The sequence below is a fragment of the Eucalyptus grandis genome, chromosome 10 (genome assembly GCF_016545825.1).
Source record: "Eucalyptus grandis isolate ANBG69807.140 chromosome 10, ASM1654582v1, whole genome shotgun sequence".
Classification (NCBI taxonomy): domain Eukaryota; kingdom Viridiplantae; phylum Streptophyta; class Magnoliopsida; order Myrtales; family Myrtaceae; genus Eucalyptus; species Eucalyptus grandis.
Genome location: NC_052621.1, coordinates 36,106,507 through 36,178,595, shown reverse-complemented (window position 1 = coordinate 36,178,595; position 72,089 = coordinate 36,106,507). Strand labels below are relative to the sequence as shown.

At 38.9% G+C, this 72,089-nt stretch overlaps 3 protein-coding genes across 3 annotated transcripts; 1 reads left to right on the top strand and 2 right to left on the bottom strand.

Annotated features, from left to right (window-relative positions):
* Nucleotides 1-16,155: 16,155 nt before the first annotated feature.
* LOC104424155 (senescence-induced receptor-like serine/threonine-protein kinase) lies at nt 16,156-23,862 on the bottom strand. The gene is made up of 14 exons (XM_039303045.1): nt 23,747-23,862; nt 22,231-22,759; nt 21,871-21,883; nt 21,178-21,754; nt 20,307-20,442; nt 19,921-19,992; nt 19,113-19,184; nt 18,957-19,037; nt 18,596-18,747; nt 17,309-17,511; nt 17,067-17,193; nt 16,903-16,995; nt 16,629-16,818; nt 16,156-16,507 (listed from the first exon to the last, which is right to left on the bottom strand). The coding sequence occupies exons 1-14, from the start codon at nt 23,835-23,837 to the stop codon at nt 16,156-16,158; spliced, it is 2,688 nt and encodes an 895-aa protein (XP_039158979.1). The 5' UTR covers nt 23,838-23,862.
* An 18,321-nt stretch (nt 23,863-42,183) lies between these two features.
* LOC120288858 lies at nt 42,184-43,064 on the top strand. Its single transcript, XM_039303044.1, has 2 exons — nt 42,184-42,654; nt 42,798-43,064. Exons 1-2 carry the CDS (start codon nt 42,184-42,186, stop codon nt 43,062-43,064), a joined length of 738 nt encoding a protein of 245 aa, XP_039158978.1.
* Nucleotides 43,065-55,803: 12,739 nt separating this feature from the next.
* LOC104424151 (putative leucine-rich repeat receptor-like serine/threonine-protein kinase At2g19230) lies at nt 55,804-65,091 on the bottom strand. Its single transcript, XM_039303043.1, has 11 exons — nt 64,985-65,091; nt 62,574-63,102; nt 61,090-61,568; nt 60,199-60,334; nt 58,924-58,995; nt 58,441-58,643; nt 57,161-57,363; nt 56,899-57,025; nt 56,734-56,826; nt 56,457-56,646; nt 55,804-56,319 (listed from the first exon to the last, which is right to left on the bottom strand). Exons 1-11 carry the CDS (start codon nt 65,073-65,075, stop codon nt 55,932-55,934), a joined length of 2,511 nt encoding a protein of 836 aa, XP_039158977.1. The 5' UTR covers nt 65,076-65,091; the 3' UTR covers nt 55,804-55,931.
* Nucleotides 65,092-72,089: the final 6,998 nt, after the last annotated feature.

Here is a 72,089-nt window from a genome sequence, read left to right as displayed (position 1 = left end):
GTGAGATAGAAGGTTTCTTAATTAGTCTAATATGGGCTGGTAGTGTGGGCCGAGTTGAGCCTAGGCCCGTAATGAGGAGGACTGGCTGAAACTCTATAAATAGTGCTCAAGTCTCTCCTCTAACCCTAATTCTCACATGTATCATCACCTAAGGGCGTTTACCTAACGCTGCACGTGAGGGGGCCGCCTCATTGAGCCGGTGATACGAAGGGCAATAGAGGAGAAGGACTTGATGCGTGGATCCCCTTGATATATGTGGGTAATCCTTTTATGCTTCCGCTTTATGTTCGATGGATCCCAAAACAGGTGCGTTAATCTTTCTACTCAATTACGTTCTTGTTCTGGTTATGGAGATCTTGGGATTGCGCAATTTGCGTTCAACATGTGGTATTAGAGCCTCCATAACCCTAGAACACGAACCCAATTGATTTTGCCCTAATTTGTACGGATTAGCCCTAATTAGTGCGGATCTTGCCATAATTTGCGATTTTCGAGACTTTTTGTTCAATAAAAATTAAATTAAATTAAATATTCGGACTGGGCTCGACGAGACGAAGAAAACCGTGGGCGGCGCATCGCCGGAGGAGGCTGCACGCGCCACCACGCGCGGACACGCGCCTCCTGCGCGTCGAACACGCGCTGCGCGTGTTCTCCATGCGCCGCGCACTCAGGCGGCGCGTGCGGGCGCGTGGAGGCTTCGTTTGGCGCGTGGCTGGCGGTGTTGGACTCGTACAGTGATTTCCTATGTCGTGGTATATTTATTTTATATGTTTTATGATTTTATGGATGTTAAAATACATACGAAACCCTAAATACGTGTATTTTTGCGTATTTTTCTTATATTTTCTGTGATTTTGGAAATATAAGTGTTGGGTTATAGGTATATTATCACATAATCATTATAAATGTGTGATTCATCAATAAAAATCAAACTTTATTGTGAACTAAAGCTGGCTTAATGAGATTCAATCATTATGAGATAGTAATTGAATATATCTTGAGATAATGAGAAACAGTAAAAGTCATGAAATTTTTATTGCTCATGCATACTCTTTTACACGCTGGTAATCTTTGAAAAATAGACGTCTTAAGAACTCGTGACCAAACTGATTGTACTAATTAACATATCTGCTGTATGTGGGTAATGCATGTCAATTAAATTACTGCATATTGTACATGAACTCATCTGGTCACTTGTTAATATCTATCAAGTTGAATATTTTTTATGGTAAAGGAGTATGGCAATATTTACGCAGAGCAATAGTATCTACTGTTAAATTTTAGATATTTGGTTCTCTGGTTTGACTCAATTAATAGGCCACTGGTTGATTACAATGATAATTTGTTCCTTAAAATTGGCTAATAAATCAGTTGTTGGCCTTGGAGTCATGTTTTGCCGTATGAAACTCATGAGCAATAGTTGATTAGTTATCAAGCTTGTTGATTTGGTGTACCATATATTACTATTGATGTTAATTTGTGAGAGATATTATAGATCAGCATTCTTTTTATGTTATTCTGGTAATATGTAATTGGGGTGCATAAGAGATGTTTTATTCTTTGTTATGAGAAGTTTCTTGTGTTACTGTAATCAATGATCTCATTAGAATCTGTCAAAACAGGTTCGCTATATATATATATATATATATATATATATATATATATATATATATGTATGATTAATTTTTATTAATGAATAAAGCAATGTAATTAGCATGATATGTGATTTTGGTGATATGCTGTCCCTATCACTAAAGTTAAAATCACATGTATATAGTGTATGTGAGGAGTAAAGTTTATATCCCTGGTATGAGAGAATTTCAATGATTCAATTGAGTAGTGACCGCCAAAGTGGCACGCTTGATTGGGTTTGAGAAATTTCGGTCTCGTATGATGATTGGGATGTCTCCTGATCTAATGCGTGGTCATACTCCCAAAGGAGGTGATTATGTATTAGTTCATGGAGGGATACATGATAGTGTGGTGGAGGAGTGACCGATCCTAATGGTTCATATGCCCAAAGGTGATAAATTCACGAAGATTGGAATATATTCTCATAACCCTTATCATGTGGGGAGTATACAACTGGATGTCATGTGTTCTGCCCAAAGGTGATTATATGATTATGTATGTAACTCTCTAGATGTGTACTTGTACGTCAAGTTACATAGTACTCACATGATGCTAATTATATATATTGCTTGGTTTTCAGTCACATTTTTTGTGATTAATAACTCCACTATTATTGAGGTTTTTACTGCTTCAGATTTTAAGTTATGGACATATGATTTGTTGCTTGAGAAATAAGCAATTGAATTTGCTTACTGTCCATGAAGCGTTCCATTCTAGAACACTTGAAAAGAGGTTTGCCTGCGGACTGCACTGCTATAAGATGATGGAAGCCTTAATTGCTTGAAATTATGTCTTGTATGATATTGAAATTATGACACATATGCAAAGATTGTGTTTAAATCATAATGACATATACATCTCGTATATGGTTAAAAGGTTGTTTCCGAAAGTTTTCTATTTAAAGAAATTGATTGAGATAAAGAATAAACTGGTTCAAATTAGTCTTGAAGGTTGTCAGGCCTAATAGTAGCGGTAAGTATTTTGGCAAATATGACAATACTAAATTGCTTAAAGGGTCATTTGTCAAATACTTGGTAAATTCTGGGGTGGTAATTTAATTACTATACCTGAAAATCCTGACAAAAAGATTTGGCCGAAAGGCATAAATGCACCATGTTCAACATGGTGATGAGTATGATTAGTAAGACTAATTTATCTGATTTTTTGTGGGCTGATATTATGAAAGCAATTTTTTTTCACATACAAAAGGTGTCTCTTATCAAAGTTGTTTCATAAACTTCTTTTGAGTTATACACTGGACATAAATTATTTGAATCATATTAAATTTAGAGGTGTTATGCAGAAGTGAGATTATCTAATCCAATATTAGATGCGTTGGAATTTAGATTCACTCGGAATTATTTTGTATCTTACCTATATTGTTTAAAAGGGTATTGATTTTAAGACCCTAAAGAAGATACAAGAATTATGGTATCATATACTGTAAAGTTTCTACAGTTTGACGAGGATAGCTGCTCTCAGACTATTAAAGATAATAGTATGATGGATGTTATTGTATCTTTGTCTTTGCCTATATAAACAATTGTGGTACAGACAATTGTGGAATCTCCTGTACCATAGACTAAACTTGTTGAGGTTTAAGGTACTATTCTTGATATAGTTTATAATGAAATTTCTTAAACCTCTCAAGTGCAGAATGAAGTGGTTGCAGCTTTATTAAGGAGATTTGTTAAGGAAAGACGATCGGTTATACCATCGAGACTATATAGTCTATTTGTGAGAGCATGATTACAATATCCACTATATGATTGATGTAATGATATATTTATAAATGTCGTTTCTTATTCTCAATCAAGTATGTGATTAGATGCCATAAAAGGCGATATACAATCTATGAAACATCATAGTGTTTGGAAACTAACTTACTTGCCTAAAGATTACAAGTTCATTAGTTGCAAATTGGCGTACAAAATTAAAAGAATTTCAAAGAAAGATTGTGGAATTTAAAGCCAAATTGGTAACTAAAGTTTTCACTCTGAAAGAGGGGTGGATTGTTTATAGTGAAGAAATAAATATTTCTTTCTAGTATTTTTAAATGATTCTTTCAGAGTGAATGTGGCATTAATAATTTATTTTGATATGGAGTTACGCCAAATAGATACAAAATCTATATAGTGCAATTGGATGATTTTGCAGCAGATTTAAGTAAACTTGTATGTAGACTGAAAAGTTCTAATTCATGGTCTTAAGCAAGTTTCCAGACAATATTATTAAAGTTTCATAGCATTATTATTTTGTTCAATTGAGAACAAAGTAATTCAATATACTGCAAGGTTAGTGGGAGGAAATTTATTTTTTCTCATACTTTATGTACATGATGTTTTGCTTACAAGTTGTGACCTTGAGACATCTTATATCCTTTGTACTGAAGTCTGTAAGGATTGTTTTTACCATATTATATTAGATTTTCTCGGAGGACATTTGCTGATTGTATATTGGAAATATTCAATATACATCATTGCAAGCCAAGAATTGCTCCTGTTGTTAAGGGTGATGGACTAAATCTATCACATTGTCCTTATTTAGATATTGAGAAAATCTAATTAAATGGTGTACCTTGTGTCAGTGCACTTAAAAGTATAATGTATGCTCGAATTTGCACTAGACTAAATGTTGTCTTTGTGACGGGACTTCTAGGCAGATATCAATCAAATCCAAGACGCGATCACTTGGTTGCTGCCAAGAAGATTTAAAGGTACTTAAAGAAGACAAGAAATTATATGCTAATTTATAGACATGTTCAATTCTTGCAGTTAGTAGGGTATTTAGATGTAAACTTTGCTGGCTGTTCTGATGACATACAATCAATAACAGAATACATATTTATGTTAGCAGTAAGTGCAGTAAATAAAGTTTTATGTCATCTTCTACTATGTAAGTAGTATTAGTAACATTCTTTTAGGCTGTTACTTAGGCTTTTAGGCTCCAGAACCTCATGAAATGAGTTGATTGTTTTAACTTTATGGATAGACCCATACGGTTGTATTGAGATAACAAATTTGTAGTATTATTTATTTACTATAGAGGTCTCAAGGGGTCTAAATATATGGTGGTCAAATATTTTTTACCATAAAGAAACGGTACAGAAAGGTGACTTATAATATAACATATTTTCACAGATGATATGGTTACAGATCCACTAACTAAAGGCCTACGCCCATGTGTATTTGAGTGACATGTCATTAGCATGAGCCTAGGAGTATCTTCGGATATTGTTGTTTAGTGGGAGCTATTTTGGCTTTACTCTGATAAAGATCTCATTTGTATTCATTACACTTTGTAACGGTTTGATATGTATCAACTTTTGCATTCAATAAAACCTTTTGAATGTATTGTTATTATGTTGAATACATATTGATAAAGTCTCAAGGGATTGTATAAACCTTGAGTGAAGGCTAGGGGCATCCGGGCATCCGGTTATTAGCCTTGTGCATATGTCTTGTGATACGTAAAGAAAGGTTAACCATAAGGACAAGACATATGTGGGTTCATTGGAACCATAAAGCATTCTCTTGTGGCACAAGTTTTTGTGACCCCTAAGGTAAGAGAATGGTGACTGACAAATGGGATCTCTCTATGAGAGACGCTATCCATTTGACACACTACCATATTGAATCCATATCAATAAAGTTGAGAACATTCGTGACCATGGAAGGCTCTGTGTGTATACATGCAGTTACCGCCATGATTCGGTGTTTAAGACTTTATGGGATAGGATTGACTATTAAGAATTATCTCTAGACCAAATGTGCGTACATACGGTACGATTTCAATTAATATAGTCCAAGTGGGAGAATGTAAGATTTTTTCCTAATGTGGACTAAATTAATTGATATTGTAATTTACTGTTTTTACGGTTACCGTAAAACAGGGTTGGTCTAAAGTGAGATAGAAGGTTTCTTAATTAGTCTAATATGGGCTGGCTAGTGTGGGTCGAGTTGAGCTTGGCCCGTAATGAGGGGGACTAGCTGGAAACTCTATAAATAGTGCTCAAGTCTCTCCTCTAACCCTAATTCTCACATGTGTCCTCACTTAAGGGACGTTTACCTAACGCTGCACGTGAGGGGGCCGCCTCATTGAGCCAGTGATACGGAGGGCAATAGAGGAGAAGGACTTGATGCGTGGATCCCCTTGATATATGTGGGTAATCCTTTTATGCTTCCGCTTTATGTTCGATGGATCCCAAAACATGTGCGTTAATCTTTCTACTCAATTACGTTCTTGTTCTGGTTATGGAGATCTTGGGATTGCGCAATTTGCGTCCAACAAAATAAACGTCAGTACACAGCTTTTGACTGATGACATATCAACAACTGATAAATTCGAGACAATAAATTGTGTTTTGCACTAATTAGTTTACATGCATCATTGTTACAATACACGGCGGAATTGACCCTTTTTCCCCCTCTACAAGCATCTGCCATGAAAATCCATATGGTAAATTATGAGAAGGAAGAGTAATTTTTCGGAGGACGATGTTTTCATGGTTAACAAGAACTCACTTCGAACTTTCATTGCTACCTTCATATCATTTGCAGCATCTCTGAATGAACCATCAGTATCAACGAGGCTTACCATGGTTCAAACCGACTACCTTCTTCGACTCCAAATGCTAATTTTGCTATCTGTGCTACTCAATATAATTCTTTGAAAAAAAGGTCCTTTGCATAAGAAAATTTATTTGGTTAAGCATGACTAACCAGGGAATCAGTATGTCAGTATGATGCTTTTAAATGAAAATGATGTTTCCAAAGAAATCTATTAGAAACATTAAAAAGGACATTTTATCATGGACTTGTGGGCAAATTTACCTCCACCATAATAACTTAATGTGAATAAGCCTATCCATTTATATATAGTTGATGTGTTGTGGAAAGGTGATATTAGTCACATCTCTTTCTTGTTATATAATTTGTCTAAATTGCTAAATTTATTTATTCTCGTTACGTGGGTTGTTGCCTTTTAATAATGTTATTTTTTTCAGCTTGTGCAGAGGAAATAACTATGCTTTCGAAGGTCGGTCACCCCATGCTTTATTTAGATAAAAAAAAGGAAAAAAAAATCTAGGCTTATTTGTCCCTCTTAGAATGTTTTAAGTGGACGGAGCCTCCAAAAGAAGTAGTTCAAGTAAACACAAAAGGTGGAGGCCATCTGAGATGAATTTTCGTCGTCAATAACAATACAAGACTAGACCAAATAATAATATGAGATGTGATCTTCACGTATGACCTCCGAGTGAAATTCCTTGTATCCCTGAGATTGGCTACTCCACCTGTCCAAATTCTGAAATAGACATTGTTTTGGTACCGGATGGATGCATAAGACAATGTTCACTAAATTTCATCATAGATCTCGTTCATGACACGTGTGGCATGAGTTTTGACTCTCGAGACATAAAAAGGACAAAAAGGATACATTTCGTCCCGTGATCTAAAGATTGAAATATATTGGTAGAGCGATTACACTGTGTGCAATATGAATTTTTTGGGGATAGGACAGGACACGATTGGATTTGTCTAGCATCATGAAGAGACCAAAATTGCAACTTCACGGGGGCAGTACATTGTGCTACCTACCCCACATTTCTTTTCGAGGAGGAAAATGTGATCCGAAATCAGTCGGGTAGATGGCGTTGTCGAGTGAGATGAAAGGAACTCCAGAACTCACGTTCACGGGACAGACTTGGGCATAGAAATTGACCCCATTGTGCAAGTCGAATATTCAGGCTTGGTTGTGCTATTGTAATTTCCATACAAAAGAAGGCCCTAATCAACTTCTTATTGCCCTTGCCTTGGTGCAGTTCCTCGGTCTGTTCTGGAAACTCCTCAAATTCTTCGACCTCATGTCGTATTCCATGCCAAAGTTCTCACTGGACACTTGCATCTATCTTCCTTCTGAAATTAACGAATTACATCGTTCAAATATGTCTCATTGACTAATTATTTTAAGAATAGAAGCGATGATTTTTAAAAATATATTTCATTTCCACTAAACAAATGCTCCCATACACTGGACACTTGCATCTTCCTTCGACCTCAAGTCGTCTTTCACGTCATGATCAAGATAGATGTTGGTGGCTCCATGATGGGGAAACTATCGCAAAAAGTCATAAACGTATTATATTAGAGTTCTAAACTTTTCAATTGGATTAATTTAGTATAAAACGTTTTGTATTTATGCCAATTGAGTCCATCTAACTAATTTTAGTTGGAAATCGATAACACGAATGCTAAGTGTTTTATGTAGCACAACTAATGTTGACGTGAACAATCTTTTAATGATTTTTCTAATTTATTTTTCATTGTGGTTGATGAGGATTGTAGCCCTCACCCAGGCCATCGCTTGCATGGGCAAGGGATGCCAAGCCCTTACCACGAGGGTTGGGTTGACCTCACAGCTTGGGTGTAGGCCACCCTTGCCTAGGGGAAGGTTACCCGTGCTTGATCTGACAAGGGCTCGACCAAGGGTTGTCCTTGGAGCCTCTATCAAGGGCTTAACCTTTGTGGTTGACTATTGGCTAAGTGACACTATGACTCTTGCTGGCAACTAGAAAGCACTTACAAGTTCAATGGCTAGTTGACCAATGTGCAACCACGGTTATAAAAAAAAAAAATGATAAAAACCTATAAAAATATTAAATTTATAAAATTTGTTTACGTTAATTCCAACGTAGGACAATTGATATTCATGTCAGTGATTTATAACTAATTGGACGAATGGACTCCTTTGGCATAAATACAAAAATATTTAGAATTAAATTAATTTAATTGCAAGGTTTATGACTAAATTGGTATCAATGTAATAGATTTAAGACTTTTTTTTATAACTTTTTTGCCCTCTACAATAAATGCTTATGCAATATGAATTTTATGTTTAAGATACTTACTTTTTAGTAAAACATAGATGAGAAATTAATCTATTTATCTGTACATCAAGTGCACCCTATCTTCCACGGCCAATCTCTAGACAACCCAAAATTGGATAACTTCACTCTAAAGTTCTCGATAGGTATTGTTTACTTTAACCCATCCTATACCAAACCTTTCCCATGAGGTTATCCATCCTGGTAATTTCCTAGCATGAACTAGGGCTTAAATTTAGAATTCCAAAGCAAACCTTTTATCACATCAAAAGGCGCCTCTATGAATTAATTTCATTTTTCACATATATATATTTTAAGCATTTTCTCTCCCTATTCAATATGTAAGTTGGAATCCTACCCCCTTCTCCATCCTTAAAGCCTGCCAGATTTGTATCTTATCTAAGCTTTTTTTTCCCCAGTAACCACTCCTTACTCTTGTCAAACCTAGTCGTTGCAACTAAGATGTTGCTTGTCTTCACATAGCTACAATTCAGACCACCTCATGTATAGTTGCTTGGGGCACATGGATCACCTTGCTGACTTTCTCTACTCAGGCAATATATTGCCTTGGTATCATTGATAGATTTCACTTAATTTATACCACAACAATATCAGTTTTATTTCCAAGAATTGTAATGTTGTGAAAATAGACAAAACAATTTACACGTTCAACTTGGAATGATTTCCAGTAATGAAGTAAGCAATGTGTAGCCTTATACTTTTTGGGGATAAACCAAGTGAAGAGTAGCCTATTAACCAATAAAACTGGATCTTCTAGACCTCATTGGAGAAAACTATTATTATATTTCTCTTAGATTTTTCACAACGAGCTTCTCGAAGCTCAATTTCCACCGTAGGTTTTGGAAGACTTAGCTTATTACCTTTTCGTCGCCATAATCTTTGCCTACCAAATGTCACTTCTCTTCTGACGCGGCCCTTTCTTTCCTTTTTTCTTCCCCCGCGCGGGCCCGGCCCTCTTCTTTCCCTTCTGTTTTTCTTTTCACCGGCCCGGCCCTTTCCTCTTCTTCCCTCTCTTTCCCTCGCGCCCTCTGCAGCACGACGAGGACGCTGGTATGACGGGGAACAGGACAGTCGCAGGGAACGTCGCGCGATGATGTCTGGTCGAGGGCAGGCCGGCAGTGGCAGCTGGCAGCTGGCAAGGCAGGAAGCCATGCGCCCCGGGGAACTTAAAAGGGAGAGAGGGGTGTGAGTCGAGGTGGGGTTCGTTCGGAGATGGAGCGATTCCGAGTAGGGGTGTGCAAAAGGCAAGAGGTAAAGTTGTAAAGTTTAGGTTCTCTCATAGAAACCAAACTAATTAAATTCCACATATTAACGGCGATGTTGTTAAGATTTAGGATGAAGTAACTTTCCCAATTTTCTAGTTGCATCTTAGAGATATTTCACGATAAAAAAAGGCAAGGAAAAAAAAATATGCTCATTCGGCATGAAAACATGAACTCTAGGTTTAAATTTATGAGCGATCAACGTGGAATATTTGTCTGCATATTCAAATTATTGATCAAGCAATGGCCAAGTGACTCTATCATGTCAGTAGAATAACAAGAAGGATACGGCATTTTGATATTAAATTGACATAATCAACGACTTGTTACGTGTACTATATAGCAAATAAGACAAAGTGTTCCTATTCTGTAAAGAAGGCAATTACGTGAGATTAGCTAATTATAAATTTTGGGATTTTCCTCAATTAAATTCCACAAGATGCCTGCCGATCACAGCATCCAAACAAATCGCACCATGTGATCATCATTTATAGTCTATTGCCTGTCGATTAGAAAAACATTTTTTTAACGCCACCCTTTTTGGAACTATAAGTAATTTTACCCATCCAACTAGACTTATCTCCTAATTAAATGCAATTTTCTGGTAAAGATTGTGCACAACGCGCACACAAAGAACGTCGAAACAAGAACGTGCAAAGCTAAGGATAGCAACGAGGATTCATCAAAATTCGTTTGGCAAGCGACAAGCACCCACGACGGATGGAGAACTAAGAATCAAACGCACAAATCTTACTTGGGCATTTCGTCGAGCATGTGGTATACGCAAACCGGGGCTGTGGAATGGGGACGACTGAGCTCGAGTTTTCGCCGGGATTCCGTATAAACGACACATACGACCCCAGAACAGCAGCACACGCGCAAGGAAGGCCGGAAACTCGCGCGAGCCGGGCAACAGCAGCCCGGTCCAGCGAACCCGAAACGGGACACGAGGAGAAGGGAATGGGGGCTGTCGGTGGCTTTCCCTACCCGGCTCCGCGGCGTCGGACGGCGGACGAGCTCGATATATCTGGCTACGTCCGTCCGCCTCGCTCGTCTCTGAGCCGGGGTCCTCGGGAAACCGGCACCCAAAATCGGACAAATCGAAAACCGGCGAAAACTCGAGGCCGGGACCTACCGAGGCTCGGCGCAAGGGAAGACGGGGAAACGTCCGTATGCTATCGACTCCGGCGAAGGCACGGTGGTCACCGGGGGCTCAGTCGCTCTCTGCTTTCTCTCCCTCCCCGGCCTCCTTTCCCTTGGTCATCCCCCTTCCGCTCCACCTCCGAAGCCTCCTCTTTATAGACCCATCACGTCGCAAGTGGGGCGGGCGGGTTTGCCGTTGACCGGGCGTCCGGCTGGCTGCCCGCCATCGCGTCGCCGGTCTCCGCCCGCCCCGCCGGGCCCGCGCTGCAGCTCCCATCTTCTCCGTTCCGTGTCTTAAGTCACGCTCGTCCTTAATGGCGTGAGGGAGAAGAGAAGAGAAAGGGGCCGGGCCAAGGGAAACGGGTTGGGCGAGATGGGCCCTGGGCCCGCGCCTGTTGATACAAATGCCTTAGTGGGTTCACTGCTCATTAAGGATCAACTTGGAGCACATTTCAAAGACTTTTCAGTTTTGTTTTGTAATTGTTTTTGGGGTTAACTTGGAGGAAATGACAATCTAAGCCAGATGCAAAGAGAAGAAATAGAGGTTCAAAACAATAATCGGATGACCAATTGTTTTTCTAACATGCAATACCAATCGACTTGTTGGTAATGTTAAGCATGATAAAGCACATTATATATGTCAGGCCCAAAAGGTTATAGGAGTGAAATATTCCAACCAACTCAATGGTCTCTCACAAGTCCAACCCATGTACGCCCATGGTCTTGCTTGCCTGTTTTGTATTCTTGCTGCCCCATGATATTTCATTTGTATGGACAACCTAAACTCTACTAGCCCAACACATAGCCAAATGTTTCTCACTCTTTTTGTACGGTCACATTATGAAATAAATTTCCAAAATAACCTTTTGACTTTTGCTCATAATGTTGACACTATAGTATTCATACAATCCATTGGTAATGATCCCCTTGATATTATTAGTATAAAAAAAATATGAATTATTCAAGAACTTAACCATGCAATCGAGTTTGTGCCATAATGATGGGCATGACGACAGTGCTTGCTTATGCCATGATATCTACATGAAAAATTGAATACATTCAACAAATTTCTCGTCTTGGCAAGGAAGCGGAAAAATATTAAAACTGCTTTTCTTTCAAATTACTACATCTAACCAAATTGTTGTACGTCAATGTAAGTGTTTCAAGTCAAAAGGCAAGAGGGAAACTTGCAAATTACCATAATTCTCGTTGTGCCGGTTTCTCGAGGATCCCGGCTCGGAGGCGCATGGGGCGACCGGACGTAATGCGATCTATGGAGCTCGCCCTCATTCGCCGCTGCCGACCTGGGTAGGGATCTCCATCGGCCGCCCCTATTCTCCCCATTTTGCGCCCTGCTTTTGTTTTGTTCTCTCATGTTTTTGCACGACCTACTGAGCCGGGGCGTGCGTTTCGGGTTCGCTTATGCCGTCCTTCGTTGATGTTGAGCATTCCCTGCCGATACGTGTTGAGCATTGATCCGGTTTTGAGTCCTGTTTCTTGTCCGTGGCTGCCTTTAATTTGACGCTCCCCAAGTGTTTGATATAATGCCTCAGTTAGTGTTAATCTAAAATGAGACCGAAGCTTCGTCTGTTTCTGTCAAAGCGCGCTTTGGGTTCGTATGAAGTATTTTCGTCGACTAGAGATGTCCTCTGATTGATGTAAGGATGAACTCGACACCACAAACGTCAGTTCCTTGGTGTGCCTCACCGCTTTTAGTCGGACACGCAAAGACTCGCTCGATGAAATGCTTCTGATAAGTGATCGAGAAATATTTGCTATTTCTGTTCGACTCCAGACGTGCCCTTCTGTTCTGTTCTGCATACTAGTGCTCGTCTGGTGAGCTGGTGTGTCGAAGTTTAGTATGATTCGTGCTACCCTGAATTTCTGCCCACATTCTCCTGTTCTTTTTTTGGTGAACCGTATGCACGCTAGAGGTTAAAACGGTGAGGCGTGTCGGTGAAGCAAAGGCCTTGTGACGGTTCATGAATGAGCGCTCATCGGTTTGTGTATTGAGTTCCTAATGCCGTGTTTGCTCCAGCCACGTTGTGACCGTATTTTTGCAACATCTTAAATGGTGGATGAACAACGGTGACGGCTTGGTGACGAGCGAGCGTAGAAGCGGCGCTCGTTCGCCGAAGGTGTAGGATCGCGCATTGAGGTTGGGTTTGATTTAGTTTAATAAAGCTTGGGCTTGGGTTAGCTTAGATAGTTTTGGATTGGGCTATTCTTTAGTGGGTTTGTTTCATTTGAGGAAGGCCTGATGTACTGGCCCAATTTTCGTGTCCTTAGCCCGAGCTGGCGTCAGCCTATACCTGGTGTCCCTATTTTTGGATTAAAATTTTTCTTTTTCAAAAAATTAAACTTAAAAAATATTTTTTAAAAGAATATTCTAAAAATTTTAAAAGAGAAAATTTTAAAAGTCCCGTGAAAAATTTATTTATTTTAATTTTAAAAATTGAAAAAAAAATATGATTTCTTCTAAAAATTAGGAAAAAAGCTTTAAAATTAGTTTTCGAGTAGTGTTCTCTTAAAATGTGTGAAAATCCATGATCAAAGAAAGATGTGCTCAAAATTGAAAAAGCCCTTCAGGCTTTGTAATAGGGTTTGAATATCCTTAAAGATAAAGGCTAAGTAGTTATTTGCGCATTTCTACTTTGTATAATTGGATTGCACACTTTAAATATGTTTATTGTTGTTTACCTTTAGCTTAGTTAAGAATATTTTTATAATTTCTTAATGTTAGATTCTTGCTTCTCCTCGCAATTTATTTAACACTCCATCAGTTAGGTTACGTAGAAAGTAAGGTATACTCTCATACCTCATTTGGTTCCTAACCGATCCCAATTGATTAGTGGCAATTTCCCATTTGAAATTCTCATAGTGTCAATGTTATTTAACGTCGAATATCCTAACGATCGTATGGAGTAAGGGTTTGTGAGAGCCTGCACATAATCAAGTGCCTTAAGCTCATCGTTTGAGCAATACCCCTAAACTTATATCATTCTTTTCCCTTCAAACAGAAATAGTAGGCTGCGACAATAATCTCTTATTGAGCCTTGACCATTAGGTTCAATTAGTTGTGATTAATGTAATTTGAAAAAAAAAAATTAAACCTCTTTCATCAATCTCGACCATGCAAACTCGCTAGAACTGAAGTAGAAGTTTGGTTTCATGTTTATTATAAGTAGCGTTGCTCTGCCGCTTCCAGAAGACAGAGAAAGGTCTCTTGCCAATATACATAATTGAAGATATTACATGCAACCCATATTAAATTAGCATTATGCTAGTGCCCAGAATCTGAGGTGGTAGGAACAGGAGAAGCTCACATTGGATATAATAATTCATTCAATTTGACTATTCAGTTAACTTTGGTCTGGTCATGTATAAATTATAGATTTAGAATGTGGGCTCTCTCTTGTTATTACACTTACTTCGTGCCATTATTTACATTATAACATGGAGGGAGATCACATGAAAATTGCCAAACGGGCCACATATGGGAAACGAATTTTGATAGAAACTGACTTTAATACCGTGTTAGAATGTCCAATTCAAAAATCAAACTTTTAGATAGAGGGGGACCATATGTACATAAAGAGGATATAATTGTCCTATAAACAAGCGATGTGAGATATTTTAACATGACATTTTAATATTGATCAATGTCTTTGTACAACAGTCAATGTTTTTAAAACAACGAGCATTGATTCCAAACTCTCTATTCACAATAGTCCCACATTAATAAAATCAAAATTAAATCATCTGTCAATATATACTCATTTATTCGAGATTTTGTTCACTTAGGTCTTTGAGTGAAATTAAATCTGATTAATTAGGTGAAATTAGTACTCACTTTGAAATTGTGAAATGACATACTTTGGAATGTATGTGAAAGGTTGTACGCTCATGTTATTGTTCTAATTATCAGCATAATGTCAGCTTTGATTTAGGTTCTCTTTATATAGCCGGCGGCAGAAGTCGATAACCTAGCGAACATTCTATTTATGTGAAATAGACGATGCTATATAGGCTCTGATCTCCTTGTCTTCTCTCTTCTTTAACGTCTCGTTTATTCTGTCACAAGTGATGAATCCATAGTCATCAAAAGTGACTTCATTGTCCCCATGTCTTTCAACTAGATCAGGAAAGCTTTGTCAATTCTCATGGCACACCAACAAAGGCACAAGAGAATTGACGATGAGGCACTCGAGTTCAAGACACACATTCTACATCACAAGTGTTTTGACTTCGTGGTTCTGTTGTTGCATCTCGTGCTTGATCAAAGTTCCCCGAACTCGGAAGCGACATCACATGCTTATATCAGCGAAAATCCTGCTGGTCTAAGATCATTAACAGGTTCATTTTTGAGTTTGGTCGCTAAAGATGAGCCCTCGTTTTTCTCGAATCTCGCCATTGATTGCCGCGGACAGTACTATTCTTTGGCACGTTGGTGAATTCTCTTTTGACAAATCAGGCAATGGCAATTTTATACCGGTGGTGCACATCTTCTTTGGCCAAGTAGCTCTTGTCCAGTCAACGGTACTGGTTGTTGCATTGGAACCCCAAGATAGCAGACCTATTCTAAACTATAAGCATTAGATGAGATGGGGATTGCCTTTTATCTGTATATAAACATTATACGAATTTGCATTATCAAAAGATAAGCTTAAGTCTGGTATCCGTAATTTATTAAAATATGCTTATGGGTATATCCCTGCTTTTGAGAAGTACTACATTAGGACCACCAATGCTACATATAATTTGAGCTTATCAGGCACATTAGTCCCTCAATTTAAATTTTCTCAGTCTACCCGCTCAACATTACGTAATTGTTGCTACTTAATCAATGGTGCTGATTCCAACTAAAATGTCAGCTGAATCCCAAGAACATGCTAAGGGGGCCTGCTAACACCAATTGCTCCATCCATGGATAACCTCAACCTCTGAGTCACCTCCCCCCAAACTCAACGTGGAATTCCTAGTTTCGCAGTAATTGGATTGCCAGTGACATTATTAATGAGGAAAGAAGCGGCAAAGGACGAAAGGACATCGTTGTTATAAAGCGAGATTTGAAGATTCAATTACAGAAAAGAATATGGAAATGGAGGACGCAATCCAAAAAACATAGTACGGATTTGCCGACAAAAGTTAATCTTTTACCTAAGAAGAAAATAGAAAGCTACCTTGCCACAGGGGCATTGTTAGAATGGAGCTTCAGGAGGTCATTTCAAAAGAACCACTTGAAGTGCTCACCGAAGACTCCTTTAGCTCTGCCAATACGTGATTTATGTCCGGCCTTTGAATTGATGTTGGTCGTGTACAAGACATAGCAATCTCCACTACTTTCCAAGCCGAGTTGATGTCGAATTCTCCTTGCAACCTTGGATCCATAATGCTTTGTATATCACCACTTTCAACAATCGGAATCAACCATTTAAGTATGTGCATGTTGGTGCGCCCATCCCAGCTTCTCATTATCGGAGGTCGGCCCGTGATCAACTCAAAGAGTACGATTCCGAAACTATAAACATCACTCTTCTTGTTTATGTTTCCAGAAGATTGAAACCTAGGAGGAAAAAAAGACAGATCTTTAAATCTAAGATAAAATCTTAGGCAATGTTAATATTTCTATGCAATTAGAGATCCCGAACTAAGCCGGCTTGATAATATTGAGTTTTAGCTATTACTCGGGGTCGAGGTAGCCGGGAGTGCCAGCTGGACAAGTTGACACATAAGAGTCATTTTCAGTAGCAAAAGCTCTTGACAGACCAAAATCAGCTATTTTAGCTTGGAAATCTTCATTCAACAAGATGTTAGTAGTCTTCAAGTCTCTATGGATGATGGGTGGCTTGCAACCATTATGCAAATAATCCAAACCTGAAATCCTCGCAAAAAATGTGTCAATGATTCCGAATCAATGATGGGAAAAAACCTGCAACTGAGGATATCTCATACGTGTACCTTGTGCTGCATTCACAGCTATTTGTAGTCTCTTACTCCATGTCAAGACCTTCGGATGGTCCTCTGTTGGATGGATTTTAACTTTACCTGTGGCTGTGAGCACGAAATAGAGTTTTACAGGTTCATTTTGGAGAAAAACAATATAAAAGGACATAAAAACGCACCTGATAAATGTTGCCTTAAATTTCCATTTGCCATGTATTCATATATCAATGCCATGTGCTTAGACTCATTGCAATATCCAAATAAAGAAACCAAGTTTCTATGGTGAACAATCATTAAGAGTCGCGCCTGCAGCATAAAGAGTGCGCATTATCATGGCGACTATTGAGAATAGTCTCGGAGAAGCTTCTGAACGAACATCCACGCAAGTGTCAGAATAAGTTGACTTTAAATCGAATCTAACCTCTGCTTGAAATTCCTTGTACCCCTGCTTTGATGATTCAGAGAGCATCTTCACTGCAACTCCGGTGCCGTTATCTAGTGCACCAACATAAACCTTTCCAAATCCACCTTCGCCAATCACTCGTCCAAAGTTCCTGGTGATTCTTGAAACCTCTCTATATGTAAAAGGGCGATTCTTTAATCTCAGTGTCCTTTCACTAGATTCTGTACCAAAAAGGTTCCTATGAGTATTGCGACTACCACTTTGGAGAGTAGACCTTCGAAGCAAATAATTCTAATTGCACTTAAAAGAAGCACTTAAACAATTAAAAGACGTAGGAAAGGTTTTTCTGATCCCGTTTTAAGAGCTAAATTAGTGGAGAAGAGGAAAAAATCAAGAGATCTGGGCAGAGATTCTCTATCACCTGCCTTCAATATGCTAACGAATCTATAATTTTTCTTGGCTCAGTACATATAGATAAGTTTGAGATTGCACGATCAAACTTTCTTTTAGGGACCATCAGAATATCAAGGACAAAGTTGGTACTCCCAAGTTGTTATAAGTCCTTCTCATGCATGGCACGGTTACTTTTGAAGAAAAAAATCAGGACAATAAGTTAAGCTGAATAACACTCATTCTGTTTGTGACGCTGATGCGACCATGCTGTGGTGATCCCTATCTCTTTTTCTCTTCATTTTCTTGTCATCACTATGAATTCATATTACGAGCATTAGAAATTTTGATTAAAGCCAACTTTCATTCATTCCTGATTGCAATGTCGATGGGATTGTAAAATTGTACTCTTAGGGTAGGTGAGAAGAGAAAGAAAGTTGCTGAGTCATATATTCTCAACTAAATTATCCTAAAAAAGACATTGTTGCCAATACAACTGTATCAAAGGAAAATCAAAGTCAAGATAGTCGTCAAATGTGGTGTAGATTGCGTGAACAGGTATGATACAATGCTTTTCCTCTACAAATCAGTATCTAAATGACACTTCTGCTATAAAATCTGTGGAAAAAAAAATCATAATGCTGATGAAAGTAACTCTGATATTTTGTCTGTCTAATTTATCTTCAATCTCTTAGGATTAATTTGTGAAATGTAATTTTTCAGAAAGAACTTCTCATTCAAGAAAACATTCATTAGGCCTGAGTGCGAAGTGGATTATATTGTAAAAGAGCGCTCTTATAAAGGTAAGAACGGGGAGTAAGTTGCCGGTGATATCTTTCTCGACCAAATAAACCAAGAAATGTTGTTTAGTTTCATATAAATATGCAGTGGACAAGAAGTAGAAAAATAAGTTACCTGTCTGTTTCCTTCTAATCAACCAAATACTCAACACGCAGATAACTACAAATACGACTGAAACCGATGCAACAACTGGGACCAAGATGGAGTTTTTAGTCTTCTTCTTTGAGCAAGGACTTGCCTGGCAAAGATCGGGGTTGTTGTTAAGACTGCAAGAAAAATAAGTCCGTAAAGTTATATCTCTCGAGTTGGTTTGCCTACAAGTTGATCCCAAGCGGCCTTCATATTTGCTTTGAATCACAATAAAACATGTTATACTTTCTTTACTCTGAAGAGAGAGAGAGAGAGAGAGAGAGAGAGAGAGAGAGAGAGAGAGAGAGAGAGAGGGAGAGAGAGAGAGAGGGAGGGAGGGACAAGCCTCAAGTCCAATGTCTTGTCTTCGTGCCTCCTTTTAAGAGCCTCAGGAACTGAACCATTAAGCTTGTTTCCACTGAGATTTCTGCAAAGCATAACCATGTATAAAGACCTATGCTCTGTCAATTTTTCAGGGCGCCACTAAGGCACATTAACTTACAGAATTCTCAACTTTGGCAGATTTGCCAAAGCTTCCGGTATGGCTCCTATAAGTTGATTGTCGGACAAATCTCTGAAACAAAGCAAGTCTGGATAGTTAACAATTCAACAGATCTCATCCGAAATTTTGAGATTGGTTGGTCAGTGTTTTTCAGGCTATTATTGTTATAGATGAAGCCAAATATTTTGAGGAGTTCTTTTGTCTTTTCAATTAGATTTGCTTTTAGGTTAGAAGTTATACCTTTATATTATCGATGACAAAACGTTAACCATCAAGATGCTGAAAAAGAAAATAGAAAGGCAAGAAAAAGAAGAAAAAAGTGATTTTTTTTTTCTTTACGAGGTATCTCAATCTTTTTGTACCCTGATTTTGAGAGAAAATCATTGTTGTATTCCAATTTTTTTTTTTAAGTTTAGTGGATTCACAGAGTGTCTTTGTGCGGAGAAATAATTGAGGTTTGGATGAACTTCATTAACAAATTTTCTAGCGTGTTCTTTTGATTTTGTTCTTTTATTATTATATTATATTTTGTGAATTATTTGTGAGCGTTATTTTTCTAAAATTGACGTGCGATTTCGTGACAATTTTGGGGATATATTGATTATGAATACAACAAACCTTTGGGCCAAAGGGGCCAAAAATATCGTCGCGTTGTTTGAAAACCAATGTTCAACATAAGCTTATTCCGGTTAACGATCACTCTAGAAGCCTCCAAAGTTACTTTTTCTTCAGAATAAGAAAGAACGAGCTCCCTAGCAAAAAGTAAGATGTCACAACACATTTAAACAGTAATCATGCTCTTACTCACAAGGAATCCAATTCCAATAGATTTGATAGTGAAGAAGAGATGATGCCCCTCAAATTGCTAGAGCTCAGATTTCTGGCCATAATCGATCACATGAGAGAAAGCTGTGTCATTACCATGTTCACAAAGGTAATAATGCTGGTTCGATACACAAAAGTTTATGCACTAAATTGTAGAGAACACAATGTAACCTAAGATTAAAATGGAGAAGCACACAACTGATGAAGGAGTTTTTATAAATTAATGGAGTCATATGGAGGAATGAACTTCCCATTTGTCAAGAAGAAAGAGGAAAAGCCTTCAATTCTTCAAGAAGAAAAGATAATTGTTCTAAAGTTTCACCAGTGGCACCAGCATCAACCTACAAGAAATAGTGCAAGGAGACTTACAGCGAAATAACCCTCGGAATATCTCCATAGCTACAATTCACACCATCCCACGAAAATTTTCTTGGTACACATGGATCCCCTTGCCAACTATCTTTATTGATAGTATACTCTGCCTTGGTGTCAGTGAGAGCTTTTACTGTAGTTGAGAACGCAACAAGATCAGTTTACTTCAAGAGAAGGATGATAGATGGGGATTTTGAGTAGATTGAAGTCGTGCATTGAATTTCATCTTTCCCTATCTAAAGAACATTAAGGAATTGGTGAAAACAACTTCCATGTGCAATTTGAAGTGATTTTACAGTAAAAATCTATGCTAAGCAAGGAATAGACTGTTAATCAGCAACTTTAATTTTTTAAAGCTCACTCGAAGAAAACTCTTCACTATCTCCTCTAGACTATTTTGGTTTACAATCATCTATAAACTAAATTTTCACCGCAGATTTTTCCGTGCACTCTGAATGACCACAAAAAGGCTTAGCTTATCCTTAACCCCCTTTAAAACCACAGTTTTATAACATCACGTCTAACAATCCTCATCCATCTCTTATAAATTCGCAATTCCCCTTTCATTGGAGCAACCAAAGCTAGTGGTAAGAAATTAGCTTCCTAGAGTTTGCACGTAAGGTGTCCTAGGAGGTCTGAATTTTCAAAAGTGTCCAAGAGTAGTGCGAGGGTACTCTTCTACTCTCTAGAGTGTTGAATTGAATATACACTTATTTTAATAAATTTTACTTTCAATACTTGGTTTCTCTTCCTTTCAATCTAGCAATCTAATACCAAAGCCAAGTGAGCCAAGTTTCATGCCAAGGTTGTACTTCACATTATTTATCGTAGCACTAGCACAAGAGCATGTAGAAGCGTGAAATATTACCATCATCTAGGGCTGTTGGTACATTCGGAAGTTCTCGGATAAGAAAGATCTCCAGGGCGTTGATGATCGGTGGTGGATGTCCAGACTGTGCTTGGAATGAGAAGTTGATCATGGACCCTGTGACAGGAGTGGAAATTACAGTCACCGGCTTCAAGTACTCGAGCTTCACTGTCTCCGTGAATTGGCCATCGCTTGTAAAAACCGTGAACTCCCTTTGCTGGCCGCTCAGCAAGCTTTGTGTTTCAGCAAAATGGAAGTACCCAATCCATCTATTCGTCGAGTTATTTGATGAGAGAAAAAAAGTGGCATCATTCCCCGTTTGAGCGGTGAGGAGGACTTCTCCTGGAACCTTATACGCGTCGTTGTTTATGGACAATTCAGAGGCAGACGTCCCGTTCCCGGGGTTGAGCATGGACCGGTTAAAGGTCTGTCTTTCCCAGATGCGATCATAGACATCTTCCGGGTACCTGAGTGGGACATTTTCACAAAATTCCTGTGATGCCAGTGCAATGTCCCGCGTAGCATGTTCCATATGCCAATTATCAAATGAAATTTTCAAATGCGCTTGCCCCCAATCCTACTTCGAGGCCATTGTCTTTAAATTGGCCTCCGATTGGGTGATTATTGGCTCAATCATCACTCCCTAAAACTTTCACTGATCAAAAGGGAAGTCCCTAGTATTTAGGGGGGAACCCTCTGGTTGTAACTTATCGTAATTCCTTAACTATATTTCGTAAATCGTAACACACAAAAACATAAAGGTTTTACGATGCGTGAGACTTACTCATTTCAATCTGACGGTCATTAAAGGGATGGGAAAAGCTCCCTAGGATCCTTGAAAACACCCATTATTCTGAGTCATCGACCTCCCTCTATAGAGAACGTCTTTCAATTCTAAGTATATAGTTTAAGTTAGAGCAACCCCAATATAAATTGACCCTTTTGTCAATAGTATATAGGAGGTGTCAACTGATTAATAGGCTATTCCTTGCTTAACACATGTTACATTTGTTTATTTCTGTAACAACATAGAAAGAAAAAAAGAGAGCTCACCTGATGGACGCTTTTAAGCCTCCGACGTCATATCTGAAATAAAGAATAAGAATTCCTGATTCAATTTGATACAGAGAATTGTCCAAAGTTCTAAGTTCCAATGCCGAAATGAAGGGCACTCCTTGGCCAATATTTACGAGGCACACTTGTATATCATCCCTTTGGGCCACATAGACAATTTCGTAGTAGTTATTACCAGAACTATCAACCGTAGCCCAATAATTAACATCGATGTATAGGTCGAATATGGGAGGTCGGTTCTTATCATCATAGGCCGCATACCAAAATGATGCTCTAATCAAGTACGTGTTGTTCTTGCCTTTGTCTGGTTTCAAGGTGTAGCAGTTTCTCATCCCACTAGGAAAACTTCTTAGATTTTTCAACCATTGTCGGAAATTTTGGCCGATGAACTTTGTGGATATCTGCATGCTCTCTCCAGATTCTATGAATCCTTTATCCGTTAAAAAATCTATATTGGTCTCGTAGTCGGGGTATGAATTCGGTGCTCCGCAGTCGATACTTATGAAACCTGGAAGGTTAGAAAATGAACATGAAATAAATAATCGCTGGAATTATGACTTATCAAAGAAATAGTGTTAAATTTTCCATTTTGAATTGAGACCACGTCAGATGAGACCATTCATAATCTATTTATTTGTTTCTGGGAACAGATCAGACCATGTTTTTTATTAATCAAAATTTAGGACTCTCTTCATTCCGTGATATGAACAGAGCAATCAAGCATTTGTTTGAAATGGAGGTTCACATCATAAGTAATGGATAGTGTTATGATTGATATAATGAACGGAAGAGCGAAGCTGTGGAGATATGGATAGAATATCTTAGAAGTAGGACTCTAATCTCATTAGTTGCCTCAAATAAAAGAAATGTAGATATGGAATCATAGATTAATAAATTATTTTTCGGGTTATGAAAGAGGTATTGTGAATATAAAATAGAACGAGAAATTAATCGATTTAATCTAGAAATGACAATATATACTTGTATCTGATTAAGAGTACAAACTCTATAGCTCAGAACATAATTATGTTTTTATAATTAAGAAAGTTAACAAACATCATTCTAAATTTACAATTAATTAATATACATCATAAAAACTATAAATAAGTTAAATTATTTTGCTCATATCTATTATTGTTGTTCACTAATGTCATAATACATGGGAAAATTGTATTTTTTTTTTCTTGATTTGTGTGATTGAAAAGGAATCAATGAACATTCCCCTGCATGGCACATGGAATGATGGTTTCAGCAGACTGATGCAATATATTTCCTTTGTAATCAACGTTTCAAGGAATAACAAAAAAAGGTTCTGCTTCTGCCCGGGAAGTGGAGAGACAGGTGACGTTCTTTCATGGTGCTACTCTTGATTATAAATGCATGAAATTAATTTAAAAACTTATCAAGATTCAACACATCTATCTATCTGTCTCCTTGACAGGAGTCGGATCTGGCTCCGCCATGGCCTGTCTCTAAGAGAGAGAGCGAGAGATACCTGGATTTAGCTGGGCTTGAACCACAAGGACTAGGGCTGAAGCTAAGGCAGCAACCAACGCAAACGAGAAAGCTGTAATTGATCTTTCCATTATCTTCTGAGTGGTGGAGATTGTCGAAGAGAGCAGTGTGAGGAAGATATATGCATGCACGCCTTACATTTATATCGTGAGCTCTCCATACCCACGACCCCACGCGGTGCTTGTAATTGACTGAGTCACGGCTACAGTACCAGAAGACCAAGACTTGCTGCTAGGTCTTTGTCGGCAAATGTATCAATGTCTAAGAACCAAAAGAAACGTCAATAGAAAGCTTTCGATTGACGACATGTCGAACATCGCAAAATTCGAAATAATATATCATGTTATGTGCGAATTATTTTGTACATGTCTCATTATTACAGGACACCGTGATTGACTTCAAGACCGTTTGGATCGTCCCCTGCAAAGCGCACACAATTTTCTTTCTGAGAGTATGCAATATGAAGTTGAACTCGAATGCAAAGAGACCAGAAATAAGTACTTTACACTATTTCCTTCAACTCCTTCAACTCTGGACTATCCTTATGGAGACAGCACTGATTAGCAAGTGACGAGCATTTGTCTCACCTTTCCTACCGTACTTAGTTAGAAGTTTCCCGTTTCCACTTAGGTGAATTTCTGGTCTGAAATTTTGTTTACATTAGTTAGGATCACCGTAGGAAGACATGGCTAAGTTTTTCTTCTAAGTAGCAACACATTTGAGTAGATGTTGATGGTTTACCTGCCTATCAGATGAATATGTTCAGCAAATCATCTTATATCTTGACTGTGAGAATATTGTGTATTTCATACTTTTACGATGAGTTTTAGCTTCCTCGTGTTATTATAGCCTTATCGATGCCAAAGACCAAAACTCTAGTCATATCACTGCAAACGCCAGTAGGGTGAAGCTCAGGAAGGACCTACCTATTACTGATAGGTGTCGCTGTTAATTACCATTAGCCATATATCCGTAGAGTAACGCCATATTATCAAAGTGTTGTAATTTTGGTTAATGGATCAACGAATGCCAATAAATTAAGATACGTATTTTCTATTCACGTATCTCTTTTGGATTCATGAATTTATTAAACTTTTCCGTTCATGTATCTATTGAATTTATGAATTTTCTAGATCCATGTATCTTTTAGTTTATGTATTTATTGAGTTCACGAATCTCTTGAATTCACGTATCTCTGATTCGTGAATCTCTTTGAATTCATGTATCTCTTGATTCATGAATTTCGTGGATACATGCGTCTATTTAATTCATGTATCTCTTTTGTACATGAACTAAAAATATCTATAAATAGATGGGAGCATAGAGCTTCATAATGGTTTTTTGGTTTTTCCGACTCGATTCCAAAAAGGCTCTGATACACTTTTCTACTCTTCTGAATTTTCTGAGTGTGCTGGTTCAATCGAACGGTTCGACTGAGTCCTGTTTGCATAGTGCTAATCCAAACAGGTTCGAGGTGTTGTATCTTGGGAGGCATAGTTCGTGAATCTGCGGAGCACCATTGGCGGGAACTAATTGCCTTAAGAAGATTCGGATATCCGTACCTCACCTCCAATTTCATGTTCTGATTGCAACAAATAGTTTGTGTTTTATTTTTGGATTATTTTCCAACACAAAGTCATCACAATATTCGACAATAGAAACAAAGTGGAAGTGGTGAAGAATCATCAAGAGTTGTGCGTGCAAAAAATCGAAGAATTGCTTTTGTAAATAACACGGATTGGTCTACTTAGTTGCTTGAATCGTGTAAGCATGTATTCACGGCACATAATATAATGAAGTCTTGACCAAATAATAGTTATTAGATGTGATCATGGCATATGACCTCCGCATGAAATTCATTGTGTCCCTGAGATTGGCTAATCCACCTGTCCAAATTTAATCATAGACATATTCTGGGTACCTTATGGCAATGTTCAACCATAGACCTCATTCATGACGCGTGGTATGTGTTTCGTCTCTTGAGATAAAAGCACGAAAGGGATGCATTTCTCCCGGTGATCTAAGAGCTGAGATGCATTGGTTGACGGATCCGGTTAATTACTTCAACCACGTGAAATGTGAATTCTTTGGGGACAGGTCAGAATTTGTCTAGCATTATGGAGAGACCAATCGCGGGCGACGGTGTATTCTGCTACCTATCCCACATTTCTTTTCGAGGAGAAAAATGTAATCCGAAATTAATCGGGTAGATGACGTTATCGAGATGAAAGGAACTCCAGAAGCAACGTTCACGAGTCCGTCATCAGATGTAAGCACAAGCATAATGTCCTTGTATATATAGGAATAGGAGTCCACTCTTCCCCACAAATTCCTATTGCCCTTGCCTTGGTGCCGTTCCTCATTCTGTTCGCGAAATTCCTCAAATTCTTCGACCTCATATCATATTTCATGCCAAAGTTCTCATTGGGCACTTGCGGGTTCCTTTCGAGATTAATGAATTGCGTCATCCATCTGCGTGATATATGTCATGATCAAGATAGATGTTGGTGGCTCCATAGTCAATGCTTACGAAATATGAATCTTTATGCTTAAGATACATACTACATAGTAAAACATGCATAAGAAATTAATCTATGTATCTGCTACATCAAGTGACTCCTATCTTCCACAACTAAATCTCCGGACAATCCAAAATTGGATAACTTCGCCTCTGCAGTTCTCGGTTCACTAAGATGTTGCTTGTCTCCCGGCAAATTATCGGTGGCTGATGACCTATGTGCATATATTCCAATCCTGAAGTTTTGTCCTTCTTAAGTGTCATAGCTAAGCCCAAATAAATCAACAATGAATAATTTCTGGAAACAGCGTTCACTAGTATGTCATCCGCTATGGCCCGGCATTTTTCGTTGCTACTAAGTATTTTGTATCCTCATTTTTTTTAAGCCCTTTATATTCCTATAGGAAAAAAAGTTGCCACAAATGAAGGTAATTCAAGAGTTTGATAAATCTGGACAACATGATCCTAACTTCCATAAATTTGAATCCAACCCAACAAAAATCCTAACGTAATTATATCGACTTTAGAAGGCATATTCATGGTTGATCCGTATTCAGAAGATAATTATTTGAAATTGTTCTCTTCTTCTATAGGAAATACTAAGAAAATACTCGACCCCATCTTCTGTTCACAGTGGACTGGGTCATGGCAATAATACAAGAAGACCAAGACTTGCAGCTGAGTCTTCGTCTCCAAGTCTAAGGACCACAGTCAATGACAATAGACAACTTTTGACTAATGACATATGGACTGTTGGTAAGTTCCAAAACGACATATTTTACACAAATCATTATTACAACACGTCGTGAAATTTTCTTCTTGTTTTTTTTTTTTTCCTGCTAGAGGCATCCGCCGTGAAAATCAATCCGGTAAATTATGAGAAGGATGAGTTGTGGCTCATATTTTCAACATTTGGCCTGGCCAGAAACAATTGATCGGCCATGATATTTTCATGGTCGGCAAGAATTTCTAGCTTCGAAATTTAGTTCCTACCTCAATACCAGTTGCAATGATCACTGCACAAACTATCAATATCAACGAATATTATTATGGTTTAGACCGATCACCTTTGCTTGCCATACGTCAATTGCCTTACACATATCATTGTTTTATGTTCACAGCAATGGAAAAAGCCCCGAAAATGCTCATTCAACATAAAGGGAATCATGGTTGTGCAATAAAAGTGATTTCGGGTTTAAGAGGGATAAGGCGATCCTATGAAACAATAGGTTACCATCGAAAGGTCGAGGCTTAAATGCGAAATTAAGAGAACAATGGGGTGACATTGCAACTGAGACTTTAGTTGACGAATGTATCTGCGATCAGCTCCCTCTTTGTTTGTTCTTTTACAATTGAAATCCTTCTATTTCTTTATATCTGAGACATAATCATTGCAGCCCACTTTCATAAGGCTGTTAATGGATTTGGTAACGTAGCTACCCTTGTAACATAAATAATTCAGTTCGAAAGCTCGATAAAAATATTTTTAACGACATGAGTTCTTCAGAATTGTGAAGATATAATGTAATTGTTAAATTTCAGAAATATGGGAATTAAATCGTGCTGACTCCTCATTGTATTTGTAATTCAACAATTTACGGTAATATGAGGACACAGCTTTGCAAATTAACCGGTCTCTCTTTGTTTCACCAACCCTTCATTCTCCTATTAGAATATGCAAGAAGGCCATTAATATCTTCACTTTAACAGTGCAATACATACTATAAAGTTATGGCAGTACGACCGGCTCAAACCTCCAATTGTCTGGTGTAATCGTAAATTATTCGGCCACTGCTTAACTTGTACGATCCAGCCGTGTTCAAGATGGACATTTTCTATCACAGAATTACATCAGCCACAAGGAGCAAGAGAGCTCTTAATGGAGCATCTCATGTTGGAAAGGTCAGACCCAAAACTTATATCGACCGAGTCTATATCGACCGAGTCATGGCTACAATACAAGAAGACCAAGACTTGCAGCTAGGTCTTCGTCCGCAAATGTATCAAAGTCCAAGTACCAAAATAAGTGTCAACAGACAGCTTTTGACTGATGAATATTGACCATTGATAAATTGACACAATATATCGTGTTTAATGCTAATTAGTTTACATGCATGATTGCTACAATACACCGTGAAATTTAATTTTTTTCCCAGCTATACACATCCACCATGAAAATCATACAGTAAATTATAAGAAGGGAGAAAAATTTGTAGGAGGACGATGTTTTCATGGTTGACGAGAACTTACTTCGAACTTTTATTGCTGCCTCTATATCATTTCCAACATCTCTGAACGAGAGCCATCAATATCAACAAAGCTCACCCCGGTTTAGACCGACCACCTTTGCTTGCATATGTATACTCCAAAGGCTAATTTTGCTATCTGTGCTGCTTAATATAATTCTTTTGAGAAAAAGGTACTTTGAATAAGAAAATTTATTTGGTTAAGCATGGCTAACCAGGGAATTTGTAGGTTAGTACGTTGCTTTTAGGAGAAAATGATATTTCCAAGGAAATCTATTAGAAACATTAAAAGGACCTTTTATCATGGATTTGTGGGCAAATTTACCGCACCTTAATAATTTAATGTGAATAGGCCTGTCCATTTATATATAGTTAATGTTTTGTGGAAAGGTGATATTAGTCACATCTCTATCTTGTTATATAAGCTGTCTAAATTACTAAATTTATTTATTTTCGTTACGTGGGTTGCTGCCTTTTGATAAATATTACCTTTTTCATCTTGCACAGAGACAATAGCTATGCTTCAGAAAGGTCGGTCACCCCATGCGTTACTAAAACAAAAAGGAAAAAGAAAAAAAAAATCTAGGCTTATTTTTCCCTCTTAGAATGTTCTAAGTGGCCAGAGCCTCCAAAAGAAGTAGTTCAAGTAAACACGAAAGGTGTGGCCATCTGAGATGAATTTTACTCGTGAATAACAATACAAGACTAGACCAAATAATAGTATGAGATGTGATCTTCGCATATGACCTCGGAGTGAAATTCCTTGTATCCCTGAGATTGGCTACTCCACCTGTACAAATTCAATCATAGACATCCTTTTGGTACCAGATGGATGCATGAGGCAATGTTTACTAAATTTTATCATAGATCTCGTTCACGACACATGTGGCATGTATTTTGACTCTCGAGAGATAAAAAGGACAAAAAGGATGTGTTTCATCCCATGATTTAAACATCGAGATTCGTTGATTGATGGTCAAACCGCGTGAAATTTGAATTTTTTGAGAATGGGACAGGATATGACTAGATTTGTATAACATTATGAAGAGCCCAAAATTCCAACTTCACAGGACAGTGCATTGCGCTACCTACCCCACATTTCTTTTCGAGGAGAAAAATGTGATCCGAAATCGACCGGGTAGATGGTGTTGTCGAGTGAGATGAAAGGAACCCCAGAACCAACGTTCACGGGACAGACTTGGGCACGGAAATTGACCCCAACGTGCAAGTCGAATATTTAGGCTTGGTTGTGCTATCGCAGTTTCCTTTCCAAAGGAGGCCCCAGTCAAGTTCTTATTGCCCTTGCCTTGGTGCGGTTTCTCGTTCCATTCAGGAAACTCCTCACATTCTTCAACCTCATGTCATATTCCATGCCAAAGTTCTCGCTAGACACTTGCATCTATTTTCCTTCTAGCGAGGGCTCGACCCTCGTGGTTTGAGTGAGGGCTGCTCTCGCAGCCTCTATCAAGGACTCAACTCTTGTGCCTGGCGATTGCCTAGGCGAGGGCCACAACCCTTGCTAGTAACCAATAAGGGCTTACATGTTCTTGTCCATTGGCCAGCGAGGGTTGCCAATAACCCCCATGCAACCACAATTAAAAAAAATGAAAATGTAATTTAATAAAAAATTTAGAAAAAAAATTAAAATTTGTAAAATTTGTTTACGTCAATGTTGATCATGTAATGTTGGATGGCTAGTATCTACATCAGTGATTTCTAACTAAAATTGACCGAATAGACTCAATTAGCACAAATGTAAATGGTTGACGATTAAATTGGACCAATTGAGAAGTTTATGATCAAATTAGTATCAACATAATAGATTTATGAATTTTTTTGGTTTTTGCCCTCCACAGTCATGCTTATGCAATATGAATTTTTATGCTTAGGATACTTACAATTTAGTAAAAGATAGATGAGAAATTTTATTTTTGTATTTGCTACATCAAGTGCATCCTGTCTTCCACCACCAAATTTCTAGACAACTCAAAATTGGATAACTTCACTTGAAGTTCTTGCTCAGTAATGTGACTTCTTTGAATTAACTTACTAAGGTATTGTTCACTTTAATCCATCACATACCGAACCTCATTGTTTTTTCCTTTGGTGTACAAGTAGGTACTTTTCGATGAGGTTACCCATCCTAGTAATGTTCTAGCATGAACTAGAGCTTAACTTTAGAGTTCCAAAGCAAAAATTTCATCACATCAAAAAGCACCTCTATGAATTAATTTCATTTTTTGCATGTATATCTTAAGCACGCTCTCTCCTTGTTCAATATGTGATTTGGATTCCTGTTCCCTTCTCCATCCTAGAAGCTTGCCAGAGTTGTACCTTATCTGAGCCATTTTGCCCTAGTGACGACTCCTCACTCTTGTCAAACTGAGTTGTTACAACTAAGGTGTTACTTGTCTTCACATAACTACAATTCAGACCACCCCATATATAGTTGCTTGGGATACATGGATCAGCTTGCTAGCTCTCTTTATTCAGGCGATATGTTGCCATGGTATCATTGATATATTTCACTTAATTTATACCACAACAATATCAGTTTTGTTTTCAAGAATTGTAATGTTGTGAAAATAGACAAAATTGTTGGAAAATAATCCAAAAAATAAAACACAAACTATTTGTTGCAATCAGAACATGAAATTGGAGGTGAGGTACGGATATCCGAATCTCCTTAAGGCAATTAGTTCCCGCCAATGGTGCTCCGCAGATTCACGAACTATGCCTGCCAAGATACAACACCTCGAACCCGTTTGGATTAGCACTATGCAAACGGGACTCGCCGAACCGTTCGATTGAACTAGCACACTCAGAAAATTCAGAAGAGTAGAAAAGTGTATCAGAGCCTTTTTGGAATCGAGTCGGAAAAACCAAAAACCATAATGAAGCTCTATGCTCCCATCTATTTATAGATATTTTTAGTTCATGTACAGAAGAGATATATGAATTAAATAGACGCATGTATCCACGAAATTCATGAATCAAGATATACATGAATTCAAGAGATTCACGAATCCAAAGATACGTGAATTCAAGAGATTCGTGAACTCAATAAATACATAAACTAAAAAGATACATGGATCTAGAAAATTCATGAATTCAATAGATACATGAACGGAAAAGTTTAAGAAATTCATGAATCCAAAAGAGATACGTGAATAGAAACGACGTATCTTAATTTATTGGCATTCGTTGATCCATTAACCATAATTACAACAATCTTAAGGCGATTATTCACTTACTGTTTATTGTTCTTGTCAGATTATTGAGATGGCTGGAAACAACCAAGTGCCCTTCAATGTCCCGAATGTTTCTGGAGACGTTCCTATGGTCGATTCGACCGATGCTATGGAAGATGTTCAACCCTCGAGGTCTGAATTTGTAGCAGCCAATGCTACGGGCCCTTGGGCCAACACCAATTTTGGTGGTGCGGGTACAAGTCATATGACCGGTATACCGAGACTGTTTTTCAGAGCAGTGTAGGCCAAATGGCTTTTGGCTCTGTTTCGGGGGGATGGTTCAACGAACCTTGCCTACTGTGATGGCAACGCCTCCAGTTACAGCTAATGAGAGATTGTTTGCTATGGTGATGTCCAAAGCATCTCTAGTGTCGAACACTAATGGCTGGTGGCTAGACACGGGTGCCACAAATCACATCTGTGCAGATAAACACATGTTCTCATCTTATGAGAAGGCTGAAGAAGACGAGAAGCTTTATATGGCTAACTCGCATCAGCAAAAATTGCCGGAAGAGGAAAGGTGATCCTGAAGTTTACATCTGGCAAGGAGGTCGCCCTGCTGAATGTGCTGCATGTACCGATATTCGGAAAATCTAATTTCTGGCCCTATACTTGTCAATAAGGGTTTCAAAGTTGTATTTGAATCTGACAAGTTTGTACTTTCAAAAGGAGGGATGTATGTGGGGAAATGGTACTTATGTAATGACCTGTTTAAGGCCAATGTGGCTGTCATTGATGTAAACTCAAAGTATGTGTACCCAAAGACTATTAATAAAGAAAAGTCTTCAGTTTACACTTTGTTGTGTCTCCTTATCTATGGCATGGTAGATTAGGACATGTAAACTATGGTACAATGAAGAGAATAGCAAACTTGGGGTTAATTCCAAGATTTGAGTTGGATGCCTCGTTACAAGTGTGAGACTTGTGTTGAGGCCAAGTTTGCCAAGAAACCTTTCAAATCCATTGAAAGAACAAGTGAACCTCTACAATTAATCCATAGTGATCTATGTGATTTAAAATTTGTAGAAAGTAGAGGTGGAAAGAAGTACTTCATCACATTTGTGGAAGACTGTACCAGATTTTGCTATGTTTATTTACTAACTGGTAAAGATGAGACTATGAGCATGTTTGTCAAGTATAAAAATGAAGTTGAAAACCAACTTGATAAACGAATCAAAGTGCTTAGGTCTGATAGAGGAGGAGAATACAGTTCAATCAATTTGAAAGAGTTTTGTGCTAGTTTTGGAATAATTCTCCAAACGACTGCACCTTATACTCCACAACAAAATGGAGTTGCTGAACAATTGAACATGATACTAAAGGAGATGGCTAACGCCATGCTTTTGAGTTCAGGTTTACCTCAGAACTTGTGGGGGGAGGTAGTTTTAACTGCAAATTTTATTCTTAATAAAATACCCCACAAAAGGCTAGGTAAAACTCCATACGAGTTATGGAATAAAAGTTGTCATCCTACAATTTTCTTAAAGTGTGGGGGTCCATAATGTGAATTATAACGGTAAGTCTAGACATATTTGTCGTAGACATAACACCGTAAGGCAGTTGCTCTCAAATGGAATAATTTCTTTAGACTTTGTAAAGTCAAAGGAAAATATTGCGGCTTCGCTGACAAAAGGTTTGTTGAAAGAGCAAATAAACTGCGCATCGAGGGGAATGGGTTTAAGAGCCTTAACCCAATAAAGAGATTCCAGGGTGAAAACCTAACCTATGCGATTGGAGATCCCATGGTCTAGGTTCAATAGGACAACGCAAATTTTGGAAACTCTAGTGTAGGCACTGTCTACCATTCCTATGATGCAACAGTGCTTTCCTACAGCGTTATTAAGGGTACGCTATGCGTTTAATGATTCCTATAACTTTGAATGTAACATCCAAGTAACATCCAAGTGAGATATGGTAGGATATCTTTAATAGGAATGCACCTATATGCGTGGAGCTGGCCGACTCTATGAAAATCTTTAAAGGCTAGATTTTCTAAAGCACGCATGAATCTCGAGAGGTTCAGGGCCGAAAGAATGAACACATCCGAGAATCAATCTTGAATTGGAAATACTCCGTGTGAGGTTTATTGTCTAGGCTTACACAAACAACTGGCGATTCAAGGCTTAGTCCATCGACTAGTTAAGTAAGTCCGATAGGCTTTCACTAAAGAAGGTTCAAAGCGAAAGCTACCTATCTTGATGCGGTTTATTTCAACAGGCATGCTCAGATTCCTTCGAGTCAAAAATGTTTTGTTGATCCATTAACGTGGGGGATTGTTGTAATTATGGTTATAATTATGGTTAATGGATCAACGGAAGCCAATAAATTAAGATACGTTTTTTCTGTTCACGTATCTCTTTTTGGATTCATGAATTTCTTATACTTTTATGTTCACGTATCTATTGAATTCATGAATTTCCTAGATTCATGTATTGTTTAGTTCATGTATTTATTGAGTTCATGAATCTCTTGAATTCACGTATCTTTGGATACATGAATCTCTTGGATTCATGTATCTCTTTATTTATGAATCTCGTGGATACACGCGTCTATTTAATTCATGTATCTCTTTAGTTAATGAACTAAAAAGCTCTATAAATAGATATGAGCATATATGAGCATAGAGCTTCATAAGTGTTTTGGGGTCTTTTGGTTTTCCCGATTCAATTCCAAAAAAGAGCTTTGATGTCCTCTTCTACTCTTCCGATTTTCCTAAGTGTCTTGTTCAATTGAACGGTTCGACAGAGTCCCGTTTGCATAGTGCTAATCCAAACAAGTTCAAGGTGTTGTATCTTGGGAGGCATAGTTCGTGAATCTGTGGGGCACCTTTGGCAGGAACTAATCGCCTTAAGGAGATTCGGTTATCCGTACCTCACCTCCAATTTTATGTTATATCTTATTTTCTTCTTCTCCAAGATTTGTAAAGGGAATGGAATTATAAAGTTGTTATCATCTTCTTTACTTTCATGTTCTGATTGCAACAAACAGTGTGCTTTCTCTGGATTAATTCCAACAAAAACAATTTATATGTTCAACTTGAAATGATTTCCAGCAATGAAGTATGCCAAGTAATGTGTAGCCTTATACTTTTTGGGGATAAAACAAGCGAAGAGTAGCCTATTAACCAAGAAAATTGGATCTTCTAGACCTCACTGGACAAAACTCTTATTATATCTTTCTCAAGCTTCTCGAAGCTCAATTTTCATCGTAGATTTTAGAAAACTTAGCTCATAACCTTTTCGTCACCATGATCTTTATCTACCAAATAACACTTCTCTTCCGACCCGGCCCTTTCTTTCCTTTTTCCTTCCCCTGCTCGGGCTCGGCCCTCTTCATTCCCTTTTGATCTTTTCACCGGCCCGGCCCTTTCCTCTTCTTCCCCTCTCTTTCCCTCACGGCTCACGCCCTCTGCAGCGCGACGGGGACACTGTTACGACGGGGAACAGGACAGCCGCAGGGAACGTCGCGCGATGATGTCTGGTCGAGGGCAAGCGCCCCGGCAGCTGGCAGCTGGCAAAGCGATTCCGAGAGAGAGAGAGAGAGAGAGATTGAGAGACCGAGAGGAAGAGCGAGGCCGAGAGTGGAAGGCCTCCTCCGGTAGCCACCGCGCCTAGATTTCGACCGCCGACCCTCGCTGACGTGTCCCTTTCCCCACGGTAGGCCTCGGTGCGAGTTTTTATTTTTTATTTTTTTATTTTTTTATTTCGGGTTGTGTTGATTTCCCGAGGATCTTGGCTCGGAGGCGCGCCGACGTGATCCGATCTATCGAGCTCGCCCTCATTCGCCGCTGCCGAGCTGGGTAGGGACCTCCATCGACCGCCTCTATTTTCCCCATTTTGTGCCCTGCTTTTGCCTTGCTCTTTCATGTTTTTGCACAAGATACTGAGCGGGGGCGTGCATTTTGGGTTCGCTTATGATGTCCTTCGTTGATGTTGAGCATTCCCTGCCGATGCCTGTTGAGCTTTGATCCGGTTTTGAGTCTTGTTTCTTGTCCGTAGTTGCCTTTCATTTGACGCTCCCAAGCGTTTGATATAATGCCTCAGTTAGTGTCAATCTAAAATGAGGCCGAGGCTTAGTTTGTTTCCGTGAAGCGCGTCTTGGATTCGTTTGAAGTATTTTCGTCGACTAGAGATGTCCTCTGATCAATGTAAGGATGAACTCGACACCACAAGTGTCAGTTCATCGGTGTGCCTCACCGCTTTCAGTCGGACATAAAGACTCGCTCGATGAAATGCTTCTGATAAGTGATCGAGAAAGCCCTTCTGTTCTGTTATGCATATTAGTGCTTGGCTGGTGAGCTGGTGTGTCGACGTTTAGTATGATTCGTGCTACCCTGAATTTCTGCCCACATTCTCTTCTGATCTTTTTTGGTGAACCGCATGCATGCTAGAGGCTAAAACGGTGAGGTGTGTCGGTGTAGCAAAGGCCTTGTGACGGTTCCTGAATGAGCCCTCATTATTTTGTCTATTGAGTTCCTAATGCCCAATTTGCTCCAGCTACGTTGTGGCCGTATTTTTTTGCAAGATCTTGAATGGTTGATGATGGACAACAGTGATGGCCTGGTGAGGAGCGGGCGGGGAAGCGGCTCTCGTTTGTGGACGGTAGGCTTGGGCAGGTTTAGGGAACTTAGGGTTCTATTAGGTCTTTCAATAAATTGGGTTCAGCGTAAGTGGGCTTGAGCGTTGAGGTTGGGGTTGATTTAGTTTTATAAAGCTTGGGCTTCGCTCGGCTTAAGTAGTTTCGGGTTGGGCTAGCGGATTTGTTTTATTTGAGAAGGACCTGATGTACTGGAATCAGGCCCAATTTTTGTGTCCTTAGCCCGAGCCAGCGCAGCCTATATTGGGACAAGGCCCCTGGGCCCAGCCCGGTGTCCCTATTTTTGGATTAAAAAGAATGTTCTGAATTTTTTTACAAAATAAAAGTTTAAAAATCATGTAAAAGAAATTATTGTATTTACTTATAAAAAAAAAAAAAAAAGTTCTATTTTCGTCTAAAAATTAGGAAAAAGCATTAAAATTAGTTTTCAAGAAGTATTCTCTTCAAATGTGTGAAAGTCTATAATTGAAAGAAGGATGTGCTCCATACTAAAAAAGTTCTTGGAGCTTTGCAATAGGGTTTGAATGTCCTTAAAAATAGAGGTTAGGTCGCTGTTTTTGCATTTCTACTTCATTTATCATTGGATTGCACACTTTAAATGATTATTGTTGTTTACATTTGGCTTAATTAAGAATGTCATTTTTTTCTTATTTCTTAGTGTTAGATTCTTCCTTCTTCTCACAATTTATTTAATGCTCCATTAGTTGTTGATTGTTATTTTAATAATTGCACACATGTATGATCATCTATCGTATTAGTGGATAAGCTCAAAAATCAATCCAAACCGCTTGACAAACATCATTCTTGTATTTGAACAAGATTAAATAACGAAATGACACTAGTTGATTAATCAATATAATCAAGTCATCGAACATAGGTGCTCTAGTTGTGTCGGACGTAATGTATACTTTCATGCCTCACTTAGCTTTTAGCTGACCACAATAAACTGGTGGCGACTCTTCATTTGAAATTCTCATGATGTCAATTTTATTTAATATCAAATATCCCAACGTTGCGTGGATTAAGGGCTTGGGAGAGCCCACACCTAATTAAGTGCCTTAGGCTCATCATTTAGGATATACCCCTAAATCTATATTGTCCTTTCCCTTTCCCCATCAAATAGAAAGGGTAGGTTGCGACAGTAATCTTTTATTGGGCCTTGACTATTAGTATCAATTAGGTGTGATTAATGTAATTTAAAAAAAATATTAATCCTCTCTCATCAATCTCAACCATACAAACTTGCTAGAATTGAACTATAAATTTGATTTTATGTTTATGATAAGTAGCGTTGCTCTTCCCTTTCTAGAAGACAGAGAAAGGTCTCTTGCCAATATACATAATTGAAGATATTACATGCAACCCATATTAATTTAACATTATACTAGTACCCAGAATCTGAGGTAGTAGGAATAGGAGAAGTTCACATTGGATATAATAAATCATTCAATTTGACTATTCAGTTAACTTTGGTCCGGTCAAGTATAAATGAAAGATTTAGAGATTGGGCCCCTCTTGTCATTCCATCTACTTCATGTCGTTATTTAGATTATAACAAGGATGGAGATCACATGAAATTCCACAAACAAGCTGCATATGGGGAAATGAAAGGGGGTAGAAATTGCCTTTAATACCGTCTAGAATGTATAATCCAAAAAAACCAAGCTTTTAGATAGTGGGGGATCATTTGTACATAAAGAGCATATGAATTCTCTGTAAACAAGCGATGTGAGATATTTTAAAATGAAATTTTAATATTAATCAATGTCTTCATAAGATAGTCAATGTTTTTAAAACAATGAACATTGATTCCGAACTTTGTATACACAATAGTCCCACATTAATAGAATCAAAATTAAATCACCTATCGATATACTTAATTATTCAAGACATCGTTAACTTAGTCTTTAAAAGAAATTAAATCTGATTAATTAGGTGAAATAAGTACTCACTTTGAAATTATGAAATGAAATATGATTAATTAGGTGAAATTAGTATTCACTTTGAAATTATGAAATGGCATACTTTGGAATGTATTTGAAAGTTTATACACTCATGTTATTATTCTAATTATTAGAATAATGTCAGCTTTGATTTAATTCTCTTTATATAGCTAGCGATAGAAGTAGATGACTTAGCGAATATTCTATGTGCATGAACTAGATGACGCTATTCAAACTTTGTTCTCCTTGTCTTCTCTCTTTTACGGTCTCAATTATTCTGTCTTGAGTGATGAATCCATAGTCATCAAAAGTGACTTCCCTCTCCTCTTGTCTTTCAACTAGATCAGGAAAGCTTTCGTCATGGTAGACCAACAAAGTCACAAGAGAATTGACGATGAGGCACTTGAGTTCAAGACACACTTTCTACATCACAAGTGTTTTGACTTTGTGGTTGCATGCCTCTCTTGATACTACCGCAGAATCTCTTAGTGGGAAGGTACAACCTCTTGATGACAAAGTTCGAACCATCAACTAGCGAGCAGTTCATAATTTAGCTAAGGTCGAGACTGTCTTTGGTCAGTGCCTGACAAAGCTTGAGGAGACCGTGCAGAATTTGGAGGATTTTCGTCTTATTTGTGTTCCTAAAAACCCTAGATATTTCCAAAACTTCATTTCTATGTTTATGCTAGTTTGATTTTCTTTTTTTGCTGTTGACAAAAAAGGAGACTTTGTAGATTTTAATATTTTGGTGTGTTGGTGTGCTTCTTGTACAAATTTTTGCAGACTTTTTGAGTTGTGATTGCTTTCAATAAGTATGATGCTTACCTAATATTTGCTTATTCGTAACTCTATATCTTCTGTTGCTAAAGTGTTGTTTTGCAAGGTAACTTAAAGTATTGTTCTTTAGATCTACATGAAAGTTTTGTTACCATAAAAAATGGAGAGATTGTTGAGAGAACTCCTACCAAATTTTGAAGTTGACAAAACTTTTTGTTTCTAATGCTTATTTTAAGTACAAATTTCTTGTGAGTTATTTTTGAGGATTTATCAAGTTTCTATTGAAGACTTTTGCTTAAGTCTATTTGATCCTACAAGTATTTTGCATTTTGACAAAGTCCAGACTGAGATTGTGTCTATAATGAGAAAGAGTCTAGAACCAGAGTCGACGACATGTGATACATATGAACTTCATTTGGAAACAAAAGATTCTTTCAACGACTATCTTCTGGCCAAGAATTTCACTATATATATATATATATATTGATTAAGTTAATCACAAATTTGACAAGATCAATCTTGAAGATAAGTTCCTTATGAGAAAATTCTATTTATGAAAACCTAAATTCTGATTGTATGGACGACCAGTATTAATTGAATTTTCATCTCTATCTTCAAACGGCTACAAGATCTCTTTAATAGATTATGTCATATGGGTTGATTGGAAGAAATCCTTCCGAAGAATGTCAACGGCTAGTATGGCGTGGATGAGTATTTAAAGGAAGTCATTCGGTCAAGTTGAAGTGAGGGACGTGAAAATTAGAATTCCGAAGTTTGAAACTTTTCTCAACTACTTGTCTTCTTCAGTGTGCCTTATATGAATATGTTGCTCCATCAATGAAGTATGTTCGAGGTGCCTTACAGTCGATACTTGTCGAAACCTTGCAATTCGGAAAAAGTTAGGTCCAAATAGTCTATTTATTCTCAATTTCTGCCATAGCAGCTCAAGAACTTAAAAGCGTTCATCTCTTATTGGGCCTTTGACCATTGTAATTAATTAGGTGTGATTAATTTTTTTAAAAATTAATCCTCTCTCATCAATCTCGACCATACACCCTTGCTAGAACTGGAGTACAAGTTTGGTTTCTTGTCTATCATTTTGCTTCTCTCTTCTTATCGTTTTATTTTATGGCTTTCTCAATGAGAGAGAGAGAGAGAGATGTATTTTGTTGGGCTGGAGCTACCGGCTTCAGTCGCGGGCTAATAAAGAAGCAAAAGACGCACACAAGAGGAGCAACATCGATCAATATACATGATTGAAGGCCCATATTACTATTAGCTTTATACTAGTACCCAAGATGTGAGGTGGTAGGAATAGGAAAAGTTCACATTGGATATAATAATAATTCATTCAAGTTGACTATTCAGTTGAATTTGGTCTGTTCAATAACTGCTAGATTTAGACTTTGGGCTCTCTCTTGTTTTTCCACTTGATTTATATTATAACATGGAGGGAGATCACAAAAAAATTTGACAAACAGGATTGCATATGATAATTAAATTGAGGTAGAATCTGGCTCTAATACCATGTTAAAATGTTCACAAACTTTCTTAATATTAAACAATGTCTTAATATAACAGCCAAAAGTTTTAAAACAATTAATATTGATTCCACAAACTTTCTATGGACAATAGTCCTGCATTAATAGAATCATAGTTAAATCGTCTGTCAATATATACTCATTCTTTCGAGATATTGTTAACTCATGTCTTTAAGCGAAATTGAATCTAATTAATTAGGTGAAATCAGTACTCACTACGTAATTATGGAATGACTTACTTAGGTGAAATCAGTACTCATATTATTATTTCTAAATGGTCCCTAATTGGAGCGATATATCCGGCGCTTATATTGATGGCTTGAGGAAGAAGAGCATTGGACTAGTTACACGATGCATCACCACACTCGAGAACAACAAATAATGAGTTTTGCTTCAATAATGCACATCTCACTACGATTAAAGAAATTAAAAAGCAAAGACTTTGTTGTAGTAAAAATGAGTTTTGCTTTAGACTCATTTTATTTGACCAGGAAAAAGAATATTGGTTGATGATTTTTCATTCAAAAAGGGAGAAATTTTGTGGAAAAAGAATATCGGAGCGGAACCCTTCAGCGACCAGCCATCTCCCCTGCAGCATCCCTCCCTGCACACGCACCGGAGCGAAACCCTCCGGCAACCAGCAAGCTCCCTATGGCGTCCCTCCTTGCACGTGCATCAGCCACCACTACCAAGCTTGATCCGGCAACGACGGGGGGCGACATAAGCATTCAAGATTCCACTGCTCCCTTCACCAGCGAGGGGCAAGCCCACGTTGCGGCGAAGTCCCTCTGTTCTTGCATTCCACGGGGACCGGAGGATCACGGCGGCAAGCTCTAGAGAGGGCGGCGCTTCAAGGACGGAGAAGGAATGAGTTCTGAGTTGCTGCGCACAGATTTCCCCAAAGAGTTTGCCTTGGTACGCTCTTGTTTGGGCCGTGATGTGTGAGCTCGGTTAGGGTTTCTCTTCGTCTATTGCTATTGTGTTCGCGGTTTCTTTGCTGAGATGGCCTCCGAGTCGGGTTTGGCCCACATCGATGGGCTGGGGAAGGGCCTAGTGTTCGAAGCCCGCCTCCTCCTATTCATGGCCATTCGGCTCAGGTTGGTACATCGAAGGAGGATTCAAAACGTGATGCTCCATCTCTAGTTATTTCAAGTGATAATCCTCAGGTGGCTCGGCCCCCTCATGCTCCTGCTGGGCCTCGAGGTAGAAGCCGAGGTAGGTTTAGCTCTAAGCGTCCTCGGCCTAGGAGGGAGTCAAAGAACCTGAATGCCCGTGCTTAGGCCAGCGTAGCCAAGGTTGCTGCAAAGTGCTATGATTTGGAGTTTTTTCCTCCTTCATATATCAACAACAAATTGGTTGTTGAGCTATCTGATGATACACTTGAGGCTGCTGATGCTAAGCTGCAAGAGTGCCTTGTGGGTTACTTTATTGGCAAGAGATTACCGTTCAAAGTAATTGAATTGGCACTTAAAAACGTGTGGGAGTTGAATCTGGTGGAGGTAATGTCTAATGGACAAGGCTTTTTTTTTTTTTCCATGTGTCTCGATGGAGATTTTCGCAGAAAGGTCCCGAGAGGGGGCTATCACGGTTGCTAGAGTGCCCTTGGTTTTGCAAGAATGGGAACCCGCATTGGAGCTAAAGAAAGATAGCCATTTGATTGTGCCTGTGTGGATTAGGCGGAGGAACCTTCCTCTTGCCTTCTGGTCTTCGCAAGGGATCAGCAAGGTGGCTAGCGCAGTTGGCAAGCCACTGTATGTGGACTTGTGCACTAAGCAGATAAAGATGCTAGCTTTTGCCAAAGTCTGTGTTGAAATTACAATGAAGCAACCCATTTATGATGCTATAGAAGTTGTCCACAATGGTGAATCATGCTTAGTGGGGGTGGAGTATGAATGGAGACCTACTGCATGCTCAGGGTGTGGAATCTTCAGCCATAAATGTGCCCATACCCCTGCTCGTCCTTCGCTGTGTCTGCCGCTTAATAGGCTCCGGCCGTTGCTTCCCTTGTTCCCCAAGGTACGTCTCTAGCCCCATCTCCTCCTATTTTGATTAAAGCCCTTGCAAAAGTTGAAGGCCAACGAAGGCAGGCTTAGCAAGAGCAGATTGATTCCACCCCTCTTGATGCGTCACATCTACCTGCTGATGATCCTGTGTTGGAGGATAGACCTCGGCAGGCTAAGATAGGGTGGAATCTTGCTAAAGGGAAGAAGAAGAAGGACCCTCCTCCTAGGGAAATTGCCTTGGCACTTCTGGTTAGCTCGGGGGATGAGGATCGCACAAACAAAGAGAAGGCAGCTGCAGTAGATAGGAGTTTACCTTCTACTTCAACTTGCAATGCCGAGAGAGGATTGCGAATTATTACAATGACAGAAGCACATGCCCCAACAGCCGAAGAGGGCCGATCGGTCCTGGTGAAGATTCAATAGAGCCAGTGAGCCCTAGGAAGGAGTTGGATCGATCGGCAAACTGGATTGCCAGCTCAGATGACCTGTTATCCCCCTGCCCGTCTCCGAAAGCCCCTCCTATTTCTACGGGTGTGAAGTCCATCCAAGACAACTTGATGGCTCTAGCTCCTGACTCGCCGCCTCGCTCCTCTTGGCCTGCTCCGCCTTCCAATCAGCACAAGCTACCGATGAGGAGGTAATCCTATTCCTCTCTCTTTGTATATGTATATAGGTTGTTGGAATGTGAAGGGCTTTGTTAACCCCACCAGACAAGCTGAGGTTCGAAGCTTGGCTTTCTCAAACCAATTGTGTTTGATTGGTGTAGTGGAAACGAAGGTTCCACAAAATCTATTCAATTCAATCTCTGGGACTTTGTTGAGAGATTGGTCTTGGGTCTCAAACTATGAATTCTCCCCTAGGGGTAGGATTTGGGTTGGATGGGACCCGGCTCGGGTTAGCTTTGAAGCTCTCTCTATTTCAGATCAAGCAGTGCATGGGAACCTTAAATGATTGGATTCTGGAGTGGCTTGTTGTGTGTTAGTGGTTTTTGGCGAGCACACGTTCACGCTCAAGAGATCTCTATGGGAGGATCTTGTTCTTAGAAGCATTGCTTTGCAAAACTCGGCTTGGCTTGTGATGGGAGGCTTTAATGCTATTAAAGACCCATCTGACCGGGTTGGCAGATCCAATGCTTAGATATCGTGTTTTTGACAAGTTTGGACAGTGCTTGGCACAAGCGGAACTCGAAGACCTAAGATATGTAGGATTCAGATACACTTGGACAACTTCAGTGGGCTCTACTAGGAAAGCAAGAAAGATCGATAGAGTTATGGTGAATTGTAAATGAAGCCATGAGTTCTCGTACTCTGAAGCTTCCTTCTTGGTGCCAGGTATCTCCGATCACACTCCCGTGGTGGTCAAGGTGCTTAACCCGATTCCTCGGAGGAAGTCGTTCAAATTTTAGGGCTTTTGAATGAAGCATTCGGAGTTCAATGCTATTGTTTCTCAAGTTTGGGAGGCTCCTGTGGAAGGATGTCCTATGTTTAGACTTGTTTGCAAGTTGAGGAAGAAGTACACAATCAGTGCCATAACTTGTGTACGTCGCTCATTTTGGTGCCAAAAGTTTCAATCGGATCATTTAAGTGCCAAAATTTTTGAAAAACGCTCATTTCAGTGCCAACGTCGATCTAGTTGGCCGAAAATCCGATGTGGCAATTTTTTTTATTAATATTTGGAGTCGACGTGGATCGCGGAGAATACAATCAGCATGCAAACGACACAATGATGCCGTCTAGCATTTTTTCTCCCAAATAAGAAACCCTAAATCTCAAAATTCGAGCAGAATTGGAATTTGAAAACCCTAAATCTCCAATTTGATCAATTCGAGTGAATATTTCGATTTTCTCCCAAAGTTATCAGCTCACTCATGCAAATGGAGGGCAGAAGCTTCAGCAGCGGCTCACATTCTTATAAAAAAAAGTGAATTAGATGGTAAGCGTTATTGTTATTGTGGGTTACCGAGTCCGAGAAGAACATCTTGAATTTGGTTGAATCCTAGGAGAAGATTCCATGGGTACGGTAGATATAGAGAAGGCTCGAATTGTAAATATTTCAAATGGATTGATAGAAAATTCTTTGATCGAGCGACAGAGGTGATCCTAGAGTTACTTGAAGGCCGAAATCAACCTCCACCTGCGTTAATGAACGAGTTGGAGGATGTCAACTCAATGCAAGCTTTTTTTTACTCAATGCAAGCTTAAATGAAGGGTTTAACATCTCTGGTCGACCATTTGAAGAGGGAGGTTTCAAAGCTAAAAATTGAAAGAAATTTTTATCGAGCGTTGATTGTGTTCTTATTCTCTTGGGTAGTTTATTCAAATGTAAAGTGAGTAATGAGAAGAAGTTTGTATGTCTACCATAGTCAAAGACATGGAATATGCACTTGTATTGGATTATTTATAAGTAAAATGTGTTTTTAGTTTATTGCAATTTTTGTATGAAACAGAAGGTTTTGTTGTAATCTATGGTAGAAATGCAAGGTTGGAGTTGGAATGTATTAGTTGTGAGCACTTTAAAGTTTTATTGTTTAGTTGTGTATTGCCAATGTTTGTTTTGGTTAGTTTTTACTTCATATATAATGGTTTGCTGGTTTGCTGGTTTGCTGCAACTACAAACCATAGCGAAATGGAATGTTGGAGTTAGAATGCATTAGTTCGAGCACTTAAAATTTTTATTGTTTAGTTATGTATTATCAATATTTATTTTGGTTAGTTTTTGCTTCAAATAGAATGGTTGCTGCATTTTTATCATTGTAATGGTTTGCTGGTTTGCTGCAACTGCAAACCATGGCGAAATTAAGGGATGGTGGCAAATTCACGATTGACCATTTGAATGCCAAAAGTTGTAAATAGTAATCGCTTGAGTGTCAAGTTTTTATAAAAAAAAGTGATCATTTAGTGTTCGTTGCGATTACAAAGTGATTATTTTTGTTGTACAAGTTGTAAATAGTGATTGCTTGAGTGCCAAGTTTCAAATTTGCACCAGTCGTGGTGCATCTTGCATCTTATTGCATTGGGGCATCTTGTTCTTGCACCAGCCCATACAAGTGTTGATGCAACAAGATGCACCGGCACCCAAAATTGCATATTGTTTTTGCACCAGCACATACAACCAGAACCCTACAAATAGCATCCACAACTTCAATCAGCAACACTATATACACACATCTAAATCTAAAAATAATATCAACCTCATAAGAATATTGCACCAACAGCAAAAAAAGCATACACCATAACTGATAACTGTCTTGCTAGCATTACTAGCCGAAACCAAGCTAAGAGAAAATAACAAAAACACCTATTGTCATTGACATTGATTGATTGTTTACAAAAGAAAAGAAAAACATGTATAACTTCACTACCCAATCACTGAAGATTCAGCATCCTCTTTAAAAAAAAACAATGGTAATATGCATGCAGCAACTACCATTAATGATATAATATCCAGCACCCTCCTAAAAAAAGAAAACATAAAAAGAGAGACCATGTCTAACACCACATAAAAAGAGACCATGTCCAACACCCTCCCATTAGTCAATATGGACAACACCCCGATCTCCTTTTTTGTCTTGGATTTTTTAATTGATTCATAATCCGAGCACTCTTTGGAACTGAATGTGCAAGTTCTTTAACTAGGCTTTCTGTCACCTCCTTTTCCTTGTTCTTGACAGCAGTTATTTTTGTTCGAGCACGTGTCATGTGTTGGTCCATATCATCACTATTGCTCCCAATCATTGGTTGAGATGTAATTAATGCTGGGTTCTTTTTGGATGGCTGTTTTGCAGCTATACTCACTGTCTTCTTCTTTGTAGCACTCTTCTTTGGTTATGCCCTTAATTCTTGAATTTGCCCACCTTGAGAGAGAAGTACCTCCGAAGTTCTCCCGAGCTACAAGAACATAGCGATATTATCAACCAAATGAATTGAAGTACAATCAATTAAATGCATGAGGCCTACAAATCTTACGTTCAAAATAATCATTCCAGTACGTTCATCTGTGTAAATCTCATAACCATATTGCCTCAATCTTTTTCCAAGAGCCCATTTTGTTCACTGTGGTGCATCATTTTCAGCAGCAATTGAGGGAGCAACCTCTGCAACTTGTGTAATTGCTCGTCTTCTCACTTAAGAAACACATAACAAATTTACAAACACATCGATGTACAACTTACATGATATTTTTTTCTCGTTTGCTCAACAATGGACTCAATTGTTGTTGTTGCTGTCTTGCCCGTTCCAATCCCTATTCCTGCACTTGAGCCTACAATAGGGCCTGTTTCTGGCCCTTTAGTAGGCCTTATAATAATGTACTATATTAGGATTATAACCAATTACAATTATTTGAATAATTAGACATCTACTCATTTTCATGATGGGAAACAAATTGAGAAAACTTCTCAAATTACAAGTGCATAACAGATGAAAAGCACAAGAGAAACCAGTACACCTGATCAGGCATCAAACTCTATCGAATATGAACTGAAAAGTTACTGAGGCAAAGATGATACTTACCTTACAGCAGGGCTTTATGTTTACCCTTCAGTAGGCATGATAGTAGGGCCTTCTGTCCTCCCTTCAATAGGCCTAAGAAGAAGCTCTTCAGTAGGTCCTGTCCCTGGCACTAAATTAGCTTGTTGTTGATGTTGCTTTTTCAGCTCACAACCTTTTTTATTGTGACATTCCTTGCAGCAATAGGAGCATTTTATCTTTGCCCCAGTCCTACTCATCCTCTGACTTGATGCCTCTTCCTGCTGCATTCTTCGTCTCCTCTTTGACCTTCCTATTTGCTTATTCAATGGCAAAGGTAGAGGGCTTTTATGATTTGTTGGCTTCCAAAATTTATTGCTTCTGATAGGCTGCATCATGAATTGGTATGAAGCAAGGTATGAGTTTTTTTTGTACCGATCATGTAGATAATCATCTGGGTTTTCTTGCTTCATCTGAATAGCACAAATGGCATGGGCATAGGGAATTCCATTTAGTTGCCAGGCTCGGCATGAACACTTTCTTCTATCCAAGTTGACAACATACTTATCCTGATTTTGAATAATCTCATATCCATTATCTCAATTCCAAACTGGATGGCAGAACCTACTAGCAGCAATGTTTGCATCTAATCTCTTCACAATCCTAGGGCCATAGTCTCTATTCCCATTTTGTAGCCTCATCTCTTTGCCTATGCAGTCTAGTTATTACCATAACTCAAATATCATCAAGCATGCTGATGATTAGTTTATACCCGACCTCTAAAATTCTGCCATTGAAAGCTTCACTGAGGTTGTTATCAATGATATCGCATTTGAACTCTTCGCTGACGAAGGCCCGACACCAGTGCTTAGCTTATGTTTGAAAGAGTGCATCAAAACCTTCCTTTGTCAGCTGCAACAATCCTTGTTTGGCTAATCTGAAATCAGTCATGTTAGTACTCTTTGCTATCTACCAGAACTACTTCTGCAGCCTATCTCCTTTAAAGTTCCTTGACTAGTTTGTATATATGTGCCTCGCGCACATTCTATGCTCAGCATGTGGCATCAACTCAGCCAATGCAGAAATAAGTCCCTACAAAAATTCAAACCAATAAATACAAGTCAGGGAAAACATGCAAATGATTAATATTAAAATGGAGTGAATTAATTGATAATGAAATTATCTTCTGTTGGTCGCTCATGAATACCTATCCTTCCTCATCGGTTATCTCAAGGTCAGCTATTAAATTTTTGAGGAACCAGAACTAAATATCCTTATTCTCTATCTTCACCACCGCCCAAGCTATCGAAAACATTTGATTATTGGCATCTCTCCCCACAACAGCCAACAACTCTCCCTTGCATAAACCCTTTAGAAAGCATCCATCCAATCCTATAACTCTTCTACAACCAGCTAAGAAGCCTCGTTTGCATGCATCAAAACATACATAAAATTTATCAAATCTAGGCTCAAGATCAGGGAGTGGCCTCTCCACAACCTCTACATATACCCTACTAGATGGGTTTTGAAACATGCATTCGCCAGCATAATCATATACTTACGCATATTCTTCCTTATATCCACCCATCAATATTTTCATCACCTTCATCTTAGCTCTCTTGCATTGATTCATTGACACATTAACCCCTACTTACTCTTTTACTAACTGTTGAAATTCAGGACTCTTGATCTCGGGCATTGCTTTGATAGTGTTGAAAATATATTTCGATAACCACACACTTATTACCCTTTTATTGTTAAAGATAATTGGACAAATATGCTTCTCATTGAAGGACCTAATCTGGAATGACCTCTTCTTACTCAGCGCACCATAGAGCTTTCATGAACAATTGGGTTGTGAGTACTTAGCTTTCACAAATTCTCTCGTGTTTCTAATGAATTGAACGCTCCTCTGTTCACCAATGAAGTTCTTCACAACAGCTTCCTTAAACTGTTTAGCATCATTAAATCTCATGCCCACAGACAAAACAAGTTTATCAACAGTAAGATCATAGCAAGGGTACTTACTTTTTCTTCAATGAGCAGGTTTTTCATCATCATTGTCAAGCTCATTCTCCGAACCAGCAACTTCATCGCTGCAGCTTTCTTCATCTTCACTTCTATTACTTTCAGCTGGAGCTCCATCCATATTTACTAGCTCAGGCCTCTTTGCTAAAGTTGCAAGTTTTTTCCTCAAAAATTTCCTTTGCTTTTGTCTTGACTGTGTGAGTTCATCATCATTTTCGTCACTTGGGAAATTTACTAAAGCCAAATATTCATCTTCCGATTAACTAGATAAAGCAATTTCCCATTCTAATCCAATGAAGTTTTCATCGCCCACATCTTCACCCAAATCTTCACCCAAGATTTCAGGACATCTCCCTGTTTGTTCATATCTATCAATATGAATTTTCTCCCTCTCATTTTTCCTTTCATCTAATCTAAACTCATCCCCAACCTGATTACTTACTTGAATAGGATTCCTCACTTCTTCAGTAGTGGTCTACTCATCCCCATCCTCATCCACATCCTTATCCTCATCCTCATCCTCACCATCACTATAATACTCAACATATACCTTAACTTCTTCGTCGTGAAGATAATGGTAAATGATATCCTTAATACCATTATCGTCATTAAAAAATCTCAAGCCATCCTTCAATTCCTTCTAAGGAACACAGTAATGTAGTTTTTGCACTTTGCATCGTAAAAAATACACTAAATCCCTCAGAAAATCAATATATGATGGCTTCCGAACATTGATATAGATAGTACCTTCATTTCCACAAGTATATTCCCAATTCTTGGTGCCAATAAGAAACTCTCCACCATACCAAGCAATGATGCCTATCTGATTCGCGTCCATGTCAATGCCGCACCCAATGAAAAAAAAGAGTCATTACTTGTTGGGACCACATGACAGAATCAACAACTTCACATACAAGTTATTGTCGTTTTGTTGTCAAGAAACAAATGCGACTAATCTCCCCAATTCGATGCATTTACAGAAACAAAAGAAACCGAATTGAATAAACAAAGTGAGGTCCCCACCACCCATTTTTCAATTCAATCACATTCGGTCCCTCACTGTTTCCCCCACAAAAGCAGTCCAATTAATTAAACAAATCCGGTCCCAACATTGTTTCCCTCCGAGTCGAGCCTCATTTTCCCCTTCGCACCCTATTTTTCTATTCGATCCCCATAAAAGAAAGCGAACGAACAACGGAACCCTCAATTTTTCTATTCGGTCCCCACCACTTTTCCCACCACTTTCCCCCTGAGCCGAGCCCTCAATCGCCACCACTTTCCCCCTGAGTCGAGCCCTCAATCGCCACCACTTTCCCCCTGAGTCGAGCCCTTAATCCCCACCACTTTCCCCTTGAGCCAAGCTCTCAATTTGCCCTCCACGCCCTAACTTGCTCGTTTGAACCCCTAAATTTTTCACTAAATTGACCTATGTAGAAAACATGACAAACCTGAGTGAACGAGAGTTGGGGACGTAGCCAGCGAATGAACGTGAACGACGGCGCAACTACAGCGGTGGCCAAGCAACGGCGGGTGAGCAAACGACAGTGGGTGAGCGAGCTACGGTTGGCGTCATCAAGCGATAATTGTATACGAACACCATTTTTGGCCATAGTGAATCCACTCCTTTATTTTACAAAACGACGATCGTTTTGTAAGTGGTCCACGTGGAATGGTAAAACAACATCGTTTCTTACGAATAAAGGAAAACGGCATCGTTTTATGCCATCCACCGTGGACAGTCTTAAGAATTGTCGATTTTTTTTTTTAAATATAAAAGCCACATAATTATTTTAGCTGGAATTTCTCGCTGGTGGCACCAAAGTGATCATTTTTCTCCAATTTGGCACTTAAGTGATCCGACAGAAACTTTTATCACCAAAGTGAGCATCATACACAAGTTATGGCACTAATAGTGTACTTCTCTTGCAAGCTGAAGGCTCTCAAACACCGACTTAAGACTTTGAATAGAGATTCATTCTCTAACATCTTAGTCAGAACGTCAGAGGCGAGGGCAGCCTTAGAGACCACGCATGCGAAGTTACACAGGAGCCTGCTTCTGCTCATTTGGCTGAGCTGGAAAAGGAGCAGCAGCGTGTCTTTACTAGGCTAAGGTCCATGGTGGAGTCTTTCTTCAGGCAGAAGTCGAGAGTCAAGTGGCTCCAAGAGAGAGACCGCAACACTAAGTTCTTCCATCATTCTGTCAAAAAGAGACAGTTTAGGAATAGAGTCCTTTCTATCCAGGATTTGAAGGGGAACCTTGTCTTTGATCCGCAATGAGTCCATCAATGCTTTCATCAGTACTTCCAAGACCTCCTGGCGTCGCAAGCTCAGTTGGATAGGCCTTCGATTGAGGAGATCCGCAAAGTCATCCATCATCCTCTTTCAGTTGATCAGGTTAATTTCCTAGCTCGTCCAGTTACGGAGTTGGAGATCCAGGATACTTTATTCTCTCTAACTAGGGGTAAGGCACCGGGATCGGATGGCTTCACAGTCGAATTCTATAAAGAAAATTGGGAAACGGTTGGGCACCTGATTACTGCAGCAGTGTTGGACTTCTTCTCCATCGAGAGGCTTCTGAGGGAGAACAATAACATCATTTTGGTGTTGGTGCCAAAAGTGCTGAATGCGTCTTTCACGAGGATTATAGACCCATTGCCTGTTGCAACATTATCTACAAGTGTATTAGCAAAATGTTGACCAACCGGGTGGCAGCAGTCTTAAAGGACATCATTAGCCCTTTTTAGAACGCATTTGTGAAGGGCAGGAGGATTAGAGATAATATCTTGCTGGCCCAGGAGCTCTTTTCTGACTTCCATCTTTGACCATACTTGCCTAAGTGTGCGATCAAAGTGGACTTTAGAAAAGCTTATGACACAGTCGATTGGGGTTTCCTTGAGAGAGTCTTCTTGGCTTTTGGTTTCCCCGAGTTTATAACTCAGCTGATTATGACGTGTGTTCGCACTCCTAAGTTTTCGATTACTTTGAATGGGGAGCTTCATGGATTCTTTGCAAGTGGTCGTGGACTTCGTCAAGGTGATCTTATCTCTCCCTATTTATTTACTTTAGTGATGGAAGTCCTATCAAGAATCTTATACAGATGCTCTTTGAAGCCGGAGTTTAAGTTCTTCTAGAGATGCAAGCCCACGAGCATTTCGCATCTTTTCTTTGCGGATGACGTTTTCTTGTTTTCAGAGGCAGATTTGCCCACTATAGCTATCCTTAAAGAAGGCTTTCAAACCTTCTCTACTTGGAGTGGCTTGTTCCCAAATCCAAATAAGAGTGAAATCTTCCTTGCGGAGGCACGCTGTCCTTAAGAAACCAAATTATCTCTGGGTTGGGTTTTCAAGAAGGTAACTTGCCGACTCGTTATCTGGGGGTTCCTATCATTACCTCGAAGCTCACTAAGGCTAGCTATTGCACTCTCATCAATCGCATCACGGCGAGGGTTCAATCTTGGACCCATTGCTTCCTTTCTCTGGCTGGGCGGTTACAGCTCATCAGGTCAGTTCTTCAAGCTATCCAAGCCTATTAGGTGAGTTTTTTTGTTTTACCTGTAGCTACTCCGAATCAGATTGGGAAATTCTCAGACAATTCCTTTGGAAAGGCCTGGAGCTAGGTAGAAGGGGTGTCAAGGTTGCTTGGGAGGATGTGTGCCTTCCAAAGAAGGAATGAGGTCTTAGTATCAGGAGGCTTAAAGATTACAACAAGGCTGCCATGTTGAAACATATATGGCTCTTGTTCTCAGATAAAGAGGCTTTGTGATACAAGTGGGTTCATTCCACGTTTTTAATGGATAGGAACTTTTGGGTCGCTAGATAGGAACTTTTAGGTCGCTAGGAAGCCAACCTTTTGTTCTTGGGCCTAGAAGAAGCTTCTAAGTCTCAGGTTCAAATTTCAGAACGCCTTCTTTTGGAGGATTGGGGATGGCTGCTCCGTCTCTCTTTGGTTCGACAGCTGGCACCCTAGGGGATCGCTGAATTTAATCTTCTCATACTCGCTTATCTACAGCTCAGGATTATCTAGACACCCCTCAATTGCAGATCTTTTCTCTGATGCTGGCCAGGCTCTCAAAATAGTCTTTAAGTCGTGGGATTATTCTCTTCCGACCCCTACTCAGGTAGCGGATTGTTGTTGCTAGAGGGAGAACCCGTCGAGCCGATTCACGGTAATGATTGCTTGGGAAACCATTAGGAGCAAGCGGAACATCATTTTTTTGGCATGATTTCATTTGGGATAATGCAATCACACCAAGGTATCAGCTTAACCTTTGGCTTATGGCCAAGCGCAGATTGCCCACACAATCTCTGTTATTGTCTCATGGTACAATAGAGAGGGGATCCTGCGCGTTTTGCAACGGGTTGCCTAATTCCATAGATTATTTGTTTTTTGATTGCTCTATCACGGCCAGCGTTGCTTTCTTTTGGGCGGGGAGATGCAATTTGCCTTGGTGGAATAGATCTTGGGGAGAGAATCTCCGTTGGGCCACCTCTTTCTTGAAGGGTAAGGACTTCTTTAAATGCATTGCTCGCTTTTCCTTTGGGGCTCTCTGTCACGTTATTTGGAAAAATAAGAATAGCATCCTATTTAAAAAACAACCCTTTACCGTCCCAGCTATGAAGAACCATCTTTTTAAGGTGGTTAGGGATAGAGCTAACACCTTCAGAAACGTTGAGGATAGCTTCAGAAACATAAGGTTGCAAAGGAGTTGGGGCATCAATCCCATTATCTTTTCGGGGGACCCGTAATCGACCCTGGTTTCGGCTGACGCTTCAAGGAACCGCTAGTGCTCTGGAGCGGACGTCTCTCTCCTCCTTCGCTGAGGTGTTTGTTTCTTTGCCGGTTGTTCATGCCATGCCTTTCTAGTTGTTGTTTGCCTTCTTTTAGGCACTGCCTTGTGTTTTACATCATGGCATCCTTCCACTTATTATGTTTGTTCATCTTGAGTGCAAGTTTTTGGTGTCGTGATCTTTTATACTTTTGACCTTTCCTCTTTATATTATTACATTTTACCAAAAATTTTTTTGTGAAAAATGGTTTTCTTTTTCAAAAAAGAAGAAAAAAAAAAGGAATATGAGAGTGGAGTCATCAAAAGTTGGTTTCATTTGTGATAACGATATGATTTTTGTGTTCATATTGGCAGAGTAAAAAATGTTAAAATACCATTAAAAAAATAAGATTATAAAACATCGTGTGCATCTTTTTCTGCCTGAACAAAGGATTTATACTTCTTGTGCTAACACCAGATGTTTTCTAATTACAAAAGAAAGCAAAATGGCAATGGAGTTGACCGTAACTTTGGTCCATCTTCTACCATGAGACAACAACATAATCATTGCCAAGATTTGCTTTAAGATTTCCTTTCATCTAGTGACTATGTATCTTCTTGTTTTCAATGTTTATATCGAACCATATCTCAATCTCATTATTTAGTTACTCCAGTTGCTCTCGACAATGTCTTGGTAGGAGCGATTATGGTTATCTAATTATCAGAATAATGTCAGCATTCATCTAGGTTCTCTTTATTTAGCTAGCGGTGGAAGCCAATAACTTAGCGAACATTCTATCTGCGTAAAAGAGATGATGCTATTTAAACTTTAATATGATGCTATTTAAACTTTAATCTCCTTATCTTCTCTCCACTTTATGGTGTCAATTATTCGGTTACAAGTGATGATCCATAGTCATCGAAGTAATTTGACTCTCCCCTTGTCTTTTAAATAAATTAGTAAAGCTTTTGTCAATTCTCATGATAGACCAACAAAGTCACAAGAGAATAGATGATAAGGCATTTGAGTTCAGGACTCACTTTCTACATCACAAGTGTTTTGACTCTGTGGTTCTGTTGTTGCATCCGGTGCTTGATCAAAGTTCCCCAAATTCAGAAGGGACATCACATAAATACGTTACAATATGCGCAAATTCCTGCTGGTCTAAGATCATTAACAGGTTTGTTTTTCGGATTTACTCGCTAAGGATGAGCCCTCATTTTTTTTTTTTTTTAATAAATCCCGCCATTGATTGCTGTGGACGGGACTATTCTGTGGCGCATTGATAGTTCCTTTTTTGAAGAATCAGGCAATGGCACTGTGATGCCAGCGGTGCGCATCTTCTCCGGTCAAGTAGGTCTCCTAGTCAATGCTACAAGTTGTTGCATTGGAACCCTCAAATAGCAACTCTACCCCGAATTCTAAGAATTAAATAAGATGGGGATTCCCTTTTATCCGGATATAAACATGTTTACATTATTAACAGTCAAGCTCACGTCTGGTGTCCATAACCTTTTAACGAGGCTTTTGGGTATATTCGTAGTTGCTTGTGAGAACTACTACAACAGGACCACCAGGATACATATATAATTTGAGCTTATCAGGTACATTAATCTCTCGTCTTTAAATAATCTCAATCTACCCCCTCGAAATTGCGAAATTGCTGCTGCTTAATCAATGGTGGATTCCAGCTGAAATCTTCCCTTAAACCCAAGAACATACCGCGAGGGCCTGCTAGCGCCAATTACTCCATCCATGGATAACCCCAACCTCTAAATCACCGCCTCCCAAACTCAACATGGAATTCCCAATTTCGCAGCATTAGGAAAGCCATAAACTCACATCAGGAATGGAGAAAGGAGCGACAAAGGACAAAAGGTTATCATTGTTGTAAAGCGAGTTTTGAAGATTCAATAACAGAAAAGAAAAGGGAAATGGTTTACGCAATTAAAAAAACTAGTACAAATTTGCGGACAAATGTCAATTTTTACCTTAAAAGACGACAGCCTATCTGGATTGAAAAAGTTCTACTACCTTGCCATAGGGGCAATATCAGAATGGAGCTCCAAGGAAGTCATTTCAAAAGAACCGCTTGATTTGCTCACCAAAGACTCCTTTAACTCTGCCAATACGTGATTTATGTCCGGCCTTTGAATTGCCATTGGTCGTGTACAAGACATAGCAATCTCCACTAGTTTCCAAGCTGAGTTGATGTCGAATTCTCCCTTTAACCTTGGATCCATAATGCTATGTAGATCGCCACTTTCGACAATAGGAATCAACCATTCAAGTATGTGCATGCTAGTACTGCCATCCCGGCTTCTCATTATTGCAGGTCGGCCCGTGATCAACTCAAAGAGTATGATTCCGAAACTATAAACATCACTCTTCTTGGTTATGTTTCCAGAAGATTGAAACCTGGGAGGAGGAATAAAAAAAAAATAAAAATAAAGGATCTTTAAATCAAAGATGAAATCCTAGATACCATCAATATTTCCATCTGAATGAAGATCCTGAACTGAACCAAATCAATAATATTGAGTTTTAGTCAATACTCGGGATCGAGGTAGCCGGGAGTGCCTGCAGGGCAAGTTGACACATAAATGTCATTTTCAGTTGCAAAAGCTCTTGAAAGGCCAAAATCAGCTATCTTGGCTTGAAAGTCTTCATTCAACAAGATGTTTGTAGTCTTCAAGTCTCTATGGATGATGGGTGGCTTGCAACCATTATGCAAATAATCCAAACCTGAAATCCTCACAAAAAAAAACGTGTAAACAATTCTGAAGCAATGATGGGAGAAAACAGAAAACTGGGGATATCTCATACGTGTACCTTGTGCTGCATCAACAGCTATATGTAGCCTTTTACTCCATGTCAAGACCTTTGGATGGTCCTCTGTTGGAGGTATTTTAACTTTACCTGTGGCTGTGAGCACGAAATAGAGTTTAACAGGTTCATTTTAGAGAAGAAACAATATAACAGGACATAAAAACACACCTGATAAATGTTGCCTTAAATTTCCATTTGCCATGTATTCATATATCAATGCCATGTGCTTAGACTCATTGCAATATCCAAATAGAGAAACCAAGTTTCTGTGGTGAACAATCATTAAGAGTCGCGCCTACAGCATAAAGAGTGTGCTTTATTATGACGACTACTAAGAATAGTCTAAGAGGAAGTTTTTGAACAAACATCTGCGCAAGTGTCAACATAAGTTGACTTTAAAGGGAAACTTGATTGGATCATCGAATCTAACCTCGGCTTGAAATTCCTTGTACCCTTGCTTTGATGATTGAGAGAGTATCTTCACTGCAACTACAGTGCTGTTATCCAGTGCACCAAGATATACCTTTCCAAATCCACCTTCACCAATCACTTGTCCAAAGTTTCCAGTGATTCTTGAAACTTCTTCATACTTAAAAGGTCGATTCTTTAATCCCAATGTCCTCTCACTAGATTCTGTACCAGAAAGGTTCCTATGAGTATTGCAACTACAACTTTGGATAGTAGACTTTCGAAGCAAGTAACTCTAATTGCGCTTCAACAATTAAAAGACATAGGAAAGGTTTTTCTGATGCCGTTTTAAGAGCTAAATTAGTGGAGAAGAGGATAAAAATCGAAAGATCTGGGCAGGGATTCTCTGTCACCTGCCTTCAATATGCTAACAAATCTATAATTTTTCTTTGCTCAGTACATATGGATAAGTTTGAGATTGCACGATCAAACTTCCCTTTAGGGACCATCAGAATATCAAGGACAAAGTTGGTACTCCCAAGTTGTTATAAGTCCTTCTCGTGCATAGCAAGGTTACTTTTGAAGGAAAAAAATCAGGACTATAAGTTAAGCTGAATAACACTCATTCTATTTGTGATGCTGATGCGACGATGCTGTGATGATCCCTATCTCTCTTTTCTCTTCATTTTATTGTCATCACTATAAATTCATATTACAAGCAATAGAAAATTTTGATTAAAGCCAACTTTGATTCATTCCTGATTGCAATGTCGATGGGATTGTAAAATTATACTCTTAGGCTAGGTGAGAAGAGAAAGTTGCTGACTCATACATTCTCAACTAAATTATCCTAAAAAAGACATTGTTGCCAATATAACTGTACCAAAGGAAAATCAAAGTCAAGATAGTTGTCAGTGTAGATTGCATGAACAGGTATGATACTACACGCCTATGATGATTTTCCTCTACAAATCAGTATCTAAATGACACTTCTGCTATAAAATCTGTGAAAGAAAATTCATAATGCCAAGAAACTAACCCTCTGATATTTCGTCTGTCTAATTTATCTTCAATCTCTTAGGACTAATTTGTGAAACGAAATTTTTTAGAAAGGACTTCTCATTCAAGAAAACATTCGTTAGGCCCGATTGCAATGTGGATTATATTGTAAAAGAGCGCTCTTATAAAGGTAAGAAGAGGGAGTAAGTTGCAAGTAATATCTTTCTCGACCAAATAAACCGATAAAATGTTGTTAAGCTTCATGTAAATATGCCGTGAGCAAGAAGTAGAAAAATAAGTTACCTAGTGTCCGTTTCCTTCTAATCAACCCAACACTCAACGCGCAGATAACTACAAATACAACTGAAACTGATGCAACAACTGGGACCAAGAAGGAGTTTTTAGCCTTCTTTTCTGAGCAAGGACTTTCCTGGCAAAGATCGGGGTTGTTGTTAAGACTGCAAGAATAGAAAGTAGGTAAAGTTATATCCCTCAAGTTGCTTTGCCTACAAGTTAATCACAAGCAACCTTCATATTTGCTTTGAATCGCAATAAAACATGTTATATAAAATTCTTTCTTTACTCTGAAGAGAGAGAGAGAGAGAGAGAGAGAGAGAGAGAGAGAGACGAGCCTCAAGTCCAATGTCTTTTCTTCGTGCCTTCTTTTGAGAGCATTAGGAACTGAACCATTAAGCTTGTTTCCGCTGAGATTTCTGCAAAGCATAACCATGTATTAGGACCTATTCTCTGTCAATTTTAGGCAGCCACTAAGGCGCATTAACTTACAGAATTCTCAATTTTGGCAGATTTGCCAAAGTTTCTGGTATGGCTCCTGTAAGTTGATTGTTGGACAGATCTCTGAAACAAAGTGAGTCTGGGTAGTTAACAATTTAACAGATCTCATCTGAAATTTCGAGGTGGGTTGGTCAGTGTTCTTCAGGCTATTTCAAGGATATATTGATTATGAATAATTAAATTAACGACCATTTGAGGCAAAGAGGCCAAAAATATCGTTGCATGTTTAACAGAAGCTTTTATTCCAGTAAACGATCACTCTTGAGGCCTCCAAAGTTACTTTTTCTTCAGAATAAGAAAAAACGAGCTCCATAGCAAAAGGTAGGATGTCACAACACATTCAAATGGTAATCATGCTCGTACTTACAAGGACTCCAATTCCAATAGAATTGATAGTGAAGAAGAGATGATGCCGCTCAAATTGCTAGAGCTCAGGTTCCTGGCCATAGTCAATAAATGTGAGGAAGCTGTGTCATTGCCATGTTCACAAAGGCAGTAATGTTGGCTTGATACAGTATGCACTCAACTTTAGAGAACACAATGTTACCTAAGATTAAAATGGTGAAGCACACAGCTGATGAAGGAGTTTTTATAGATTAATGTAGTCATATAGAGGAACGAAATTACAATCTTTCAAGAAGAACGGGGACAAACCTTCAATTCTTCAAGAAGATAAGATAATTCTTGTAAAGTTGAGTTATAACCACACAAAAAACCCCAAACTATGCCCATTGTGACACAAATACCCCAAACTTTTTTTTATGCCACTAGAAATCTTAAACTTGCCCACTATGACATAATTACTCCAAGCTTTTTCTTTATATATATATATATATCTCATTAAAAACCCCAAGCATATATCAGTATAACAAATATACCATAGATAAAACTGAAACATATGGTATATATCAAGTTTTTTTGTGACACAAAAAAAAAGTTGGGGATATTTGCATCATAGTGGATGATATTAGGGTTTTTCTTTTTTTGGTAAGGCTGATATTAGGGTTTTTTGTGACAAAAAAAAAAGTTTGAGGTATTTATGTCATGATACGTATAAGTTCAAGTTTTTTTGTGACAATTTTGGGATATTTGCATCATAGTGGATGACATTAGGGTTTTTTGTGACCAAAAAAACAGTTTGAGATATTTGTTTCATAATGGATATAGTTTGAGGGTTTTTTTTTTTTTTTTTTATGGTATTTGTCCTTTAAAGTTTCACCGGTAGTATCAACATCATCCTACAAGAGATAGTGCAAGGAGACTTACAATGAAATAACCCTCGGAGGATTTCCATAGCTACAATTCAGACCATCCCAAGCAAATTTGCGTGGTACACATGGGTCACCTTGCCAGCTATCTTTATTCACAGTATACTCTGCCTTGGTGCTGGTGAGAGCTTTGACTGTAGTTTATAACACAGCAAGATGAATTTGCTTCAAGAGAAGAAAGATGGAAAGATGGGGATTTCGAGCAAAGATAGAAGTCATGGATAAAATTTCATATTTCCCTCTTTAAAGAATGGTGACATTATGGAAATGGTGAAAACACTTCCATGTGCAATTTGAAGTGATTTTATAGTAATAATATATGCTGAGCAAGGAACAGCTTGTACATCATCAACTTCAATACTTCAAAGTGAGCTTTGAAGAAAACTCTTCTACTATCTCTAGATTTTTTTGGTCCACAAACATCTATAAACTAAGTTTTCACTGCAGATTTTCTACCTTGCTATCTGAACAACCACAAAAGAATTAGCTTATCTTTCCCACTGTTAAACACAGTTTTTAATCGTCATAGCTAACACTTTTCTCCATCTCCTGCAAATTCCCGAACCCCCTTTCATTGGAGCAACCAAGGCAAGTGAGTACAAGAAATTAGCTTCCTGGAGTTTGCGTGTAAGGAGTCCTAGGAGGTGTGAATATTAAAGTGTCCTAGAGAAGGGTGAGTGTCCTCTTCTAAATTCTAGAGTGTTGAATGGGATATATACCTATTTAATAAATGATTACTTTCAAAACTGGTTTTCTCTTCCTTTCAGTTCAGCAATCTAATACCAAAGCCAAGTTAGCCAAAACTGCTTATATGTTGTTCATGCCAAGGCTGTACTTCACATTATTTATGGTAGCACTGGCACAAGAGAGTAGAAGCGTGAAAGATTACCATCATCTTGGGCTGTTGGTGCATTCAGAGGTTCTTTAATTCGAAAGATCTCAATGGCATTGATGATCGGTGGCGGATATCCAGACTGTATCGTCGTTGCTTTGAATGAGAAGTTGATTTGGGACCCAGAGACTGGAGTGGAAACAACGGTCACTGGCTTCAAGTACTCGAGCCCCACTGTCTCCTCGAATTGGCCATCACTTGTGGAAACCGTGAGCTCTCTTTGCTGGCCGCTCGGCAAGATTTGGGTTTCGGCGAAATGGAAGTACCCGATCCATTTAGATGTCACGTTGTTCGGCAATAAATAATAGATTAAGGTAGTGTTGGCATTTCTTGCTGTTTGAGCTGTCCTCAGGACTTCGCCCGGAACCTTATCGTTGTTGTTGGATAAGTCAGAGGCGGACGTCCCCGGGTTGAGCATAAGCCAGGCAGGACAGATCCAACCTTTCCAGATGCGATCATAAACATCGTACGGGTACCTGGGTTGGACATTTTGACGAACAATTCGTGTGACGCCATTGCAATGTCCCGGGTAGCATGTTCCATATGCCAATGAAGCGTCTGCACTGCAATTGTGCTACTTATGTTGCGATGATCTTATTTCTTGTTCAAATGCACTTGCCACCAATCCGATTTCGGGGAAAGTATTCCTAACTTGGCCTCTGATTGGGTGATTATTCGCTCACAGTCACTCCCTTCACTCCCTCTAACTTTTACTAACAAAAAAGAAGTTCCTACCGCTTAATCGTTCACACCCAAAAAACTGACGCCAAGGGAGTTCCAGGGTCCAAGGGACAAATCGATCCTAATTTGTCGTAAATTTTTATATTTTTTTTGTAAATTGTAACACACAAAAATATAAAGGCTTTACGACGGGTGAGACTTGCTAAGTTCTCAATTTGATGGTCATTAAAGGAGTGGGATCTCTTCCCTAGAGATCCTTAAAAACACCCGTTATTCTGGCTCATGGGCCTCTCTCTATTGAGAGTCTATGAATTAAGTATATAGTTTAAAATAGAGCACCCACAAGAAAAATCGCCTCTTTTTTTTGTAAATAGTATACACATATAAATAGAGTATTTGATAACTCTTGACCACTTTTAAGAATTTGACACAAGATGAAGGCTTTTCATTGATCTCCAATGCATCTACAGTACGTAAAAATCCGAAAATATCTTTATTATCTAGTTTTTACCCAAAAATTATGTGTACAAAATTATAATTCAGAACAAATATGCACGACCACAATATTGTATTTTTAAATGTCTTTACACTTTTTAAAGTTAAATTTAAATCTTTCTCGATCAAAAATCGAACTATTTACAATTTTTTTCAATATATTAAGTTTTTCTCACTTTCTTCCACACATGCAATATCTTGTAGCGAGAAAGATAACATATGCTAACATTAGTTTATTTTTTTAACAAAAAGAGAGAGAGAGAGAGAGAGAGAGAGAGAGAGAGAGAGAGAGAGAGAGAACTCACCTGATGGTCGAATTTGGGCCTCCGACGTCATATCTATTCCAAAGCGTCAAAAATCCCGATTCAATATGATAGATAGAATTGTCCAAAGGTCTTAGTTCCAATGCCGAAATAAAGGGCACTCCTTGGCCAATATTTACGAGGCACACTTGTATATCATCCCTTTGGGCCACATAGACAATTTCGTAGTAGTTATTACCAGAACTATCAACCGTATCCCAATGATTAACATCGATGTGTAGGTCGAATATGGGAGGTCGGTTCTTATCATCATAGTCCGCATACCAAAATGATGCTCTAATCAAGTACGTGTTGTTCTTGCCTTTGTCTGGTTTCAAGGTGTAGCAGTTTCTCATCCCACTAGGAAAACTTCTTAGATTTTTCAACCATTGTCGGAATTTTTGGCGGATGAATTTTGTGGATATCTGCATGCTCTCTCCAGATTCTATGAATCCTTTATCCGTAGAAAAATCTATATTGGTCTCGTAGTCGGTGTATGAATTCGGTGCTCCGCAGTCGATACTTATGAAACCTGGAAGGTTAGAAAATGAAAATGAAATAAATAATCGCTGGAATTATAACTTTTCCAAGAAATAGTGTTAAATTTTCCATTTTGAATTGAGACCACGTCAGATGAGACCAATTCATAATCTATTTATTTGTTTTTGGGAACAGATCAGACCATGTTTTTGATTAGTCAAAATTTAGGACTCTCTTCATTCCGTGATGTGAAAAGAGCAATCAAGCATTTGTTTGAAATGGAGGTTCACATCACAAGTAGTAGATACTGTTATGATTTATATAATGAACGGAAGAGCGAAGTTGTGGAGATATGGATAGAATGTCTTAGAAGTAGGACTCTAATCTCATTAGCTGCCTCAAAGAAAAGAAATGTAGATATGGAATCTTAGTTTAATAAATTATTTTTCGGGTTATGAAAAAGGTATTGTGAATATAAAATAGAATGAGAAATCAATCGATTTAATCTAGAATCGACAATATATACTTGTATTTGACTAAGAGTACAAACTCTATAGCTCATAACATAATTATGTTTTATAATTAAGAAAGTTAACAAAAATCATTCTAAATTTACAATTAATTAATATACATCATAATAACTATAAATAAGTTAAATTATTTTGTTCATATCTTTTTCTTTTTTTTTGTTGGAAAAGACCACAAAAAATCCCAAACTTTGCCCAAAGTGACAGATTTACCCCAAACTTTTTTTGTAACATGAAAAACCCCGAACTTTTGAAACTGTGACACATTTATCCCATCAAGAGCATTTTTGTCTTTTTATTTTATGTTTTCCTTCTTCTTTTTCTTTTTTTTTCTTCTTCTTCCTTCGCTGGCCATGGTAGAGCCGATGGAGGGAAGCCGGCGTCCGGCGAGGGCTGCCCTCGGCGGCGTCAACGCGAGGGTCGCCCTCTCTGGGTTGGCTAGGGCTGCCCTCACCGTCTCGCCGGCGTCGGGCGAGGCCTCCTCGCTAGATCTGGGCGAGGGCGTGAGGGAGGCCTCGCCCGCCCAACCGAGGGTCACCCGGCGACACCGGCGAGGGTGGCCCTAGCTAGCCCAAGCGAGGTGACTCTCGCCCAACGCCGGGGAGGGAGGGCTAGCGAAGGGAAGAGAGAAGAAAAAAAAGAAAAAAAAATTTTAAAAAAAAAAAGAAAAAAGACCAAAATGCCCTATAGTTTTGGGGTAAATGTGTTACACGATAGAAATTCAGGGTTTATTGTGTCACAAAAAAAAATTGGAGTAAATGTGTCCCGGTTGGCAAAGTTCGGGGTTTTTCATGTTATAAAAAAGTTTTGGGTAAATTTGTCACTTTAGGCAAGTTTAGGGCTTTTTGTGATTTTTTTCCCCTTTTTTAATGACCAATGACTCCACCACGGGCCCCCCTGTGCCCACCAAAGAGTTGGGCCCCTATACCTCAGGGCACCCACTTACAATGCTAGCAACTGCCTGGATTCAAATTTTTGACCTCGGTGATGAGGAGAGACTCTATTACGAACGCAGCTACCCACAGTCGGGTTCATATCTATTATTGTTGTTCACTAATGTCATGATACATGGGAAAATTGTTTTTTTTTTTTTTTTTGCTTAATTTTATGAGATTGAAAAGGAATCAATGAACATTCCCCCGCCTGGCACATGGAATGATGGTTCCAGCAGACTGATGCAATATATTTCCTTTGTAATCACCGTTTCAAGGAATAACAAAAAAGGGTTTTGCTGCTGCCCGGGAAGTGTAGAGACAGGTGACGTTCTTTCATGGTGCTACTCTTGATTATAAACGCATGAAATTAATTTAAAAACTTATCAAGATTCAACACATCTATCTGTCTCCATAACAGGAGTCGGATCTGGCTCCGCCATGGCCTGTCTCTAAGAGAGAGAGCGAGAGATACCTGGATTTAGTTGGGCTTGAACCATAAGGACTAGGGCTGAAGCTAAAGCAGCAACCAACGCAAACGAGAAAGCTGTAATTGATCTTTCCATTATCTTCGAGCGGTGGAGACTGTCGAAGAGAGAACTGTGAGGAAGATATATGCAGGCACGCCTTACATTTATATCGTGAGCTCTCCATATCCATGACCCCGCGTGGTGCTTGTAATTGACTGAGTCACGGCTACAGCACCAGAAGACCAAGACTTGCTGCTAGGTCTTCGTCAGCAAATGTATCAAAGTCTAATAACCAAAAGAAACGTCAATAGACAGCTTTCGATTGACGACATGTCGACTCTTGCAAAATTCGAAATAATATATCATATTGTGCGCTAATTATTTTTTACATGTGTCATTATTACAGGACACCGTGATTGACTTCAAGACCTTTTGGATCGTCCCTTCGAAAGCGCACCCTCTTTTCTTTTTCTTTATGAGAATATCATGAAGTTGAACTAAAATGAGAAAGACCATAAATAAGTACTCTTGAAATATAATACACGAAAACGATAGGATCTTATAATTTACGTCAACGTAAAATTACCAATAAATAAACAATAAATAATAAGAACATCATAAATTTATATGGTTTGATCCGAGTATCAGTACCCACGTTCACGAAAAGAGTCAGTAGTAAATAATTCACTATAATCGGAGAATCAGAGTTTAAAATCGCTCATACGCTCGAATGTTTCCCACACATCGATTTAAGGTCAAACTCAAAGTGTTTATAAATAAACAACTCACTTGAACATAAACTCACAACACAAAATCACCACGCGTTCAAGCTCAAAACAAAAACGCTCTACGTATACCAAAATCAAGAACTCCAACGTTCGTCTTTGGTCCACGTACGTACAGCTTCGCATTCTTGTTCAAGGCTTCGCACGGCTTCTTTCTGGACGTCTTTCTCATGCGGCTCTTAAGTCTTACGGCTCCTTTTGAAGAAAGAACGCGTTCTACTCTTTATATGTGTGCCCAAAGTAAAAAATTTGACTTGGGCCCACTAACTTAAATCTTCAACGTGAACTAGGCTTCTTCTGTAGGTAAATGTTTGAAACCCTTACTTTTTCTTTTATTTTGTATTATTTCCTCTCTTGTAAACCTTCATGGAGTCCAATGAATCTTCTTTCGTTGACCGAAGACATTCAAGACCTAAAACGAATTTCTTTTCTTGTGCATAATCTTGAATATTATTTTTATTAAAAAAATATCTTCACGATCAATTAATAAAAAATTTATTCAAGCAGATCGCGTTTTGCAAACATTTAAACTCGATACATAATTTAACAAGTACTTTATGTTAACAATCTAAACGCAAATCAAGAAGAAGAAGAGAAAAACACAAGAATTAACAAGGTTTGGCAGTGTGCCTCCATCCTCGGGTAAGCCACTCCAACCCTCTATCTATTGTTATTTTTCTCCTTAATCATCAAGTATGTACAAATCCATATATATACAATCAGACAGACTTCTTCTACAAGTCAAGTCTCTATAGATTAGGAAAACATAATCATCCACAAATCAAAAGGAAAATACAGTCCACTGCATATTAGGAAATTCCAGCTCACCCCAACACTCCCCCTCAAGTTATCGCATAGATATCTCGCATGCCCAACTTGTCTAGTGAGTTGTAAAATGTCTTGCTTGAAACAGCCTTTAATTGGTCTTTGGATTTCACGAATGGAAACTGAATCACCTTGGAATTCCAAGTTCTACTTAATGAAGTGACGATCCACCTCATTATGTTTGGTGCGATCGTGTTGGACAGGATTGTGCGAGATATCGATAGTTGTTTTGTGATACTATTTCAGACATAAGACTAAAACCGAGTTTTGTCATCAGTTTCCAAAGCCATAGGAGTTCGCACAATCCCTTAGCCATTCCTCTAAACTTTGCCTCTGCACTTGACAGAGCTACTACTTTTTTCATTTTGCTCCTCCAAGTAACTAAATTCCCTCCCATGAAGTACCTGAAGTTGATCTTCTGTTTGACATACTTCTAGCCCAGTCTGCATTAGCAAAACCTTTTATCTTAAGATGCCCACTCTTCTAAAACCAAAGCCCTCTACCCAAAGCTCCCTTTAAATATTGAATGAATCACATTACACCATCCATATGGTTTTCACTAGGAGCATGCATAAACTGACTTACAACATGCACTGCATAGGCAATATGAGGATGTATATGTGACAAATGAATTAGCCAACTAACCTTTGATATCTTTCTTTATTTGTAGGCACCTTATTAGAATATCCTCCAAGTATGTGATTATTGGTTTATCTACAAGTTTGCAATCTAGCATTCCCACCTCAGCCAACAAATCCAAAATATTTTCTTTGAGATAGAAAAATACCTCATTTAGATCTTGCTACTTCTATCCCCAAGAAGTACTTGAGTCCACCAAAGTTTTTCATCTCGAGCTCCGTCGAGAGCTTCCACTGTAATTTAACGATTTCCTCCTAATCATCTCTTGTGATAATCATATCATCTACATAAATAATCAACACAATTATCTTACCTCGACTTCGCCTCAAGAATAGGTTGTGATCAAAATCACTCTGAACATACACATACCTTTTCATAGCCACATTGAACCATCCAAACCAAGCTCAAGGAAACTATTTCAAACCATACAATGATCGCTCCAACTTACAAACGGGTCCTGGTTGTGAAGAAGGACTATAACTTGGTGGAATATCCATATAGATCTCCTCTTCAAGGTCACCATGAAGAAATGTGTTCTTGACATCAAACTGGTGTACAGGCCAATCTAAATTAGCTGCAAGAGACAATAACACTAGTACAATATTTAGTTTCCCAACAAGTGAAAAAGTTTCCTAAAAATCCACCCCGTATGTCTGTGTATATCATTTTGCTACCAACCTTGCCTTATACCTATCAATGGACCCATTTGCTTTATACTTGACCGAAAACACCCATTTGCATTCTACTATTTTCTTCCCTTTGGGCAGTTCAACCCACTTCCAATTATTGTTTTTCTGTAATGCCTCCATCTCTTCCTTCATAGCTTGAACCCACTTCGGATCTTTCAAGGCATCTTGTACTCCACCTGGAATATAAGCTGATGATACATTTGAAACAAATGCCCCCAATGGCTTAAACAATTTGTCAACCGAAACATAGGTAGTGATCGGATAGGTGGACTTCTTCTTCCCTCCACCATCTGGCGTGTATCTGTTCAAGGGCTTTCCTTGATTATGCCTGGTACATAATTTATATCCCACAGAAATATTAGAATCATCATGTAAGCTAGTAGTAGAAGAAGTTACCTCAGGAATTTCCTTAGGAGTTAGGTTGGGCCTTTGAAGATGGGGAAGTTGTTTTGGAAGGGCCTAGTCTTGCAAACTCGGTCGGGATTTGCTCTGAAATTTCCAAAACACCTTGCCTACATTTCAAGCTTTCTTGCTCAACATCCGTCAACAAATTCTAGCCTCGTTTGGCCCTAGCTATGGTAATGCCGGCACTCCACTGATTTATACTATCCTTAGGGCCATAATACCACCACCAATCTCCCACCAATTCTTCTTTTCCATTTGTATCTCCCCCTGGAAAGAAGAACTGGTGTCTAAAAAGAAAGATTGTATCAAGGAATGTTACATCCATTGAAATATATATCTTCTTAGTAGATGGATTATAGCATCGATACTCTTTCTGATGTGAACCATAGCCTACAAACACACACTACACAACACACGGTTCAAGTTTTATGCATTGTGTTTTGGGGATATGAACAAATGTGACTTAGCCAAACACCTTAGGGGAAATAGTAAGAATTGATGGTAAGTGTACATGAGAGGAGAGAGTCTCCAACGGTGTCTAAAATTCTAACACCTTTGATGGCATTCGATTAATAAGGTGAACAACTGTAGCCACTACATTATCCCAAAAATGGTGAGGAACATTATTTTCAAATAATAAAGATCGCATTGTCTTAAGGATTTGCCTATTTCTCGTTTTCACTACCTCGTTTTGTTAGGGCATGATGTTTCATGGAGTAAGCCATGCTACATAAAATACTCTTTGATATACTGATTAATGTACTCACCACCATTATCACCGTGAAGGATCTGAATCTTCCCACCAAATTGAGTTTGCACCATAGTATGGAAAATTTTGAACACATTGACAACTTCATCATTTGTTTTCATCATATATAACCATGTCATTCTGGTGTAATCATCAACAAAAAGGATGAACCGTCAACTACCAAACGCATAAGTAATTGGAGAAACATCCCACACATCGGAATGAATCAAAGAGAAAGAAATTGCACTTTTATTTAAACTGATAGGAAAAGGTACCTAGTGGCTTCTCGCCAAAATGCAAGTTTGACGATCAAACTAATAATCATTCAAACCCAAAAATGACTTAGGAAATAACTTCTTCATGTAACCAAACGACGGATGCCCCAATCGCTCATGCTAGAGCCATATTTGCGTCGGACTTGATTGACATTCCCATAACTGAAGTCGTCCATGTAATACAACCCCCTTCTTAGTACCATGCCCAATGATCTCCTTCATGAGGATATCCTAGAACAGATAGAAATGCGGATACATTATCACAACACAATTTAATTCCTCTACAATCTGCCCAACTTAAATAACTTTTGTAGATAGTGATGGGACAAAAAGTGTATTCAATAATGAGAGGGAAGAGGAAATATTAATAACTCTAGCTCCAGCCACTGGATATGGCACTCCATTAGCATTCGAGACTACGGCGTCGAGGTTCTGTAATACTAACAAAATCATTCGCAATAAAAGCCATGTGATTGGTGGCCCTTGAATCAATAACCCACTAACTATAATCATTTGGTAAAGAAGCAACCAAAGCAAAATCATAGTTACCTTTACCCTTTGTAAGCATCTTACTTTATGGTTCGAGCTATGGCACTAATGACAATTGAGGCTCTCCTACAACTAGAGATGTCTTCCCTCTGCTTGTTCGTTTCTCCCTCTACTTGCTTTCAAGCTTTGAACTCCTTTCACCAATTAGGATATCCATGAAGCTTAAAGCACGTCTCTCAGGTGTGTTTGGCATTCCCACAATGGGAGCAACCACCAACTAGAGGGGTTTTCTATTTTAGGGCTATACTGGTTCATTCACCTCCGGTTTAATCATATGTAAAGTCAACTCTTGAGCTTCTTTGAGGCTAGGCTTGCCTCCTTACAATAACATAGCGATAGAACTATGGGTAGTACTTCCACTATTCAACATCATTATTTGTTGTATATCTTCATTGCGAACACGAGCATAGGCCTGCTCAACTATAGGGAATGGCTGCATCTATAGCGCATCAAATCGTAGCTTGTTTAAGAGATCATCTAAACCATCGAGAAAAATATACAGACAATCCTCCTAAATGATTGAATTGTATCTCGCAATATCATTTAGGCATACCATCGGATTTGGGCTGCGAAAGTCGATCTCTCTCCACAACCCTTAAAAGCAGTCATAGTAAACTTCAATAGGTCCTCCTGCTTGTCTCATTCGGTCCACATGCCTCTTCAAATCATAATCGCGAGAAGCATTAGTCCCATAAAAAAAAAGTAATAACCACTACATCCCAAACTATTTTTGCAATTAGGAAGTGAATAAAGTTACCGATTAAAGTTGGGTTCATGGAGTTTTTTTTTTTTTTTTTTTGGTCAAGAAGTGCTATTTTATTTATATTATAGCTGATCGCAGCCCCACAATTGGAGCATCATTACATAATATGGCCCAAAGGCCTTGAAAGGGAGAAACCGTCCAATTGCAAGGGAGACGTTGGCTTCGGTGTTGTCGTGCGGCCCGATCCGTAGCTGTGTTGGCGGCCCGTGGACAATAGAGCAAATCCACGTTCGGAAGTTGTTGCGAGTTGAAAGCACTTTGTCCGGCTCGCATGTGTTTCCCAAGTGAAGTCTCTCTTGTACTTGAGGGATTGCACGAGCCCTCTGCAATCAGTTTCCACTGAAGTTACTTCCATCTTCTTCTGTTTTATGTACTCCAAGGCTTCAAGCACAGCTAGGGTTTCAATGTGAAGACTCGACACCACCCGAACCTGCTTCGCGAAGCCATCCACGAGGCTACCGAAGAAATCTCGCACTATACAAGCCACGACTCCTTCCGTTGACCCCTCACAGATGGATCCGTCCACATTTATCTTCAAAGAACCAGCTATTTGAGCTGTCCAGGTTGGAGAGATCTCGTTTTCCTCTTCAGTTCTTGCTTGCAAATGCCCGAAACCCCATTTTTATGACTTTTTTGCTGAAATCGGGCCAGATCTACCACTTTACAAGCATCCGGCTTAGTTCCCCGAAATATATAATTGTTGCGCTCCTTCCACACCTGCCATAGTATATTTGAGATCATTTCCAAAGAAGGTAGGTTCGAGTCATTGTTTATAAACTTCGCCAGCCATACATCAATTCGTGTGACTTCCTAGCCTAACACTTGTAGGTTGATTTCCGGTTGGCTCCATACCCATGCGGTCCAGGGACAAAGAAGATGGAGGTGCTCGACGGTTTCCATGCTCTCTCGACAAAGATCGCAGATCAGATCAAGTAAAATCTTTCATTTCCATAGATTCTCCTTGGATGGGATGGCATTTTGACACACATTCCAAATGAAAATCCTGACTTTTGGGCTAGTGTGCATCTTCCATATAGCATTCCATAGCTTTTTTGGTGTTTGGTGGGAAGAAGATGGGTTTTCCTTTGCAAAGTATTCTGTCTCTCATTCTCTTAATATATTATAGCCACTTTTGACTATAAATGACCCGTCCTTAGATCCTGTCCATATCAGTTCATCTATGGAAATTTGACGGTTAATTGGGATGGCAAGAATCTCCTGAGTTGTTTGTTCGTCAAAGAGGTTGTGCAAGAGTGATGCATTCCATTGTTCTGTTTCAAAATCCATCAGTTCAGAGACTTTTTGTGGGTCATTTTAGTTTGCAAGTCCTCCTATTAGTCCCCTCTTCAGCCATCTATCCGTTCTAATGTTGACATTTTGCCCATTTCCAATCGACCATCTCACTGAATCCGTTATGGCCTCCCTTCCCGAT

Coding starts and splice junctions, on each gene's coding strand:
- LOC104424155 (XM_039303045.1), bottom strand. CDS start 23,837: ATGGAAAGATCAATTACAGCTTTCTCGTTTGCGTTGGTTGCTGCCTTA. Junction 19,993..20,306: donor ATTCCGAGGGTTATTTCGCT/GTAAGTCTCCTT, acceptor GATTATGGCCAG/AAATCTGAGCTCTAGCAATT. Junction 19,185..19,920: donor CTATTGGAATTGGATTCCTT/GTGAGTAAGAGC, acceptor GCTTTGTTTCAG/AGATTTGTCCGACAATCAAC.
- LOC120288858 (XM_039303044.1), top strand. CDS start 42,184: ATGGAGATTTTCGCAGAAAGGTCCCGAGAGGGGGCTATCACGGTTGCT. Junction 42,655..42,797: donor TGCTTCCCTTGTTCCCCAAG/GTACGTCTCTAG, acceptor CCTGTGTTGGAG/GATAGACCTCGGCAGGCTAA.
- LOC104424151 (XM_039303043.1), bottom strand. CDS start 65,075: ATGGAAAGATCAATTACAGCTTTCTCGTTTGCGTTGGTTGCTGCTTTA. Junction 60,335..61,089: donor ACCAACAGCCCAAGATGATG/GTAATCTTTCAC, acceptor TATAAACTACAG/TCAAAGCTCTCACCAGCACC. Junction 56,827..56,898: donor TTTAAGGCAACATTTATCAG/GTGTGTTTTTAT, acceptor TCGTGCTCACAG/CCACAGGTAAAGTTAAAATA.